This window comes from Cyprinodon tularosa, unplaced genomic scaffold, assembly GCF_016077235.1.
Source record: "Cyprinodon tularosa strain WSP-4 unplaced genomic scaffold, ASM1607723v1 ctg33, whole genome shotgun sequence".
In the NCBI taxonomy this organism is placed as follows: domain Eukaryota; kingdom Metazoa; phylum Chordata; class Actinopteri; order Cyprinodontiformes; family Cyprinodontidae; genus Cyprinodon; species Cyprinodon tularosa.
Genome location: NW_024039041.1, coordinates 3,527,221 through 3,587,951, shown reverse-complemented (window position 1 = coordinate 3,587,951; position 60,731 = coordinate 3,527,221). Strand labels below are relative to the sequence as shown.

Below are 60,731 nucleotides of genomic sequence, written 5' to 3'. Positions count from 1 at the left end.
ACATGTCTGCCAAATTCCAGAAAACTACCTGAGATTTAAACGATTTTTAGAAGTTTACTGGATGAATCTAGGGAGCAGCATGACAGAAATTAAGAAAGTAAACAGTTGACAGCAACATGTAAGGAAGCCAGGGCGTAGTAAGTATGCTTTATTGTTTTGGTCTATATCTTTCCGAGTCCATCTCACCAGTGCTGCGCCATGTTTATGGAATGTAAACAGGGTTGTTTCGGCTTGTTAGATCAGACTTTGTTGGCGCGGTGTGTTCAATGGTGTCACGTAATTTAGCGGGTCAACCCGGTTCTGGTGATCCCTCAGTACACCACTCTGTCAAACCTGTCAGTGAGCTGTCCCCACTGCCAATAAAAGACGATTGTTCCGCAGTTTAAACGCGTTTTTCTGCTAGTAGGAAAGGGGTTTTAGAGGAATCTATTAAGAGACTTGAAAGAGAGGACTAAACTTTCTTCTGCTGCAAAGCTCGGTTTATTGTAGCTTTAAAATCTGATGAGTGCTGGTGTTCAAACAGAACCGTTTGAAATGATTAATGTTATAAATTGGTGAAAACCTCGCCTTTAAAGATACGTGTCCAGATCGTCGCTGCTCAGACTCTCTTTGGACCCCTGGATGGTCAAGGATTGAAGGGCGGGGGAGGGATCACCGGGATTAACGGTCTCAGTAGGGAGGACAGCTGTATGCCCGTTTTCCTTTGTAGTCTTTGTCTTGCCATTTGCTTCTGACACCACATCTGTTTTTGATTCTAAAGGAGACTCTACAATGATGGTCGGTCTCTGTCTCAGCTCCTGTCGGCTTGGTGGCTCTGCAGCCATGATGGCCTTAGCGCCGTGCATCCTGGGAGGGGACTTGCAGTTTAGATCTCCGTGAGTCTCCTTCCAGCGCCGGAGCTGAGCTTGGTGTTCCTTCTCAATGTCCTTCTCAGACACTGGTAGCTCTATGATCTGAAACATGCAGATGAAGGAAGTGTTTCAGCTTCAGAAAGAGTGCAATGAAACAAGTGAAAAAACTACCACAGATTTCCCTTACCTCCTGCACCAGAAAGCTTTCGCGCATGTACTGTGGGCTGATCTTTTTCAGCAGTTCCATTGTTTCATATAACCCTTGGCAGGACTTCAATTTTTCTTGTGTTCCCAACATGCATTTTAGGAGAACCAGGCCGACTCTGAAGAGGATCTTCACTCCTGAGAGCACAGAACCAATCAGAACATGCAGCTGACACCAGTATGGGATAAAAACAAGTAAGAGATCTCTGTATATGTAGGTATGGAAACATATAACTTAACATATAACATAGAATGACAATTTAGATAGATTATGCATTAAAAAAAGGAAAAGGAAAATAATATTGCAGGAGGAAGATTCAACTACAGTTATTTTAGAAAGTTATTTAGAAGTTAAGAAAGGAAACTGAATTTCTTATAACACTTAGGAAAATGTCTGTCGTTCATTAAAACTGCATAAAATTTAGAGAGACCTACAGTTTTAATAGATAACGGGAAGGGTGAGCGTTGTGCAGCAGGGAGGTCTTATCCTCTATGAGCTGGCAGTGTTTTGGAAATTCCAGAGCAAATTCAAGGGTTTGGGGAGCTAGCGTTCTCTAGATCTAATGCTAGCTTTTTGGCTTGACAACCTGTTTTATAATAAGATGCAGAAAACTATTTAAAATATCAAATGGGAAGGATGGATACAGAATCTTCCTGCTGTTTTTATTGCATGCTTATAAAGAAAAAATAAATCAACCATATAGTTGGCTATACACTGATGAGGCCTGTTATTATTTGTATTAAACTGTTTATTTCTCTTTTTTCCCCTAAGGTTATTAAATTATTTTATGTATTCCTTTATTTTACAGCAATCCCTCATTTACATGTAGAATAAAACAAAAATAAATATATTCTTCAAACTGAGAGGAAATATCAGCTTAAAAACATCTAAAAAGGAGAATTCCCAGGGTCTAACAGTAGCTTTTCTTTGGAGCATAGTTCTTTTTAATCAATGTGTTTATAGAGCACATGTACATTTTGGTTCAGATTATTTTATTTTAAGGCGACTGTAACAAGTCACCAGGTTAAAATGCTTAAGTACAGCTGCTGAATCTACAGATGAACAGATATAAAAATATGATCATATAATCAAAATGATCCATCTTCTAAAATATACAAAGACTTCATTCACATTCTAATTTTTTTTCATTTGCAGCAAAAATTTAGTATTTTTTCCTGTATATCTAAAGAAATGGGAAAAATAGGTTTCTCTTTTAATGGGACAATGTTTTTTTCAGGGATGGGGTTGGATGGACAAAAATATTGGAGTCGAGGAAAACAATCTAAAACCAATAACGTTTAGAGAACACTAAAGTCAAATATGTTAAATTTCACAAGCTATGAATGTGACTTTAGTCAGTTTTTGATTTGTTTGATAATTGACATTTGTTGCTTATACAAACCAATGCTCAGAGGGAGTGGCAGCAAATGGGACATAATTACTCCCAGGAAAACAGAGCATTAAAGTTCTTTCATTTTAAACAAAAGGGATCATTTCCAGAAGCTGCTCACCCTCACAGAGGAACATGTCCCACACGCGCAGCACAGAGGACCAGGGCAGAGTCCGAGAAAAGGCACACATGAACCACTCCGTCATATAGAGGATGGGCTCCAGTTTATGTTTCTTTAAGTGGCGGTGAGCCGGAGCCGACACCCGCCGCAGCAGAGCGTTCAGGATCTCCCCATCCAGCTGGATCGCCTCCTGTGGAGAAGACGGGGAACGGCAGTGAGCCAGTGAACAGAAAAGGGTTCTCTGTCTTCACCTAATCTGATTGTCTGCTTATCCCGTCCTTGGCCCAGTCACCACCTTGAGTTATTGGGTTGTTAGCTTATCAGTATCCACACAGAGACACTCGCTTGACAAGTCTTGCACCACGTCTTAAACCTGTACCAGCCAGCAGTAAGACAGTTGCTCTGAATTGGAAGCATTTAGCGGACAAGCTCTGGAAAAACCTTTAATATATCTAAAACCTCTAAAAACGTTTGATTTTAGTACAAGACTAAATATTCCTGCTAATAGGCGGACACCTCTTTGTTGATCATTAGATCTCAGCTAGGCAATGATTGACAAGCTGAGCATGGGACAATCAGGTGACACCCTGCTGCTCCCCCAAGTGGTTTGAAGACATACTAGTCCTGTGCTGTAGTATCCAGGAAGGTATTTTTCACAGATCTGGACAAGAACCCAAAAGGCATCCTAAAAAAGAAAAAAAGAATTTATAGTTATGTTTTAATCAAAGCAAACATTTTAAGCAGATTCATGCTGGTTCATAATGTATAGACATAATGCATTAAAACAAACAAAATGATCTGAAGATGACATAGAAGAGCAGAACATGCTGACCTCAGCTGGCATGTGCATCAGGAGAACAGCAGCAACAGGAGCCTGAGCCTGACAATAACCTTCATCTGGTCGATGGAGAGTGTACGCTTTCAGGACGCGAAACAGATCCTGCTGCCTGCATAAAACAAGACAAGTTCTTTGCAAGCTTTGTTCATCCTTCGATACTTCTAAATAGGATTTTTTTTCTGCTATGAGACATCTAGGATCCACAGAAAACATGTGGCAAAAGAAAAACATGGTGGTGGCAACAACATGATGTGGGAAGGCTTTTCTACAGACAAGATAGTGAAGCTGCTGAGTCAATAGGAACACGGACAAAGCTAAACCCAACTTCCAAAAGTGAGATCCTAAACACCCACCTACGATTCAATCAAAAAAAGAAACTATGGCAAGACTTGAAAATTAAATCAAACAACTTTTAACACAATGAGCTCCTACTTTACAATGGTCAGTCATGTGAAACTTTAAAAAAAAAACCCATAAGATTTGAAAATGTTCCAGGGGTATGAAGACTTGTAGGTTGCACAGAATTTATACAAAGGATAGTTACTTACCCATGGCCTCCTCTGGCTGCAAACATTTCGTGAAAAGGAAACTGTCGATGAAGATCCCTCTCAATGACGTCAACCCATTTAGGATCTCCTGGTTGGTTGTCCAGTTCCTAAAATATATCCACTCGCTCAGCTGTTGCAACATTTACCCTGCTACATTTATAAACAAGCTCAAATGTGCCCCTATAAAAAATAAAGGAGATTATGATGATTGCAGCAAATCCAAACATTAAGCTTAAACGTGAGGAGCTGCTGCAGTTTCTCATGATATTGACTTTTCCAGCTGACATGGCAACCAGTAAGCTGGCCCTGTGTGAAGCAAACTGATGTGGATACTGCCCAGATGATTAATAAATGTTGTAAAAGAGGAGCATAAATCTCCTACTGACCTCAAACCTTCCCTTATTTTGCTCCCTTTTTACTTTGGCCCCTGTGAGGTAGAGCCAGGCTCGGCCTCGCAAGGAAGGAGGGATCCCCTTCTGACAGCGCTCCTTCACCTTTTATCCAATGAAAACACATTAAATCAGTGCAATGAAACTACTAAGCAAGAATTTATTTTAATCTCTGTGCTTTCTGCAGCAGACCTTGCTGTGTTTTTTAGACATCCACTTGTCCCAACTGTTCAGCATCTCCAGCCATTTAGCTTCGCGTTGCCTCAACACCGCAATGGGGACTTCTTCTGCACTGAGGAGACAGAAAACACAGAAACAGTGTTCAGACAAATGGGTAAAAGCTTCACTGTCGTCTCCAGCTGATTCACGAGGAGAATCCCGTCAGCAGAGCGGGAGCGCTTCCTCTAACATGCAGGAAGCCAGCGTCAGGGAAAGCCATTGGGGTGAAGTGGAGGGAAAACAGGAAGCTGATGGGAACCTTTCCTCCAATTCAGCTCATCGGCCTTAGACACAACGGCATCTCCTTTTTGCAGCAGTACAAACACAAAAATGCACGTTCATTAAAAAACACATGGATCTAATTAGAATTTTTTTAAACTCCTGAAGAGCATGGATGGCCTTTTTTTATTTATTAATTTACCCATTGTTTTTCCACAGAAGACACATTTCCCTGACATAAGGTTAAAATTCAAGAACTTGTACTACTGTCTAGCATGGTGGTGGTAGCATAGTGCTGCGGGGGTGTCACTGCTTGTTCATTGCACAAAATTAATGGAAGATGTAGTAAGAGGAGGACTGCCTCCTCAGCTTGTAAAATCGTATTTTTAAAGCCCCGATTTAAACTCTATCTAGATTTTATAGACCAGGTGTAAAAGACTGTTGCATGGAAACCAACCAATACAAATATTTCAGCCATTCTTACAATATACATGATCAAACTCTTTGGTCCTGTCAAAAAAAAGTACTGAATATTGTGATGCCGATTAAATCCCAAAGTGGGTTTATTCTTGATCGTTTTCTAACTTCAGGTCAATATCTAGTTTATAAGCAAATTTCCAAGCCATGTTTTTATGATGGTGGATGCCATAAACCAGTTTTGATAGAAAGCAAGACGAGGAAACTCTTATCTTGTCTGAAATGTTCTTGCAAGAATGTCAGGATAAAAGTTTCATGCAAAAAACATGAAAACTGAAAGCTGAAGAGGGCTCCCACTAGTTTGCATGAACACTAAGGGAGAAATCAACCAAACAAGCAAATCAAAGGGAAATACTCCGCCCTGAGTTATTATCCTCTATTGTTTGAGCATAAAGAGGGAGGATCTTTCACGATGTTCAGTCTAAATATAGATTTAATCATATTTCCTGTGCTTTCTTAAGGCGGTATGAAAAAAATGTGTCCTCCTTCCATTTTCTATTCAATAACAGAAGTTTATTTAAATAAATAAAATAATAGGAGTAATTGCCTACTATTTTAAAAAATGAAAATGCTTTCAAATTTTTTTATTTCTTAACAAATATGTTGATAAATGATTAAATGCTGCATGAGTGTTTAGACAAGTGGAAGATCACAAGTCAATTCAGTATCAATATACATTCAGGCATGCTGTGTGTCTCTAAAAACATTTGTGAAAGAATGGGTCACTTATCTGAGTTAAGTGACAGAGTTTTGATACTAAACTCACTGTCAAGCAATAGTGGTATTTTAATGCAGTGGAGGTGATTGGGATCCAAAGCAAGTCACCAGTAAAGTGGGAAACCCTGTTAAATCCCAGATCTGGGTCAGGGAATGGGGAGTGTTTGTGCAGTGGAGTATACAGAATAGCCTGCAGATCTCCAACATGTGGAACCTGGGTTATGTTAAGAACTAAGCATTGCTGAATGATTTTCCATGGACAAGCAGCTTTAACCAAACCTGACTATAAAAGTGACTGCGAACTATCAGCTGGCTGTAAAGCAGACTGCTCAACAATCCTATGATGTTTGGGTTTACATTTCCAAGGAGTATGGGCCGCACCTGACTGCACTCTGCTAACTAGAAAGACAGTGCAAAGGGACTCAATGTGTTTGTGATATCCCAAACACATCCTGCTTTAAATGGTCTAGACTAGGGGGTGAGTATCGGTATGTGTTTTGCGATACGATGTGTGTCACGATACTTGTGTCCCAATACGACATCACCATAATATTGCAATATCACTATATACTGCGATATTTTACCCAGCTATCAAAATGAAATGTATAGATAAAAAAGCAAGTTCTGTATATGTTCATCAGTAATTGTGTTGTTTGGGGTTTGAGTCAGCCAACATCTTCTACTGTGACTGCCTCAATTATAGAAATGGTGCAACGTCGCTGTGCAGGGTGAGCCAATGTTCCCTCATCCCTCAAAATCGATTTTTCCCCACAGCCCTAGTCTAAAACCAACCTAAAACAAGTCGGCCAATCACGTATTGGTATTATGTTTAAGACGGCACATTTAGGATTTAGAAATTCCAGAATTTCTGAAGATAGAATGGGAGGCAGATCTTTTAGTTATCAGACTCCTCTCCTATGGAACCAAATACCAGTTTTAGTCCTTGAGGCAGACACCCTGTCTACTTTTAAGGTTAGGCTTAAAACTTTCCTTTTAGATAAAGCTTATAGTTAGAGATAGCTCCGGTTATCCTGCGCTATCTCTATAGTTATGCTGCTATAGGCTTAGACTTCTGGAGGACATAGGGACCCCCATTTCATCAGTCTATCTCTATTCTCCCGCTCTGCAGAATCTGTTAGTTTAATCTCTAACATTACGCTCTCTCTGCTTTTTCTCATAGTAGCTTCACCTCGTCTGTTCCTGTTTGGCTGTGACTCCATCCTGGAGAGAAATATAGGCTGTTCTTCCTGCCATCAACACCTTTGTTTATAGATGTTGGAGATCGGCCTGTTTTCCAGTGTATCCCTGTTTCTCTGACTGTGACTGGCTGGATGTGCACTCTTCATCCTCTAACATGGGAGCTGGCTAAGAGCTCGTCTGGCTGGCTGTGTGTTTCCTGGACGGGGCCGCCTTTTACAGCTGCTTTTTGTATCTCTGCTTCTGTCTCCTTGAATCCCAGTTGGCCTCAGCAGATGGCTGCCCACACTGAGCCTGGTTCTGCTGGAGGTTTCTTCCTGTTAAAAGGGAGTTTTTCCTCTCCACTGTCGCTACAAGCATGCTTAGTGTGAGGGATTGCATCAGAGTCAATGAGTCGATGAAATCAACTGTATTTCCTTTCATAGAAAACTTTGAATCAATTTGACTGTATGATCTGATGAACTGTAAAGTGCCTTGAGATGACGTGTGTTTGAATTGGCGTTATAGAAATAAACTAAAATGAATTAAATCAATATGGCTGCCAGGTTGCCCTTTTTTTCTTTAGGAGCTGGTTTTTATGTTCCAGTTAAATGGAGTTTAACTTTTGTAAGGACCAAATGTTTGGTCACCTTTCTGTTTGAACATGAAGCTAACAAAGGAAGGGATATAATAGCACTGATGATTGAAAAGGTCCATATTTAATCCTTACATTAGATTGAATCCTTTTGTCGATATTGGTCTTCTTTATTTAAGATTTAGCTGTAAATCCTAAAGAAACGGTACTTACAGTTCCTGCTGAGTTCCTCCACTGAAGCCATACTTGTCCACCTGCCTGTCTTCGGGGATGGAGCCGTTTACCTCCGGGTCCATTCCATTTGATTCACCCTTCCCTTTGCTATCCGTCAGCTTCTCTGTGTTGTCATGGAGTTCCAGTCCATTTCCCTGCTCCGTTTTTGCCATTTAGGCGGCATTTAACTAGGAAGTGATCTAAAAACTCAGATAAGTTTAAAGCTCTCCATTCAGGTTCCAACTGCTCTGGCTAACTGCTACGGGACGCAGCTAGCTTAAATACTAGCATACCAACGACAACACAAAAACGTTTGAAGATATATATATATATATATTTAAAGCGGCTATTTGGTCCAAAATGGAAGATAATTGCAACAAAAATCAACCCCCGATTGATTCAAATCCAACCACCAAAAAAAATAATTTAGCTCGGTTATAAATGCTAACTCTAAAGTTATGCTAATGTCACAGAACCCTCAGCTGACACTTTCCTACTGAGAAGTACTTCTGTCAGCAAGAATGCAGCTTAGCTCAGGGCTACAAGGAAGAGAAACTGGCAGCCAGGATCAGGGGCAGGTTCGCAAACAAAACATCCATGGCATCCCGTGTTCCCGACTGCCACCTACTGGTGAAGCAAGTGTATGGCAGCTTACTGTCTGGATCTGATTTGCACCAGTAATTTCCTTCATATTACTGAAAAATAGTTTTTTATTTGGCAATCGTTTCCCTGAAAAACACTGTATTTACAGCAATACACTGCAAATAATAAAATATACGTATTTCAAAAATATTAAGGTAATTTATCTTGATCAAGGCCAGTAGGTAAGACATTAATGGAATAAGAATGCTTTGATTTTAAATAACAAAAAAGAAACTATTATTTGAAGTAAATAATATACAATAATTTTTTAAGGACAAAAATACTTAACTTGGCAAATCATTTTATTTAGAATATCAATTTAGGTGTAAATACACTGATTTAAGGAATTGTAACATATTCAGATCAGTTTTCAATACTAGATTTCTTGTGATATGCACTGACAGCAAAGAACTGATTCATCTATTGGTCTAATTTAATGTTTCACCTTTTCAATTCACTTTTAACAATTAGAAATTAGGGTCAGCTTTAAGCTTTAGCTGAAGGGATCACAGTTTATCTGTTTAATCAGGAGTCTGAAACCCCAACATTGTGGCTCACTGAATGTAGATTTGTGTAAGTGTTTGCTATGTTTCTTTTTTCTGTGGATAACTAATAATGAAATAACCTAAATAAAAAAATAAATAACTCAGCCAAATGATCAGGAGCAAAATTCTGGTTGATCAATTTGGAACAACTTCCAGCTGCCTGAGGGTGTCACGCTCATCTGCTCATTGTTATAGAGAATAGACTAATTTATGTTTCAGTAAAGAAATGAGACCTGTATCCCAGATATTGCTGCATTTCTCTACTTTTGCAGAGACAATTTCTGGAGCATCATGACATGTGGGTATTTTGCTACAGAAGAGACTGGTAGACTAGATGGCATCTTTAAGTACCAATATTATGTGGAAATACTAAAGTAATAAGAGAAATCAAGCAAAGTTAAAGACTAAAAACAAATTTGTCTTCTTAGTGAGTTAAAGCATGCTGCTAAATTGTATAAACAGTGGCCTAAAAACACAAAAGCCGGTTTACCATAGGAAACTTGTTGGCAGATACATAAAGGGGGGTGTGAGTTATATTGCATGTCCTGAAATTTAAAAACTAATCCTACCCTGCAGCAAGGTAATGTACCTTGGTAATTGTAGCAGGCAGGACCTTTATTCAGATTTTAAGAGAGAAATTGGAAAAAACAAAAACAAAACAGCACATCCAGGAAAAAAAGAAACACTCAAATAACGCATTATATAATAAATAATCTACTGCTATTCCTACTTTGTCCTGTAAAAAGGTGAATGTGCTGAAAACAAATTCACACACACAAAAAAAAATTATCAATGGAAATCTATTAACCATTGGAGGCCTGGATTTGGAGTCGCACAAAATGAAAGTGGAAAAAGCTCTACAGGCTGAACCAACTTTGATGTAATGTCATTAAAACAGGTCAAAATGGATATTGTGCATGACTTCCATACAACAGCTGGACAAGACATGGATTAAATGATTGTTCATGCATTCCCTTTATTTTCTAAGCTGTATATAAGTTTGTCCCAGTAAAAAAATAAAGAGAACACTCAAGATTTATAATTTACCTGAAATTCATGACATTAATCACATCAGAGGCCCTCCATATATTCACAAAGAGCATAAACACAGCTTTAGAGAAAAACAACACCACATTTTTAGTATAAATACTAGATTCTTTATTTAAATATTGTACATATTTTAAAACATACCAGTATTTACATATATTAGACCTGCATTATTATACTGTAGACCTCTAGGCGCATCGTTCACACTCTTGCTAAAAAACAGACTCATACCGTCAGACTGCAGAAGCACCTTTGAGAACAGCTTAGCATCAGATAAAGACAAGGGGCAGAAGGGAAGGGTGGGGGACACTTTATATTAAAAACACTGGGGGGAAAAAGACACCAGCAGACACAAGACAAGCTTGCAATGACAGGAAAGGCCTCATGATTTACAGATCGAGCTTTTAAGGCTGTAACTGGGCTCACCTTTTATTATGTGAAAATGAGTAAAATTGTCCTGGCAGCATTAGAGAAACAAAAAAAGTGCCAGGCAGGCAACAGGAAGATATATTCAAATAACCGCTTTTGTTTTGTCATGAGATATAGGGGCCGGTTACCTCAAAACGAGATTGTTCTACTGCTCCCTCAAAAACACACAAAAAAAAACTAATTAATCTCCAATGCATAGCACATAAAAATAAATCTGCTGCAACCGCACCAGCAAAGTACCAATATCATTATCCCCAGTTGTTGCAGTGCATCTTAACGGGCAATATGGCTTTCCTTTTTTGGTTGCTTGTCTTACTTACAACTATCCAGTCACATTAAACACACAAACAAAAGTCTCAAACATGTGCAGCAACTTTTCTTCACCCACAATCCTTTAAACCCTTCCTGTTAAAGATGCTGCACACTTCTGAGCACTGCTATCCACTAGTGTTGCTGCATGAACAAAGCAGTGATGTAGAGGTGATCTTTGGTGGACATGCTTTAAAAAATGGCCTGCTGAGTTTTGGGTAGTGCATTATGTGTTGATAATAAATCCAGTGTATGCATTTATTCCCAGATTTTACAATAATACAGAGGCTGCAAAGTGAATCAGTGTTAAGAGTAAAGCACCTTACATGTTTTTACAGTGCTTTCTTTATGAGGGAAAATTCTGTAGTTTCACTTTTCACACAGCGTATGGGGATGCTGGTGTCAATTTACTAAAGAATCTATGGGTAAGTGTGATGAAATACCAGTTTCTGAGCTTGATGATTTTCTGTTAGAATAAGAAAATTAAATACGTAGGGTTCTAAAAGAACTTGATGCTTTTAGGGCTTCACGTCATACCCTCAGCATTAAATCGTCGGAATGATAAAGCCAATGGAACTACGTGTAAAAAAGGAGAAAAAAACAACATGTTTTTAAGACAAATTAAGTTACCAAAAAAAAAAAAAAAAAAAGTACTACGTAGATATGCAAGAAAAAAATAAAAACCTGCACATTTTTCCGAAAAGCTACAAAAATATTTCTGCATTTTATTTACTTCTGACCCATCATTGCAACTACAAACATTCCCAGAATTTTCACACAACTATTAACATTCAAGACTTTTCACACATCATACTCATATTTTAACATCACTCCAACCATACAGTGGACGAAAAGGGGTATGTCAAGTAGTTAGTGTATATATGTGTGTATATATATATATATATATATAAAAAATAAAACATTGACAACCTTGATGTCAGCCATCATTTTTACCAGCTAGTGTGCGGCTACAATGAAGTCGACCCCAGTAAAGCAAAAGTCCCAACTAATAGGATTCTTTCAGTATTAGAGCAAATGCCTTGCCATATTCTTTGACTTGTTGGTGTTGGAAAAACCTGTCTACCTACTGGACCAGAAGACACCCTTCTGTGTGCTCATCAGTATGTTTAAACAGCTGTCAAATGGGACCTCATGTTACAATAGGATTGCTTGTTCAAATAAGGTTATGAATGTTGTGGAACTAGACTAAATTTACCAGGGAGGGTAGGGTTGGGCCAGGGACACAAAAAAAAAAGTGGGGCGATGAAACACTATATTTTTTTAGTTTACTAAGTGAGCCACAAACCCTAGTTTGGAGACGCCTGATCTAATCAATAATAGCTATAATCTTAATATGACTGAAACTAGCCCAAGTGAAGAACCATGATATAAGTAAAAGTTTCTTGAAATTCAGTCCATTTGCCCTTAATTTGAGCAGGTAAATAAGGTATTCTCCTTTTAAGATATTATTTGCATATGATTTACTTGAAATAAAATAATGCAGTTCTTTGATTTAAATAATCTTATTCCATTCCTAAATCGTCTTGCTGACCTGCTCAAATCAAAGGAAAATATGTTTAATCTAAGATAAATTTGTTTAAGATTTTTTTAGCATTACGGTATACGTTTTTTTTAAGCAAAGGGGTCAGGAACTTTTGGCTGCCGCCTAAAAACACCAATGTTTCCTAGTTTGCACTTTCCATAGTAAATGGTAGAGGCCAGAATGTGTTTAGCAAAGTTAAGAATTTTATCAAAGGTGATCAGTAAACTAGTATTACTAGTTCTTTCTACTCATCTATTAATGTGGCAAAATGCCTTTCTAAATGGAACTACTGTGCTGAGCAGCACTTTGGCTAACTAGAAGGACCAAATCCTTAACATTTGTTAAAATGCTGAGGTTTAATTCATTGTTTTAAATCCACTAGATGAATATTTTGGCATTTATTAGTTTGGTTTCTTCACTGACAGGTACAACAAGTCTACAAGATTTGACTTTTGTGCTAAAAGTACAGCTATCTAGTAAGATTTTGTTCAGACAAATTCATGTTAGCCAGTTAAAACATATGGGTCTTCAACAACTAGTTAGATGGTAATACATATACTAGTTAGGCGTAGTCATCTATTAGTTGCAACTTTTGCATTACTAGTCCAATGAATTTGTTGGCAAAAACATGATCAATCTCAAGGACATCAAACAAAATAGACAAACTACTTGCCATAATCCTTGCAAATATATTGTTCATGACAGCAAGAGTGGAAGTGATTCAATTAAGTTGAAGATAATCATCTAGACAAAGAAATGGTTTTATGAATGAGTTTCTCACACACAAACAGCTCTGTTTCATAATTTTTCCCAGAAAAAAAAAACATTTTCTAAAAACAAAACAAAATAATATTTACAAACTATCAGGATGTGCGCATCAACAGCTCCCTCAGCTTTGTGAAAACACCCAATTAACCTTCCTTCAACATTTAAACACTTTCGCTTTACAGGTTCCTTTGACAATCCCAACCCTGAGGCACTAAAACCCAACTCTAACATCTTGCTCATCGACAATTTCCAACAAAAGCACCCTCAGGCTAAAATATGTGCTTAGTTCAAACGACATGGATGAAAAGAATCAAATAGAAGATGGACAGCAATGATAAATGTGTCAACAAATGTATCCGAATTCATGGCTTACTCCATAAAAATTTCACATTTCTTTGAACATAAGGGTTACTCTCAAGTACTCCCCCCCATCTGCTTGCTTCAAATGCCTATAGTTTGCCCGATGACGCTCTGCGAGACACTGGGAGTGATTTCAGCCCCAGCTAAGTCATGATCAACATGAATACATCCTAGCTGCCTCCCGCCTAAATGCCGCTCAAGCATAAAAAACCTGCGGAGGACAAAAAGAAAAACGAGGAATTCAGCCACGCCGTAAGGAGTGCTAGTCATGTCGGTTGGTCTGCCCCGGTCAGCCTGGAGTGCATGATGGGATGCTGCAGGTGGAAGACTCAGGCAGGCAGCAAGGAAGGATCAAAGAGCAGCACACACACACTTCTAGTCCGTATACTCAGCCACTATAGACAACAGCACCGTTATATCATCTGGTTTTCCTCCTGCAGAGACAGAAAAAAAATTAAAATCCTCCCATTTAGAGTTTAATCTTAAACATCCATAGCTTTCTTCGTCAACTTGCCCGTTACTTACCTCTTACATTCAGACCATTGTCACAGGCAAACTGTGCAAAAGGAGACATATAATTTGGATCGTAGGCAAGGTCATGAGCTTGCTTTGCGATACTCTGTGCAGTCTGCAGTACACTATCGTAGTTGGAGGTCTGGAGAAAAAAAAAATTAGAAGTGTTAAAACCCACATAGGATTCGTTGATTCGTAAAAAGTAGGATGCTTTCAAGACCCATACCTTGAGTTTTTTTAGCTCCTGTAGAATCATGTAGTCTGGCATGTTGTCAAAGAGGCCGTCTGTCGCCGTTAAGATGATGTCACCAAGCTGGACATCGAAGGATGAGCTGTCTGCAGCTTCAGGACTAGAACGAAACATCAAAGGATAAAAATAAGTCAAATTTGAAAAGAGAAGCCTGAAGACAACAGTTTTAATTACTTCCAACACTTTCCTGTATGGAGTAAAGTAGAAAAAAAAATGCTGAAGGTGATTAAAGTGCATCTGCTCCTAGAAGGCCAAACTGGACCACATAATACACAGCAAATTGTGCATTACCAAGGTTTGAACATTAAGAGTGTCATGCTGTCCCTGGAAGATGTCTGAGCGGAGTTATTGGAGCATCCAGTAAAGAGCGAGTAACTAAGCCAACTTTCACTAGTCTTCAGACTAGCTGGTAGTTAATGCATAATAAAATATAAAGAGGTATAACAAGTGTCTTGAACAGTTATTTATTTGCACTTTACAAAAAAATAAAATAAAATAATAATTAAGTGCTATGTTACTGAAAATGTTATAGGTATTTTTCTAATATCGTCATTTAGTTTTACATTTTTGGTAATATAACAACCCTAGTCTCCAACAGCTTTGTCCATCTAGAGATTAAGATTTCTGCCCTTCTTCAACATCGATCAGATCAGAAGGATCAGATTCCTAATCAATTCAGTTACACAGGTGAACCCAATGTAACGAAAGGTTACAATTGATTTTATTGGATTCTATTTTGGATCAGAGGAACATGGGTTTAAAACCAAAGCACTTATGTTCAGATCTTTGTAATAAAATGTTGTGAGCTACAAATTGCACCAAATCCATGATAGTTTGTGAGCATATTGCGAGCATTTAACAGCAATCTACTGACCTGTCACTGAGCACAACTCCCTCGGCTCCAGGAGGAGCGATTGATAGCTGGAAAGGTGTGTTGAAATAGTGCTGTTGCTCATCTGAACGATGGACCACCTCTCCGCCCCGCACCACAAGGAAGCCCGAGTCTCCAAGGTTACACGTGTGTAGCTGGTGACTCCTTCGATCCAGAACAACAATGCAGGCAGTGCTGCTTCCTATATAAACACAAGAGTAGAAATATGTAAACAGAGCATTTATAAAACAAGATTAAAGAAATCTGTTACTGTAAATGTGCCAAATGTTACTATTATCTAATGGAAGGGAAAGGAAAAATTGCAGCAGGCTATGCCCTCCTCTCCCAGATCCCACTAACCTTGGGCACAGAGGGTAGAGTACTAACCTTTTGACAGGTTCCTAAAATATAATTAGAGCCTTTTATAAATGTCACAGCAGCCACTGGATGAAATGTGACACAGCAGCCTCAAAAGAAATGTGGCCTTGGTCACACGTTTGACCCGGCCCTGCATTTAAAATCTTTACAACCACTCAGTCTTATCAGTAACAGACGGATAAATGACCCATTTAGGACCTGGCTGGGAGCAACATATGCATGTTTGTATAATAGAAAAATATTATCCCCCCCCCCCCCAAAAAAAAATTGTCAGCATAACAAACAAGCCATTTGCAATTACTTTAATTTAAGCATAAATCAACAACAGACAAAATAAATATTGACAAATACACAAGCTACACTTGAAGTTCTGCAACAAAACATCAGTAAACACTCCTTCAACATTTACTGTAGTTTCCATTTATTGTAAACATTAAGCATCCCACTTGAAAGCACTGCAACAGTCTGACTCATACTGCAGCTATTTAAGTTCAGCTCACGCCACAGATTACTGCACAACTATCCCCGGTGTACAGACTGTTCAGATGTTTCTTCTCATGTGTGTACGCACCTAGCAGAGGAACTTTGTTCTGTAACAGCTCATAATATCCAGAGGTGAGAATCCCCACCGGATTAGTGGGAGTGAAGCGTCCCTCCTTCACCAATCGCTCACAGGTTCTCATCAAGGTGGCAGAGAACTGAGATGGGTCAACGCCGTAATCCCGCCATCCACCTACACCATCTGCTACACCTAGAAATAAGAAAAGGAGATTCATTAATATGCACCCCCCCATTTAGGCTTGTTTTTTCAAACCCCCATAATTAACAATTTTAGTAAAAATGCATTTTAAAGCCCCATTGAAGCATCTCTTAGCAAGATACATTTATTTACTAATCACATTTCCACGGACAATTCCAAGTGCAGCACATAAAAGAAAAAAAGTAGAATGGAGTTGTATAAATGCCACAAATAGTTGAGGAGAATAAAACTTAATTAAAATAGGAGCTTATATATAAGAAAAGAAAAAAACTTATGGATACAAAAAATAAAAGGAAAGTTGGATTTAAAGTTAAATAAAATTTTAAGGCCAATCCTTTTCTTTATTGTCTGCATATCCCCTTATTTGTTTCACACATTGCCTTTTAAAACCCACAAACCTTAATGATTTAGAGAAAATTTGTGATTAAATAAAGTTAAAGAAAATTAGTCTGGTTTGTAATTTTCCTCCCCAAGAACAAGCGTTCAGTACACTAAAGGTTAAAGCTTTTCACCATGCAAAATAGCCAAAGCTTGTAAAAATAGGGAGTGTCTCAATGCAAAGATTTGCCACAGACTTTCTGTTAAGACTATGATCAAAACTTGAATTATCCAATCTAACACAAATAATCATTAATCTCAATCTTTCCATTGCTTTTTTGCTTTAAGGTGAGCTTCCATCCCTGTCACAGGCCCTTTTTAGCCTCTGAATTTATTTTTCTTTGATATAGTGTCAGATATTAATCCAATTATCAAATGATTAGCAAATATATATTAAAACAAGATAACTATAAAAGTTAAAGAAGAATAGCTATACATGGTACCACATTACACTACAAGCAATAATTTAACTTGACAATAACTATTCTCTCTCTCAGCAAGGATTACAAAAGAAAAACAACAAATATGCTTACACTTTAACACACTACAGCTAGAGAATTGCGATTAAACTAATTAGACTGGAGCTTGGAATTTCCCTAAAATTCACTCCTCTGTGGCTAGAACAAAGAACCAGTCTTTAACAAAGAACATATTTAGACCACATTTCCTCCACTCTTCCTTTGTCTCATGATTTAACCAGATAGAGATTAGTACACCGCAACAATAACTTCAAATCGTTAGAATAAAACATGTCAAAGTGTTGAATGAAACCACGTGGTCTGCCTGCGGAGCATTTGGTCAGTGTTACCGGTGTTATGCAGGCATGCACTTTTGGGCATACCGGTGAGGACAAAAAGCACCAAGCTAAGGCTAGCGAGCTAAGGCTAGCAATATGGCTGCCTCCACTCTCAACCATTCTGACCTCTGCAAGACATTGTAGTATTCATTCCCAATTTTCTTGATTGGGCACCTTGCAGTCATATTCAAGCGGAAAACCGTCTGTTTAAAACTTTTGATATGATTTATTCCCTTTTCCGCTTTATCGCCATGTAACCGTGTCAGTGCCTATCTGGGTGAAAGGTCATTCGGTGTTTTGAAGAACAAAATACACACAAACAGAACATAACTGCGTTCTGTTTAAAGTAGGTAGATAATATCGGATATTTGTATGCATATGTTAAACCCTGTTAATCAGATAAAATTACTTTGTCAAGCTTTTATAAAAGCGGAGGGGGGACATAAAAGAGAGGGGGTGTTTTGTTTTCATCCGTTTTGTCCGTACACGTGCGGGTTTGGATCACTGAAGGTCACCAGAGCTGTATTAATAATACAATTTATAACGGAGCTCAACGTCCGATGCACCTTACCTAAAACATCGGCGGCCCTGTGCCGCGCTATGAAGCAGGCATCATCACCGTAGCACATCCCTTTCTTCAGGATCCCTTTGCGAAAGTCTTTACCGAAGCCATAACTGGCGCTGATCAGGCTATAGTCCCGACCGTCTGTCTGAGAAAGTCCGCCAAGGACAGCCCTGGCTACCAGTCTCCCATAGGACAATACAGATAACATCCCCCGGCAAGGAGAGTTTCAGTCCCGATTAGAGCCCGAACACGCTGTTCCCTTCTTCCTCCGATCAAACCGACCACCTGTCCTCGGATCACCGGCTGTCCGTTTTATCCGTCCATTAGCCTCCAACAGGCCCCTCCGCAGTGACAATAAAGACGCCCCGGCTGTGTTCCTGCACTTTATCCCGTAGCCTGGACTATACCGCGGGTTGTTTATGTTCCCCGTGTGCCGTTCTCAGTCACTACAGTTCCTCCGCTGGGCTCTCTCCTCACCGACATGTTGCTACCGGACACAAAGCTACAAGATCACAATACGGGTGTTTACAACTGTGACGTCGCGGCAGAGCGCGTAAGGTAGCTCCTCCCACTGAGCATGCGCACAAGAAGAGAAGAAAGATGAGATCAGGAACGGGAAAGACATGCGATTCCTCGCTCAAAACTAAATGGAATAACACTAGGGGCGGAGCTAGATGGGGAGCCAGGGGTGGCCATGGCCACACTTAGCCAATCATTGGCCACCCCTACCATTTTTTCCCCCTCTAATACAGTCAGTGGCAGCAGTAATACTCTCAAAAGGAATATTCAAAACATTTAATTTTTTTTGTGGTTAATTATACTCTACTGGTAATTATACACTACTCTACTAACATTAAAGATGATAAATACAGAAATCATGCTCTTTTCAGAACTAGATTTTGTGTTTTATGGGGTAAAGAGAAAAATGTCTCTGCAAGTCATCTAGGGCCCTGTCCACACGAAGTCAAAACGAACACGAAAAGCTAATATTTTCCAGAACGTTTGTCGTAAAGACGGAGACGTAAAATAAATGTGATCGTCCACACGAATGCATGAAAACGCTGCAAAATGTATGCAAGGCCTGTAAGTGGCGCTGTCGTGCCAAAGCAAAAATAGGCGACGAAATGTTGGGCATGCGCACTAATATTTATACATGTTTTCCCTGCGGGTCCATTTTCGTGGTTCAGTCAAATTCAGGTGCTGAACTATGTCGTCGATATTGCTCTGTTCTTCCTGGAGATATTCCAGAAGAAGAAGATTCTGTTGTAAGCCCGACAGCAGGGTGAGTAGCATTAGCAGCAACCATTCAACACAGTACGCCGCCATTGTTGTTGTGATACTGTGTCGCGCATGCGTGTTTAGAGGCGACGCTATGACGCATGCGTGTAAAAAAAAAATGCGGTTAGAGCTTAAAGATGGAAACGCGAAAACGGCGTTTCAAAATCTTCCCACTCTGAAGGCTGAATAAAAAAAAGATCGTTTACAGACGCCCGAAACGCCGGCTTCGTATGGATGAGAGGCTGATTTGGTGAAAAATTTGTGCGTTTAGGCCAGGGTTCGGCTTCGTGTGGACGGGGCCTAAGAGTCTTCAGTGAAATCAAAGATACTTAATTTTAATAAAAACTTAGCAAATAATCAATTTATGTAGATATTAGTGCTTGTAAATATCAACTTTATGCAGACCGTTTATTGATACAAGTCGTAAGTAATGACAGTGATGATTGATTTATGCCCCAGAACTCAAAACTGAGTTTTATCCACTATACCTTTTATCTAGAAATTACGGATGTTTAAATATATCCGTCTTTTTGTTAGCAAACGCTGTAGGAAAGTATAGTTAGTCTTTGTTTAGAAAATATGGATGTTTTGCTTGTTAATTTTCCTGTGTAGTTTGACCGTCAGGTTCTGGTGCCGATCCACTATCAGCCACCCCTCAGTGTACATTAGTTATTGTCTGGCCACCCTTATAAAAAAATTTTGGCTACGCCTCTGAATAACACATCCTAGATCTGAATGCATTAAAGAATATAATTGAATACTTTGCTCTGCATGAAGTTGAATTTGCCATCATCTCAATCACACACAAATCATCAATGGAAATCAAATTTATTAACCAACAAAGGCCTGGATTTGGAGTATCACACAAAACTAAAGTGGTAAAACACACTACAGGTTGATCCAACTTTGATGTAATGTCCTTATAACAGGTCAAAATTAGGCTGCATATTGTGTGTGGCCTCCACGTGCCTCTGTGACCTCCCTACTACAGCTGGGCAGACTCTTAATGGGGAGGCGGATGGTCTCGTGAGGGATCTGAGGATCCCATCTCGGTACCTAATAGCTGTCATGCTACCTCTGGCGAGCACATGGAGGGCTGTGCAGCCCTCCAAAGAAATGCCATCCCACACCATTACTAACCCATTGCCAAAACAATCATGCTGAGGGATGTAGCCGGCAGCAGTGTCTCCAGACTCTGTCTCGTTGGTCACTTTTGTGACACCAACATTCAAAACATCAGCCAGAAAGCATTGGTCCCGACCTGCAGAACCACTTCTTTATTGAGTGTGTCTTGCTAATTGATAATAATTTTTATTTTTCCATTTGCACAACAGTATGTGAAATTGATTGCAAATCAATGTTTCTTCCTAATTGGACAGTTTGATTTTACAGAAGTTCGATTTTGTTGGAAGTGATATTGTGTTGTTTAAGTGTTCTTTCTTTCTTTCTTTCTTTCTTTCTTTCTTTCTTTCTTTCTTTCTTTCTTTCTTTCTTTCTTTCTTTCTTTCTTTCTTTCTTTCTTTCTTTCTTTCTTTCTTTCTTTCTTTCTTTCTTTCTTTCTTTCTTTCTTTCTTTCTTTCTTTCTTTCTTGTCCGTCCGTCCGTTTTTTTATTATTATTTATTTTTATCCGCATGACAAAACAAAAAATCCTGATTGGCATTTGGCATTTTAAAACATTCTAAATGACTTTGTTTCGAGTAAATTCTGGATGCTACCCACTCAGGACACTTGGAATACATTGGACGAGCAGTATGGAGGAATATTGACACGTTTTTGTGGACTTTTATGGACCTTTCTGTCTCGGACACCATAGACCTCCATTATTTGAATGTCAGCAGACAGCAAGAAGCCTCCCAGATCTCCAGATGCATTTGAGATATCAAAAAAGTACTCCAGAGTGTTGTTCAGCATGGGGGTGAGTAGAAAATGAAGGCTAATCATGTTTTGGGTGTACTATTCCTTTAACGTAACATGACGGTTGTCAGGACGACCGATTTTTTTATGCAATTTTCTCGGCTTTCCACCAGAATGCCTGTCAGTAATACTTTCTTTTCTGTGTGTGTGTTTGCGTGATTCACCAATGTAAATAAATATGTAAAAAAATGTCCAATGTTAATACAGATAAACGCGCAATTGAAAGGCTTTGGCCAGAGTTCAGGGTGTTCAAATCAGAGTCCCCGCCTCGTTCCAATTTCCCCGAACGGTGCACCTTCTTACGGTAAACAAGCGCACCCCGAGCGTTATAAACCCACCCTGAGACCAGACGCAACGGAGATAGGCGGAGGACAACAAACGCAGTTTTACTGAATTAGCGTCGACGGGCACACACAAGGCATCAATTGATTGTAAGTAACGGCAATAAATATAAGATGTTTTAAGCTAATCGTGTTATGTTTGTTTTCATGACTGGGAAAAAAAGCGACACCCTCATCTTTTTTTATTCATTACATGGATCGATTAATAAATTGTTATGGGTTGGTTACTCAGCGATAACACGTCTGTAGCAGCTTTGGATGATGTCGCTTATTTGCGTGTGTTTTTTTTTTTAATGGAACAAAAGCCTCGAAATTACTGCCGATGATCAGCTCTGAGGTGAAACTGAGATGCTGTCTCTAGCAGGCCTCTAGTTAACAATAGGTATAAGACAAATCTGTTTATAGTTCTTTGTCTGGTAGAAAAATGAAGCAAAAATATGGCAATCAATATTTACTTTGTAATTTCCATTTGTTTTGTTCTTCTTCCATTTAAGGCTACAATGGGGCGGGTGTTAGAAGTTGCACTTTTGTCCCTGTTTGTTATGTCGCTTTTGAACCCTGACTCAACCTGGGCCAAAAGGGGCAGCAGCTTTGGAAAGAAATCGACGCCATCCAACCGTGGGACTCAATCAAAGCCACCGAGCTCTCAACCCGGGAACTACCCGCGACAGCCTCAGGCTCCCAACCGCAACCCCAATCCATATCCCGCTGGAGGGAGTTACCCATACCCTGGAAAGCAGAATCCACCGAGCAATCCGGGTGCAGGGGGCAACCCAAATCCTGCAGGTGGATACCCTGCAGGAGGATATCCAAATCAACCAGGGAGAGGGAATTATCCTGCTGGAGGCAACCCCGCTGCAGGTGGATACCCTGCAGGAGGATATCCAAATCAACCAGGGAGAGGGAATTATCCTGCTGGAGGCTACCCTGCAGGCGGTGGATACCCCAACCAAAATCCAGGCAGGGGAGGGTATCCTAATCAGTATCCTGCAGCTGGGGGATATCCGGTGGCAGGTGGCTATCCTAACCAATACCCAGCCAGAGGAGGTGGTTATCAGTACCCTGGAGCAGGTGGCTACCCGGGTGGCTATGGCGGTGGAGCGGTTGGTGGTTACCCTAACTGGAACCCAAATAACAAAATCCTTAGCCCACGGTTTGGTGGAGGAGCATATGGATATGGTGGCCAAGGCATGGGAGGATCTCCTTTCTCTCGTTCTGTGCAGGGTATGGGAATTCAACCTAAGTCGACAAATTTCGCCAAAAAAGCCATGGTGGCAGCAGGTGTTGGCGCCATAGCTGGTATGGCCGTCGGTTATGGGCTAGGGCGCTTCCCTCGACCCCATTTTTCCTTCCGCAACCCCGAGGAAGAATACTATTACAACAACTACATGTATAAGAAATATGGGACCAAGTCAACGGATGAAAAAGACTATGGGCGTGACTATGTCATCAAGCCTCCTCCACGAGCTCAAAGCTATGAGGCCTTCATGGATGGCTGCATGAATCGCACTGACCTCCTCAAAGACTCTTCCAAAAGTGGAGCAAATGATGAGGATAACGACACCGTCAGCATTGAGGAAATTGGTTACCCAGCTCTGATCGACCAAGTTAAGACCCGGCGTTGTGTGGAGGAGTACATGAAGTACTCTGCAAAGTTTATGGAAAAACGAAAGCCTGAACAACAATCTCAGCCAAATCATTGCAGTCCTATGAGCTATGGAGTGATGCAGCTTTTCTCCTCCAGCCTCATGCTTCTGTCCAGCATCCTGTTGCTGCAGTGAGGAAGAAGAGTATGATTCCTTTCTGCCATGTCCTAACTAGATTTCCCCTGCTTCCATTATGGCTGTAACAGCATGTCATGTCCATCTAATCTCACGGTATTAACCATCGCTGCACATTCTTACATGCTTTGATTAACATTTCAGCAGAACATTGTAATCTGGATTAAGTTCATGTTGCAAATGATGCAGAGTTCTTCAGATTATATGTTGATTTATTGCACCTTTTTTTTGCTGATTTAAAATATATATATTTATTTATAATCCTTAATGCATAGTAAAGAGCAAAGCTACTGATGGAAGTGAATGTCTAAATTATTTACAATAAGATAGTGGCCCTGTAGATTATTTTGCAAGATCATTTTGAGCAAATGGATTTGTAAGAATTTAGTATGATGCCTAAATTGTGTCATTAGTCCATTATTATGTGATCCTCAAGAGGAATCATCCCCTTAGACACACTATATTCACTCTATATAGCTGTTGACTCTTCCCTCATCACTTCCCTTTCAACAGTTAACTCTTACATAAGCTTATGTTTGGGGAAAAAGAAGGTCACAGCTGGTGGAAAAAAATAATAGTAATGCTGGTATTTAGGTTGGAAACACTTGATTTTCCTCTTGGTCTTAACATTTTCCTCTCCAAAACCAAATCAGTGCTCAAAGTTGGGTTTCTTTTCTTTTCTTTTTTTTCTAATATATTTTTTTGGAATAGCAAAATTAAATTAAATTTTTTGCTGAGAGGTTAGAAAGTAAAACAATTGTGATTAAATAAAAAAATTCTGCTATTTTATTAATATAAGAACTTGATAATAATAATGACTGTTTAGGATGGAAAGTGGAAAAAAAAATCTGTTTGATTGTGATTATTTCAATCTAAAGGAATTAAAGTGGCATAAATTTGACAAAAAAAAACCCTAACAAATTTCTCATCAGTGCATCTTTAGTAATTATCTGCAAAATCAAAAATGATTAATTGACATAGAATTATTAATTTATATACTTCCTGTGCTGCTTTGAACTTCACTCCCAACATAATGCACTCTGGAGAAAATTACAAACATTTAATTTAAATAAATCAGAAAGCTTTTTATCTGAGATTTATCTGATAAAAAGCTTTCTGATGTGTGATTTTCTGTTATTTCCTGTATTTTGAGGCTTTGGATGAAGAAGCATCCGTCTGTGATGATGCAATGCTTTCCACAGCTTTTGCAAATGCTCTGTGCGTTTGTTGTTAGTGATGCTGGATGCTTTTAACCTGCACATTGAAAATATTGCTAATGGTATAGTAATCGCCACATGTAGTTCCTAATCTACTTGTGTATCTTTAGGGAGGAGTTGTTGACACTGATGCTGAGAAAGTTGTACAATATACTGAGCATGTGTTTTTAGTTTTACAGTCATTGTTGACTTTCATTTATTGCAGCTTACTTTATTGTAAGAAACTTCAATATAATTCTCTGTTTGGCCTTGTTCTTGTTCAAATATCGCTGTAAATGCATGTTTTTTTTCAGCATATTCACCTGTCAGTCCTTTATAGCTTTGTGAGGGATTTCTTTGTTTTGGTAAATATCTCAGTAAGTCATCCTGTCTTCAGGATGAATTAAAAATGCTGATTTATGGTAAATAAAATGATTTGATTTTTACTTTCTAAAAAAAACAAAAAACCTTTTGGTTTCTGTTTCTATTAGATTGTAAGGATTCCTGAATGTGCATTTTAAATGTTTCTACTCATTGTGTCTTTTTACATTAATTCAATTCATTCACAGAATAAAATAAACATGGTTGATTTTATCTGGTTTCTTGACAGGATTTCTTTGTTAGAGCAAGTAGACTTTCTCTGTAGAATATCTGCAAAGTGCACTTATTTCCCTTCAGAATTGGATATTCTTTATTGAAGTTTAATAAATGTTAATATATGTTAGGATTTATTTTCATATCATTTTACATCAGTTGTGACTCTATCCGATTTCTATTATGGTTTGTTATGGATGTTGATGTGTTTAATAAATGTAATTTGTCTAAGGCCAAAGTCAAATCCTTATTCTGAATTCTTCAATATTCTAACAAATGAAAGTCACCCTTGTTGATAGGAAACCGAGTCTATGTGTCCAATGAACTAAAATGTGACTTAAAATGTAGACACTTTTGGTTGTTTTAAACTCTGGACATTTAAAAATATATATTTACTGTAGAAAAAAATTCAGTCAAGTTTACAAATCATAATAATTATAAATCAGCACAGATCTTCTTTAGCTACTTTTGTCGTTTTGGGATTTGTATAACATAGAGAAAGTAATTGCTTTTAAATAATACATGGATGTCCATTAGCTGGTGGTTTATAAACACTGGAAGACCGCTTTTACTTTCCTGCTGTTATTGTGCAGAATATCATTAATTTTAATGAAGTTAGCTATTTGATTAATCAAAAAATGCTATGTGAGATGAGATAATGAAACTGCAAAAAGCAAGAAACATCAAAATTCTTTGTTTAGAGCTTTACTTATTTTTTACAAGTCACAGCGCACAATAAGCAGCGACTAGATTAAATGTCTCTGATCCAGGCTGCTGTAAGAAAAGGCACCACATGTCCTATTGTGAGAAAGAAGCTTCTCTCCATAGCAGGGGCAGATCCTCTTACAAATGCTCTCCAGATAGAACGGTTGTTGTATCTTTGGTTTTCCTGATAATTAGGCTGTTGATGTTCTGTCTTGTGGTTGTGATGGTTCCCAGTTGCATGCTTTGGCCTGCCGATGAATCCCAGCCCGTAACCTGTACCGGTTCCTCCCAGCATGCCGGCTCCTGCCGCTCCAGCCCACTTCAGGCCCTTTTTGGGGAGGCCTTGGGAGGAAGACGCTTTGCTGGTGTCACCTTTACCGTTACCTTTGAACCCTCCCCCTCGCTTGCTGAGTGAACCTGGGCACAACGCCGCAGCGAGCAGCATCAACACCCAGAATAAACGCAGTCTTTGCAGAGCAGCCATCACTGGAAAGCTGTAAATTTCAAACAAATGTTTACTATATAAAAAAAAGTTGAATCTCAAAATACGTTATTTTTTTTCATGGAATGATACTGAACACTTTGTTATAGTGGATGACAGGGGTGATCCAAATCTATTGGCAGGAGTTCAAACTGGCTTTTGATTTATTGTTACTGGATGAACAAAGTCCTAGACTCCCCTCTGCTAACACAACAGAGATCCAGAACCATCCAGCACATGCTCTGTCAACAACGGGATTAGTTGAGGATCCTGTGATGCAGATTTCACTTTTTTATGTTGGGAGTTTTTTTGTTTTATTCTCCTCCCTGTGATTAACAGTGATGTATTACACTGTTTAATCCTTTATACATTACTGAAATTATTTTTGAAAGAAAGCGTTAAGATCAAACACATTAAAACGTCATTTAATTTTCAGTAGCAGTGCATAAGAAAAGGTAATTTTGATTAAAACAAGAGCTTCCAAAAATTATCCTATTTTTTTTTTTTTTATTCTTATTCAATAAATAAAACCTTTTCAATATTTGTATAATGATTGGATTGAATTGAATTTCGAATGTGTACGTCTTGAAGATGAGAAAGTGACACACATCCAATAATATTGCCTCAGCTGCTGGAGAGAGAAAAGGGTACTTTACCGTTTTTATTAGTCCCACAGATTGGTTCTGATGCTGAAGCTGTGGTCTCTCATCAAACAACATCTACAGTGTAGCTGGGCAGCATGTTGGCCTTCATTATCATTTCCATACCAGCATCCAGTTTAGCTCCTCCCCACAACAAACAGCGGCTGGTTTTCAATGTTCAATAATAGGCCTAGAGGACAGCTTCAATGTTTCTGCTGATGCTGTTTTTCTGACTCCGTAGTCACAAAATGAAAAGGGCCTCTATTATGCATTTAATTATATCACTCTATGTTTTAATGATGAAGTAAAATAAGTAAAGAAATAAGTAACATCTGTTTAAAAAACAAATTTACAGGTAAATAATGAGAGGATGTAAGTTATATGAACTCACTTTATGTCCCTCAAAAGCAAAAATCTGATCAGTAGACTTTAAAGTTAAAGAAACAGTCAATTACTAGACAATGATTTTAAAGTCCTGGTCTTAAGGCAATTTTTTTAGCTACGGAGATATTTCAAAATAAAAGTATTACTGAAACACACTGGAATTTAAAGTATTTTTAGGAAAATAGAATATTAAAAATGTTGGTAATTAAAGATTCAAAAACCATCCATCCATCCATGGATATGATATTCCTAAATTTAGCCAAAAAAATCTATGAGATATGAAATATGCAGATTTCATACCAAGTATATATAATATATATCTAAAAAAAATCCAGGACACTCACCACAGTAGTATTTAATAATAAAGTATTCTCCCACATTTAGCATTTCCAACAACAAAACAAACCAAAACATTTTCTTTGCATATAAATACACATTCACATGCTGTTTTAATTCAGGGAAACACTCATGCACGTCTTGTAATAGAGATATTTTCCACATAAAAAAACACTTTCATGCAAAAAAAAAAGAAATGCTTTAATGTGATTTGGTGGATACTATTTTAGATATTCACATTTTACGGGAAATCTGTGTTGTCTAGACTATATGAACATGTGTCCTATATGTATTGTCCAAAATCATCTTTAGATAAGTGGATATGCTTAGGAGCTGTAGCCTGTGGCTGTAACTGGAAGCGTCACAAGGTGAAAATTTCCCTACAGAAACTAAAGGACGTTCTCAAAGAGCTGCATGGAAGCCATTATATTTTCATCCTATTGAGAAAAAAAAAGAAGATATTAGAAAAACACTTTTGATTTTGGTAATTACTGCCTGGTGAATGTTGTCGCTTTGGGGATAATTTACCTTTTGGCAAGTTTCTATGAATTCCTCTATTGTCACGACTCCGTCTCTGTTTTTATCCATTTTCTAAGAAAACAGATGAATAAATTCACAAGACAAGAGAAGAATAGTAAATAAGTAAAGCTAATGTAACCTCATGATTTAATTAGATTAGAAAATTTCTAAGAAATGAAAGTTATGTACTAATATAAAAATACCAACAGGTTTATTTTTTATGCTTTAGATATTTACTGTGAAAATTATATATATGAATAAAAAAATAGTTTTAGTGCACCTGGAAAAATTTCTCCACATGGTCAAAGGGAGAATCATCTCGTATGCTGGGTAAGGTATACCGGCCCATCATGTCGTATATGGAGGTCATAATCGCCAACATTTCCTGCAGGGCACAAAATGAATGCACAGGTTTTTACAATGAACTGTATTTAGTTTGAAAGCTTTTGCTCCATTAGATCTGTTACCTCCTTAGTTACGTAGCCATCCTTGTTGATATCATAAAGATTAAATGCCCAGCGAAGTTTCTCAGTAACAGAACCTCGCAGTAAAACAGAGAGTCCCAACACAAAGTCCTGTGATTGAGATGGAAATGTTTTTCTTAGTTTGCTGTAAGCAGCTGCAGGGTCTTGCAAAAAAAAAAAGTAATTGCACATGGACTGCCAACCTTTTGCCTAATAACCGCAACATACTTTGAAAAAAAATCTGAAACGTGGTGTAAGTTCAGAATCCTTCACTCTGATAAACCTAAATAAGAGCAGTCAAATGCCTTCAGAAGTGAAATAATTTGTAAATGCATGTGTGTTATCTAATCTGAGAAATAATCCAGCTGTTTTGATAAAGAACTCTGGGGTTTAATAGAGAATATACTACAAAAGTAGCACCATGAATATCAAGGAACACATCAGAATGCTTTGGAAGAAAGCTGTAAAGAATATTAATCAAAGAAACAGCCAATAGGTACATTGTCAACTGCAGGGGTGATAGGTGGGGGAGGGGATTTGGATTGGATGTGGGGAAAACCTGGAAGAAAATCTGTTGTAGGCTGTTAGAAGACTTAGACTTGGGCAGAAAGTCCTCTTCCAGCTGGACAAGGGCCCTAAACACACATCCAAAGCTACAAGTACTAGTCTTCAAAGTGTACAGAGCACTGGTGTTAGGAGATTTATTGTAGATTAGAGCATTATCATGTATAAGAATGGCCTAGTAAAAGTCCAGAACTGGATCCATTTGAGAATCTGTAAAAAGAATCAAAAGCTGGTGTTCACTGATGTTTTGACTGGATAAAGTCAAACTGAGCTTGAGCTATTTAATAAAATGACAATAAAAAAGAAAAGGTTTACAGATATGCAAAAGCACTAGAGACATACGGAAGAGGATTAAGGCCACTGAAAAAATAAAAGAAGGTTAACTGATTTTTTAATTTTATTTCAGTTTAATATGGGAAGAAAAAGTCAGAATTCTGTCTTTAATCTCAGAATTCTGACTTTTTTTTCCTCAGAATTCTGACTTTAATCTCAGAATTCTGACCTTTTCCCCATATTAAACTGAAATAAAATTAAAAAATCAGTTAACTTTTTTTTTTCAGTGGCCCTAATCCTCTTCCGTAGACATAAGACTCTCAGCAGTTCTGCAAAGAATCGGCAATGGGTTTTTGGACAAAGTTCACAATGCTTTGTTGGTCAAGAGGATAAAACCTCAACTAAGCACATAGAGTCAAAGAAGGAAGCTGCTGAAAAAATGGTCAAGCTGTTAGATTTGATCAAAACTGCAGCCACTGATTGACTCACCTCAAATCGGATGGAACCATTTCTGTCCACGTCGAATGCGTTAAACAAAAAATGAGCGTATGTGGTAGCATCTGAAAGAAAACATGGAAATCAATGCAATGGTATAAAAAATTATGTTTTTTTTGCTAAAACAAAATATTCTTATGGTATGTTCAACCATTATGCTACACTGGTGGGCTACCACTAAAAAATATCTAACACATTTAAAATAGACCTTTAGAACAGGAACACTCAGGCAAACAGCAGTTGGCATGAGACTCAGGTTATATATAGTTACTGTACCTCCTTGAGGGAAGAACTGTGAGTAGATAGTTTTAAAAGTTTCTTCATCCACTAATCCGCTTGGACATTCCTGTTGACAGATCAACAAGCTTCCCTTATGCATTTATTCATTAAAAAAGAAAAAACCAAAAAGGAATAAACAATGTAAGCATTTAAAGAGCTGTGTATGTATTTTTAAACCTCTGAATGCAAGGCTAGTTTATTTTTATTTTTGGTGATGGTATTATTGGACCATTAGTGCAGCATTTAAAAATGTTGAGTACTTCATTTTATTAGAGTGCTTGCAAACTGACATTTCTGGCGCAAAACAGGACTGGTTTAAATTTTACATGGAGAACATACATTTTTTTTCTGTCAGTAGGTAACTTTTTTTTTTAGAAATATGTGTATGTATATATATATATATATATATATATACACACACAGCACTTTGAATCATCTTGTTGCTGAAAATAAATCTTCCTCTTTCATATTTGTTTGATTACTAAATTAATGCCACTGAATTGTTAGTTTTGACAGGTAAGTAATGGGCTGCTAGTGCTATAGTGACACAGTTTCTGAAAACATTTAAATGCTCTAACCTTTAATCGGAGCACCATAAATCCATGTCAAGAAAATAAACAGACGCCTTCATACAATAAAGCTCTTTTTTTTGCTAAATTCTTATTAATATTGAGTGTTTAGCGCGTATTTCATTAATCTATTACTTTATCTTTCCTTGGGATATAAAATGAGGCGACAGTGAGGAGCTGCTTTCTTAGCCACTGTTCACAGCAAGATGAATGTTTTTCCAAGTTAAGAACTAATGAGAAAACAAAAACAAGCTTGCTATCAGTAACAGTAGCTTCGTACAAATATTTACCAGTGATACCAATACGTTTGTGGGACAGCAAGTGCAAAGGTACAGCAATTGACGTCTTTTAAAATACACAAAAAACAAAACTCTGTATTTTAATTCCAGAAAGATCTGAAAATCATTTTAAAATCGAAATATGTTTGTGATTATGAGCAACTCCTGCTGTGTTGAGCTCTCCCCTACATTTTTGAAGCCTCTGTAGAGAGACTGGAGCTCCTTCCTGGTGAACTGCGTCTGGGCTTGGAGCTGGTCGAGGCCTTCAGGTTGGTGCCTCACCATGGAGAGCTCAAGGTCACTGTCAATGTTGTCTGCCAGACAGAATCAGACCAAACAGGTGGAAGACAGGAGAAAGAAAAGAGGGAGGAAAAAGCAGTAAGACCAGAAAGAAAGAAAATCTGAACAAATGAAGGGAGGAGGGTAAGATATTCGAAAACTAAAATGACATAAAAGCACCCACCATCTTTAGGAAAACAGATGAAAAATGAAGATAAGACAAGAAGGATGGGGAATGGGTGGTTGGTTAGAGATGAGAACATTTGATTAAAATGTTCTCATAAATTCGATAGAAGGGTATGATTAGGGGAACATGTAGGTATGTTAAAGAGAAAAGATATATTTTAAGTGCATAAACATAGTTTATGTTTTATCTACTTATTGTGGACACCTTCTTGTCACAAAGTGTTATTACTCATATCCTCCTGTATTTATCCTTGTTCTTTTGGATTTAGACTTCGTATCCTTTCTTTCTATTCCTAACCAGCATTGCTTTATGTTCGATTTTTGCGTTTTAGTTTTTTCACGATTTTTTCTCAGGATTCTGGACCAGCTCGATAATTTTTTTTTGGTCCTCATAAACAAACCATTCACTCTTTCACTAATTATTACAATTAGCTATGTTGCTAAAGAAATGTACAAGAACGTAAAATTATTATAAATCAACATTAAGAAATTAGAGGAATATTTCTATACATCAGGATTGCTAAATATTAATAAAAAAATACTTATGGTTAGAGCACAATTTGAGATGTCTGCAACAACAGCTGTCTGGGTTACTTAGCTTCTGAAAGCAGCTAAACCAAACAGTAGATGAGAACATTCTGGGCCAGTTTGTCTCTTAAATGCAGACCCAGGGCTCTTAACAATAATGAGGACACTGAGGTCATGTCCTCTCTATTTTTTTTTTTATTTATATGTTGCCTAAATTGTGAATTATAAACTCTAAACATAAATTACACCGAAACTGAAAGTAGGACGATGATCTAGGTCTCCCATAAAACTGCGAGGTGTATAACATTGGGGTGGGAAGTGGTTGCCTAGTGGATAGGGCATAGGGCTTGGAGTCCTGAGGTTCTGAGTTCGAGCCCCACTCCCACAGACTGCCTCTCTGGGTCCCTGAGCAAAGGACCCTTAACACCATGGTGCTCTCCGGGTGCCGCACAAAAGCAGCTCACTGCTCCCCAAGGGGATGGGTTAAATGCAGAGGGTTAATTTCGTTGCTCTGTACTTGTAACAGTGTAATGACAATTAAAAATGCTGGAGAGAAATAAAGAAATTTGAAGAGCCAAAACTATCTAATAAAAAAGAGGAGCTCGAGGACCTTGGCATACGCATTGTGCACCATCAACACGCACTGTCGCTATAATCATAGTAATAGTAAATTAACTTTATTGATCTCACATTTGAGAAATTTGCCTCTGTATTTAACCCATTTTGTTGGGGAGCAGTGGGCTGCCACTGTGCGGCACCCGGGGAGCAGTGTGGGGTTAAGGGTCTTGCTCAGAGTGCAGGCTGTAGGGATCGAACTGACTACTTGCAACCTTCCCAGAGCAGAATTGCACTGCTCTAACCCACTACGCCGACACTCCCTCCATGTAACTGTCATTGGCTACAGATGCCGTCAGTGAGTCTGTCAGTCACAGCAGTTAGTGGAAGAGGAGCGCATCAAGCTACAAATGTAGGTGGAGAGCAGTTTAATTTCTTGAAGACGGTGAGAAAAACCCCGCAATTTTCTTGAGGAAAAATTTCAACCGGGCGAGCTACTCAGACAGCAATGGAATATTGGACCAAAGCTTATTTAACTCTGCACTGGTCATCAGTCACCTTCCAGCAGTTGAAACAAAATTCATTATACAACTGATATGTTACTGCAAATGGCCCTGTGCAGACCTAAGCATTCGGTATAAAATTCTATATAACAGACTTGTAAAAATAATCCCAAATGTTATTACTAAATTTCACAATGACTATATACAAGGTAGGAAAGGTTTGTTAGGGATATTCTAGATATAATAAGTGAAAAAAGGGAAAAATAGTGCAGTAGTGCTGTCATTAAATTAACGCTTTTGACAGAGTGGAATGGTTATTTCCCTTTGAGGCTCTTAAACATTATGTTTTTGGTCAACATTTTATTAAATGGACAAATTTGCTTTATATAGAACTATTTGCTAAAGTTATGACCAACAGCATTTCTAAAATTATCAAGATAAGAAGATGTTGAAGATAAAGTTTGGTACCAGGTAAACTTCTTTCTAAAAGAAACACCTTTGCTTTTAATTTTTAGCCCAATAATCGGAAATGACGCCTTTAGTCCAGGTAGAATAGATGGTGGATTAAAATCTTGGGTTAAGGGGTTGTTGAAAATAGGACATCTTTATAATACAGAGAAAAAACTAATGAAACATGAATTAAATACTGACAAATTCAACAACTGTTTTAAGGGCAGCTCTCATGTTAAAGGTGCTCTGACTGCTGCACTGCAGCCCTCTTTGTCCCACGACTCATTCAGTGATGGATCTGACTCTCTCAGGTTACATAGCTGAGTTTTTGGAGAAGGGTTCCCTGCATGCTGCATATATACATGCAAAACGCTTTATATTGACCTAAAATCATTTAATATATCCTAAAATTAAGCAAATACATGTCTCAAAATTATACAGTGCTACTTTAAACCTGTGAAAGGTAATCAGCTACAAATTATACTATATGAATTGCAATAGTTACGAGTAAAAATAAATATCAAATAATAAAATTAATACAAAAATTTACAGCTAAATGATTTTTTGAATTTGATTTATTCAGTTGATATATGTTTATATGTCTTTATTTAAAGTATTGTATTAATAAATTATATAACCACTTTTTTATTGTTTGATTACGGCTATTTCGGCCAATAAAGCACTTATTAAATGACAAAACTGGAATAATTGTATTATGTATTAACCCTTAAGGGACTACCGACATGTCCAGGGTGTTCTAAAGCGCTCACCCTATTACTGCTGCAGATGACCCCCAATCCCAGCCCTCCCCCTAGACCTGTAAAGGATAAATGTGTATAGATGATGGATGAATGGTTCTATATTCTTTACTAGGTACATACTTTAAATTCTTTTAAATTTATTTTACATTTGAATATTTCTGCGGTTATCATAATTTTTTTTTTAAAGCGAACTCTATACCAATTTATTTATGCCATGCTTTTTATTACAATGTATCTGTTGTTTCACTTTTGATTATGCTTTTAGATATAATGTTTGCTACTAGCTGCTCTCGTGTGACAAGTAGATGTCCACAATGTAAAAAAAGAAAAAAAAAGTTAAGTCTACTGCTCTTTAATCACAAATCTTTTTAGCTAAACTGAATAGAAGTTTAGGAGGAATACATTCAAGGGACTAATGGGAAGAAATTAATCTGATGATGATAATGATGATGGAGCTACTCACCATCTTTACGATTTCAGACATGATTAGATTTGAATAAGACAAAGGAGAGGTTAGGAAAGTGATGAAGGAATGATAGGGAAAGAAAAGAAATGTGAGTTAAACATTGAAAATATATAAACAAATATTTCCACTGTGCATTATTTTTAATTAGAAATATATAAAACATTGCTGATGGAGAAATATAATAAAAGGAAGAATTTGTGGATTTTAGACTCAAATAGAAATATTTCATTAACAAAAGTTTCACTTTTAAAGAGAAAAGCTCATATTACTAGTTATTAAATATTTGACATTTACCCTGCTCTTACCTTCCAGTGATAAAGGCTCCCAAATCCCAAACTGTTTGAGAACAACAATAAAAAGTCCAAGAACTACAGCAATTGCAATTATTTCCATTCCCTGCAAACCCATTATTCACTTAGATGTAAGCTCTAAAAACGTCACACAAACAAAAAAATAGTTCTCTAAGTGGCTCTTTTGAGCAGCTTTTGCTAGAAATAAACATCCGTTACTTCATCCATTAACCTCCTTCAGTAAATCAGAGCTATTCTACCAGCTTTGGTAGTTGTACGATGTTTTAAACCACCGAGTACCCAAAAAATCCCAACAATGTATGACTGCAGAACATCCTGCTGTCCAGGTCGGACAAACTCAACATGCGCACCTCAGTTGAAATGCAATTCAGAAATGTGAAACTCTGAGAAAATCCAAAGTTTTCCTTATTTGCAAAAACATCCATCCTAGCTCCATCTCCAGGTTTGTCTCAGAGTAAGTCAAAGCTTCAGCTGTTGTGAAGCAGGTGTGTGCTTACATGTGGGTTTAAGGGTGGTGCCAGTGATTGTAGAAGTTGTTGGTGAAGGAATTTCATTACTAATGGTCTGTGATTGGCAGTCAGGTCTCTCCATGAGAGCCCCGTCATTTCAGTGATGCAAAACTGTAAAACCAAGCATTGATCCACATTTGCTGATGGCAGGGATGTGAGTAGCACTTAGTGCAAATGAGCCTATGAGCATGTACTTGTGTCTCCAGACTGATACACTCAATAAGTAAAGTGGTTTTTAATCAAACACAAGCATAAGATGTCGGTTACTGAATATTTTTCAATATAATGAAAAACAATGAGTTGTATTCATGTTGTGAACGTTCACTTCAGAGAGGTGCATATAGTGCTGCATTTATTACTACAGGCTGAGCATCAGTGTAGAACAGTATTTTACACAATGCCTCTGCTTTGATCAAGCACATTTACAACACAGTTGAAAGTAAAGAAGAATATGTGCATAGTTGAAAACTGGTGAGTCTGCAAAACTTAATGGACTCAGTTCAAGTATCAGGGAGTGCTAATCAATCATTTGGACTTAAAATATTGGTCAGGGAACAGGCAGAGAAAGTGTGCAGCGTATGCATTTTAATGCACGGCTTATGCAAGTTAGGAATTTTACTTGTGTTGGTTGTAGCTTTAGTTTAGGCCATCAAAAGACCATAAACCAATATCAGACCCAACCCCAAAGAAATGATAGCATAGATTTGTCAATTCTGTTTTGGTTACATGTAAACTGAATTTTGTGGCCAAAGCTGCAACCAAGCTAATTCTAATGTATTTCACCCCAAATTTTAAAATAGGCAATTCCAAAGCAGTTGTTTGTTGAATTTTCTGACTTTCATCTTCTCCTTACACCAACATTATTTTTCTTTCAACAGTTAGCCAGAACAGCTTGCATAGAAAGCTGCTTTAAAAGCCTAGCAGTACAATTTCAGGCTAACAATCCCCATTTTTATTTATATTTACTTAACACAGCATCATACCAACTTTAGATTTAAAGCCCTTAAAAAAAAAGACACAGCTTAAACAAAGTTGTGCATTGTTGCAGACATCCAAAAAGCAACAACATGAAAATACTACATAGGAATTAAAGATTATTACAACAGATCCAATAAAAACAAGCAAATGTTGAAAACCAAGGCAGTGAAAAGGCCTTTCAAATATGCAGGGGTAGTTTATTCCAGAGAAGCCAAATACAATTTCTTGCAACATGTAACCTTCCTCCTAGAGACGTTGGTACCTGCAGGAGCTACTTGACCTGACGGACTGAGAGAGTAAAAATGGCTAGAAGCTTTGAAAGGAATGACAAGCTACTCGCTCATGCAACTCTTTCTCACTCCAACATAAAGTTCATTACAGTGATCTAAGTGAGATGAAATAAAAGCATGGATCGCTGGAGTTGCCAAGACAGAAGAAGTAGTCATTTTCTAACCAAACCAAATAAAATCAGAACTTCAAAACCTCTTTCCATTTAAAATGATCAGCTACTAATCTACTTAAAGGGTGGACGCTTTTCATTACCAATAAAAAAAAAAATATCATGTTCTCAGACACACTAATATCTGTCCTTGCTCTTGTAAATAGTAACTTATCCTCGGGCATTGTTCCTTAAGCTCTGAAACATGCAGTTCTCCAGCCTCTACTTAAGAAACCAGCTTTGGATCCTACTGTTCTGGCAAATTATCGACCTATCTCTAAATTACCTTTTATTTCAAAAATTCTTGAGAAGGTAGTCTGTAATCAGCTAATGGCTTATCTTAATAAACATAATATATTAGAGGTTTTTCAGTCCGGTTTTAAACCATTTCATAGCACAGAGTCAGCCCTTTTAAAAGTTTTTAATGATATACTTTTAGCAACTGATTCAGGTGACGTTGTTGTTTTGGTGTTGTTGGATTTATCATCTGCTTTTGATTTTAAAATTCTTTTATTTGTTTTAAAACTCTTAATGGCCTTGCTCCTTCTTATCTGTCTGAGCTGTTGCATTCTTATACACCCTCCCGTTCCCTCAGGTCAGCTGATCAGTTGCTTCTGAGGGTCCCAAAGACAAAATGCAAGCTCAGAGGAGACCGTGCTTTTTCTGTGGCAGCTCCTAAGCTGTGGAATGATCTGCCTCTGAGCATAAGACAGGCCTCTTCTCTTGCTGTTTTTAAGTCCCTTCTTAAGACTTATCTTTTTTCCTTGGCTTTTAGCACAATTTGAGAGGTTTTACTTTGTTTTATTCTTTTTGTATACTAATATGTATTTTACACTCGTTTTTTCTCTATTTTATAATTTTATTGTATTTTATGATTGTGTACAGCACTTTGGTCCTGTCCGGTGCATAAAGTGCTTCATAAATAAAGTTGGTATGGTATGGTATGGTACTAATATAAGGACATGGTTTTTTTTAGTAACTAGCTACTTAAATGGTTGGATTTTATAGAAAAAAGTCAAAATGACAGTCAATACTAATGCAGGACTAAATATCAGTTTGCATGTTAGCAGAATGTGGGATGTGAGACTCAGTTTCCCCCTATAATATGTTTATTTATGTCCTATAACAGGGCTACGGCTGTTAACATGGTTGCTTAAGAATGAAAAAGTTGTTTTTTACTGCACTCACTGAAATATGTTTTAGTTTATCTCCTTCAACCACAAAGGAAAGCACGAAAAGGCAGATGTATGATTGAGCCGTTAGATTAGTCATGCCAGAAAAAACCCCCACAGTGCTTTGAAGCTGAATGCATTTCTTTTTTCTTGCAGTTGTATAAGTTTTACTTTACATGAAAGTGATGCAGTGTATATGCAGGATCTGGACTTTGATATAAATTTTAAGCTATATAATGCAACGGTGTGTTGTTTAATGCATCATAAGTGCTGATCCATACCTTATCTTTTATTAAATATGGATGGAGAGCGGTGAATTAAGCACGCAAATATGCAGGTGAAGCAGTTTGCAGCTTCATCATCAGGGTTTAATGAATGCAGAGGAAGAAGCATTACAGCTAAGAGGCTAACCTAACTCATCTAACACAAGGAGCCACTTCTTTTCTCATATATAACTTTGATTTTCTTTTTTTTATTTTATTTTCACAATATTCATTTCTATGAGCAGCCTTGTGCTAAATGTTAAAAGACTCAAGATTTCAGTAAAAAAAAAAAAAATCTAACAACAAAAGAAAGCAAAGAATGGTTGAAACAGAATATGCTTTGAGGTTTTGAAACCACTAGATGGCGCCAAAGTTATTGGAAAGCTAAACAGAATATTTTACAAGTAATAATTTTCTCCATCAATCGTTTTGGAAGAAAATTCCTGGTTCTCTGGGTCACAGATTAATGGATCTACTGCAGATTTATTTGCTATATCAGTTCAAAAGTTTATGACCTTTAGTTCTTTTAATTATAAAGTCTTGGTATTTATCACACTTAAAATTTGTTTTGGTACAACTTCAAACATTAATGCATTTTAATTGGATTTTCGTTGTTAGGTCCCAATATGTAGTGCATGTTTGTCAAATGAGGTCAAATCTTTTACAAAAAAAGCACAAAAAGGATGTAATGCATCTAAATTAAGAAATCCCAAACAACTTTTAGTTAAAACAGCAACTGTAAGTCTTTTTTGGGCAAAATATCTGTTAGTTCTTTTACATCAAAGAAACCTTTAAAAGTATAAATTTGTATTCAAAGCATGCATTTGCATGAAGTGTTATTCTACACTGAATTGTTTATGTATTATTATTATATACCTACATAAATAACTTAAAAATTAAAAATTAACTTTTGTTTTTTTTTGTATTCATTCAGGCCCAGGTGTTCCAAGGCCAAAACATTGCTAAGAGAGAGGGGGATGCTTAAACTATTAGGGATTGTCTGGCCATAATAAGAGGTAGTTCTCAAAACATTTAGACTCTTTCTTGTTCTTTTTGTTTTGTGCTTTGGGTAGGGAAGTGTTTCACTGACACACTTTATTTAACTGGAGTGAATAGCTAAATACTTTTGTCCCACAACAGATCCCATATGATCAGATCAACTGGATTTATACTAAAGTTAGATTATATGGAGTTGGGGAAAATGTCTTCTGAAGCCAATTAGCTGCAGTGGACCACATTTAGGAGTCTTAAAGTGAGCTGAATGAATGTGCAAGCCATGCTTTATTTATAAAAAAAAAAAATACCAATTATCTTTTACTTTAAAGCTGGCAATAGCAATGTGCTACTTTGTCTCGTGAAATCCCAAATGCTTGTAGTTGCAACATGAACAAGTGTAAAAACATATACTAGTGAGAGTAAACAATCATTTAAATAAACCAAATGGGAATATCTATGGAAAAAAAAAACATGTCAATATGTTATATTAATGTATTTAAATAAAATGCAAATAAGCATACATTCCTTTTTTTGTGTATTTGGAAATAATAAAAATGGAAAAGAAGCTGTGAGGTAAGGACCTACAGTGAAGTCTATGCCTTTAAATTACAGATTTTTGATCAATTTCCTGACAGATCAACTCAGATTATATAGCCTTAGATACCAGCAAACATACTGTAATGCCCTTGGCTAAAAAAAACACTGGAAAATGGTGACATTTAAAATATGCAATGGATGAAGCAGATGCTGCTAAATTGATTCATTCTGTAGCCTGTGAGACTGAGAGCATACATCCCAACTGTAATATTCCAGTTCTGCTCTCATGATGTTTTATTATTCAGGGCATCCTACTGCTCTAATCTCATTTCCTGTGTCTCTGCCTGTGGCAATTTCTCATTGAATGCTAAGGAGGCTAAACCTCCCCTGTTAATTTCTAAAAATTATTGGTCAAAAATGTATTTTTCAAACTTCATTAATGTAGCCATTAAACTGCATTTAATATGCACTAAAATGCGGCTGATTTCATGAGTATGTTGCATTTTAATCAGATGTTGAGCCCGCTCTCGAACGTGATCTCGCCTCTGCTCTGGAGCAGCAGGACGCTGCTGTTCAGCATCTATGACAAATCCCTGTTGAGGTTTGAACATCGGTTTATTGAAATAAGCAATGAGAAAGTCTAGCCCTGGTTGGCCAGCATGTCAAAATACGTCACTTCCTTTGAGGCTCAGCCTCCTAAACGGTCTACGGAGCAGGGGCGGAGTGTGAAGCTGGCTGCTCGATGCTGATTGGCCAACCTACTTAAGGATTTTTGGCTGACAGTGGCTAGACAAGAAGGAGGTTTTCCTCATGAGTCGCGAGGGAAAAGTAATAATTCAGTCAGAACAGATATCTCGTGCTGAACTCTTGCTCTGGTTTCTGGAGTTTGTCAGAACACTTCACAACAGCTATTTGCACCCTTTGTAGGGATGTGTTTTATGTGTTTCAACATTTGTTAATGGAATTCGTGATGTTTGGATTGAATTAAAACCATTCAGCCTCCCCTGCAGCAGCTGCCACGGTCTCTACCTGGTCCTTGCTGGGTGGTGCTAGCGATTATCCACTTGACAAGGCAGCATCTCATCAGTGATTTGCGGGAAAACCGGGGTCTCTGCCACTTTGAGTCCTCGGTCTGTCCCCCTGGGCCGGGGTCTTTGCCATTGGCATCAGGGATCAAATCACCATCCACTGCCTTCTTCTCTGCCTGAAGAAGAGAGACTGGGGATGACTTTAATGCTCTAGCCATACTTTACAGAAGCAAAATGAAACCAAACTATTCTATCAAATTTTTTGCGATGCTACATCTCCAAATGATTCAGTTTTTTAATTCAAGATTGCTCTAGAATGTGATTGTTGGGAGGCTGGGAAATGTGCTAAGCAGCAGGCAATTATTTGGGTCCTGGCTCCCAAATGCAGCTGCCTAAAGCCATTTAGACCTCAACATCTGATTTTTTGTTTTTTGCAAAAAAGATAGTTTTTTTTGCTTTTTTTTATGGCTTTGGTTTTATTAGAAAGGAAAAGTTGCACATAAGAAAATCAGATTAGCACACTACAGTGACTAAATCAAATAACAGAAGGAAGAGTTGCTTAGCAGCAAATATTGAAATGAACTGACATATTATGTTAAAACACATTTGCTATATGATAATTTGAATCGATTTTGCAGAGATTAAAACAAGGGAGCTGAACGCAGTATCTTTATTTCCAAAGAAATGCAGTCTGTAAGTGCCTTATGAGGATAATAGAACTAATTCATTTATAGAATATAAAATTTAGTTCAAATTCAGTTTAATCCAAATTCAGTCATACACAGAAATATATATCCTGCATAAGATTCTGCATATCATCATCATTCTTAACTATAGAATAAAGCCATTCTATCAGCGGTTTCATATTTGGGGAAAAAAAGTAATAAATAAATAAATAAATATAAATCTGGATTGGGGAAAACCTCAGAGGTTTTTATGTAACAATTTTTATGTTTGTGTTGATTTTTCAATGACACAAAAGGCTGAATCCATATAAGATTTTACAGACATGATTAAATGGAGACAAACACATCAGTTCGCAAGCTGCCAATTGCATAAAACAAGAGTCTACTAAGGAACTCATGCAAACGTTAGTGTCACGTTAAGCATTAATGAGCCTAATAATATTCAAATACCAAACAACCCAACTGATGGAACAACATTGTTAATATCTTTTTTATACATATATGTTCCTCTTTTAGTATAGATTCCATTTGAGCAAAGATTATTACAAATGTCTTCATGGTTTGAGGTTTTACTTTGACCAATCAAAGTGGACAGTTTATAACACCAATATAACAGCTAGATGTTATAACTTAATTGCTATTTAAATTATGTTATGCTATTTAAAAGGCACATGACTCATTTTTATCCCAATTTGAATGTAGAGACAATACAGCATCCAAAGTGCCGCTCAATAATTTGCATCAATAAAAGATTAAAGTTGCAGCTGCAATGCTGAGGTGCATAACCACTGTGACTTTATTGACAATGACTAAATACTACCTGAACCCTCCACATGAAAGGTAAACGGCGTGCATACGAGCCTTCATTGCAGTCACACGAATACTCTTAAAAATGCATGAAGTGGAAAGTGAAGCCTCATACATTACTTTTCCCTTAAAATATGTATTTTCTGCATGCACTTTCCTGAAAGCTTTGTTTTAAATTAGAAAAGGGTTCTTTTTAAACCAACATGAAGATTTGTTTTGCATGGTGAGATCCTCCATGTGTTCATCTGAAGGGTTATGAACTCAGTGGGAAACTGCTCACCGCTGATCTTCACATATGGTACAGTAGGCTTTTGGCCACTCAGAGCTTCTGTCACAAGCTCTGTCCCCGTATGCAGACTTGTAGCCTCTCATGTAACAGCAGCAAATAAATGTAGGTATTTGTATCCGTCATTTATTAATTTAAATCATACGCTCTCTAAATCAATCTCTCTCTCTGAATAAAATATCACATGCACACTTTTCTTTATGCATCTTAAATTTCAGGCACTTTACTGTAAGTTGATACTTAAATGTAGTTTCCATCATAAAGAATTTAACCCTTTAAGCTGCATATTGGAATTTGTGTCCCTTTCAAATAAATTCAGTGTATTAAATCTCCAAGTGATAAATCAAAAACGTACACAGGGTTCTCAAGAATAATGAATATATTCATCCACATGCTGGTTGCACCTTTGAAAAGTGAGAAATGCCTTCTGTACCTGCATTGTGACTGGATTTCAGATGCTTCTTTGAAGAAAAGTCGCTTACAGCCGTCCTCCTCCTCCTGCTCTCCTCCTTACGACCCTCACTGAACTGCGGCAGCAGCTCCCTTAGACAGACAGTAGATATTTAAAGGAGGAGCGGAGCTGCTCACGTCAAGTTGAGGATCAGCACCATAAAGTGTGACAGTTATACGGTGAAGTGACAGCATGAAGACAGATGTTCCTGCTGGTGTTCAGCACAGAACGAATGGCTCTCAACAAGAACAAAGCAGCGGAGACTACAAAGTGTGGGTCAGGTGTTTATATCGTGACAGATGTTGTTATTTATAGTCGGATCATAACCTATATGTGGATCTAGACTCAGACAGTAGGCCTCTCTGAGGAAATTAAAAAAGATGTCTGTGTATCCTGTCAACATTAGATAACAAATTTCTGTCTGCTCTAAGAGTTTGCTATGATGGACAATTTATCTTTTGTTTTGAGAAGAAGGACAACAATGTGATAGGATTCTTCCTTACTCAAAAGAATGTCCCTCAGTTTCTCAACACATATTTAAGTCTAGATTACTGAAATGTATAGAAAATTAAGGATTTAGGATTTATTATGAAAGACTAAAAAAGCAGCAGTTTTCTGCTTCTTGTCTTGTTTTTACAAATATCGTTTGGTACTGTCTCTAATGAAATAGAAAGAGTGCTGTTTATTGGTTGTTTCTGCCACATTTTCTTTCACAAACCATACATTTCATAGTATCAGTATATCAAATCAGAATTAGATTTTTATCATAATAGCATGCTTCTCAAAATTTTTTGTGACTTTTTTGTGTCAGTTTCCCCCTAAATGGCATTTTTACATGCTTTTCTTTTAACTGTTTTGCAATTTACCTTGCTGTAGTTAAATCTATTTTGAAATGTAAAATTATGTAAAAGAGGATAAAGTAAAGTGAGCTGAAAGGGAACGATACAGCTGACAGTTGCCTAGAATTGATGATTTCACAGTGAATTTGGTTACCAATACATTACACAATGTCCACCTAAAAATGAAGCATTGATAGCAAAGTCTGTTGCTTGACTTTGAGTTTATAAAGTAGAGATTTATATAAATTCCAATGAGGTGGAGGAAGTAGGACAAATGTCTGAGTGCAGCAGCTTGAAGTCAAATTGTCCCTACAGAGAAAATTAAAGGTGCTCTGAAGCAAGCCCGCACTGTTGCCATTAATTCAGCACAGAGATGACTGATTGAAAACAAATACTCTTTCTACATTAAGATAGACAGCACAATTTTTGCGCTATTATGGCCAAAACTTTAGAGCGAAATTATGAGTGGTTGGATTTCGATGTAAAAAAAAGGCAAAAAAAATTATTAAAACACACAACAGTTTTAAGTGTCGAAACTGACAAAAACAAGCATGAAAAAAATACAGAGATGTAAAAATCTAGCTGAGAAACAAACAGAAACCAGGAGCCTAACTTGCAGAAAAACAGGTAAAGGCCATGAGAATAATGAGCAAGCACAGATGGGCTGCATTATCTAATTGCATAGTGCTGAAAAAAGAAATAAAAAGCAAGTAATCTGAGCAGAGATAGAAATACAAAAGAACCTCAAAAAATAACTACAATTTAAAAGATGAACATTAAATATGCAAAGTACATTACAATAAAATAGGAAGCTAAAGAATGAATAACTAAGAAAACTCCAGTTAATATGTTTGGAAGTTAACTTAAGATTGCAAGACCTAATAACAAAGAGCACAATAGACTAAATAAAATCAAGGATATTGTCAAGACATCCTCAAAATAACAGAAAATGCAAAACACCTATAAATCATGGCACATCAACCTGCCTCTGAATTAATGTCTGTTACTGTCTTTTAAGAACACTCTAAATCATGTCACACACTTTGCATCAAACTGACAAGACCAAACCAAAAATACTGCATAACTGCACCATGTATATTTATTGCTCTGAACTTCCATATCAGTGTTTTTTTGTTTGTTTTTGACACCATGCCGTTTTTCTCCCACACTGTTTAAATTTGATCACTGCTGCACTTTAAGAAATGAAAATGTCATGAGAGCTGTACAAATCTAAATTTATTTCCTCTGTCCTGGATTTCCCTTTTGGTACCTCTTCAGATCTCTGATCTTCTGGCCCAGACCCTTGTGCACCTCCTGAACACCGGATTTGGCTTTGTCCTCTGGATTATCCTGCCGTCCTTCGTACGCTCAGATCTGATCTCCTGCCAATTCAGCAGTCTTTAAGACTTCAATGTCTAAAAATCTCTGGGGAGCATTTTGCGCGTCTTGTCGGCAACCAACTGGCTGGAATCTACCTCATTCTCTGGGAACAGACTGAACTAGATTAGTGATTCACATGTTCATAATCTTTAAGTTTAACATGGTCACTAACCTGTGTTCTATTCCTGCAGAGGTTCCTGCCTTAGACGCCCTAGCTGTTCCCTGCAGATCCGTTGTTTTAAATAAACGCTTTTTGAGATATCATACTGTGTTTTTGTCTGAATACTGGGTCCTCTGTTCTGAGCTTTGACATCGCTTGCATGTGTCTGTGCATTTAAAAGCCACTAACAGGGTCGAAATCTGGTAAAATGTTACAAGATCTTTCTGAATTTAAGTTTTATCACAATATGCCTTTTCTTATGGCAAATCACAGATAGATGGGATCCTTTAATCTCTCTCTACAGTACTGGTTTGTTAGGTCTAGTTACTACACTTAGGCGCACTGAAAGACAGTCACCATATAAATCTTAACTTTATTAACTCAAAATTGACTTGACGATTATTGTTAAGCTATCCTGTAAATATATTTTTGCAAAATAAGCATTCACCATTGTCAAAATGAATGTGGTTATATTTCTTAATACACTGTTAATTGTATTAATTACACTGTCCATTTGTACCATAGATGTCAAGCATCATTTAGTTTATTTTCTGTTTATTGGCAAGAAAATAAGTTCTTTAATAACATCTCCGGCAGAATTCCCCACAGTCAGAGACTTGTTTAAACTTAATATCGTCACACTGTGCGTCCTTGTGCGTCCTACAGTTCCCTCTCTCTCCAGAAGCAGCAGGTTATTTTTAGCCTCCAGTTTCCCAGGTGCCTTCCACACCAGCTCTGGGTTTAATTCACGGGACATATTCAGAACAGACGTGCTCTGTGAACATGTGTTTGTTTGGGTTTAAAGATTATTTTCTTTTATTTCCTCTGCACTCATAGATGTCTTATTTTTCTCTGAGCTGACATGCATGGCTGCACTTGCACATATTCAAATTTGTCATGACTGTTTCTCGTTGTTTTTTTTGTCAGAGTTTCCTGGTCGAACTTATTCAGTCCTTTACAATTTAGTTTATGGTCTATATTTCATAGACTATCCTGATTGTATTTTGATTTTAATTGCTGTCATTGTTGTTAAACCTAAAATAGCACCATCTTCTTGCAGTGCATGGTTACTAAATTGTTTTATTTAGGTTAATCTTAATTTCTTAATATCTTTTCTTTTATTTAAACCAAAAAAGTAATACATTTCCATCTTCCCTTGTTGCCCCCTTTTAGATTTTCCACCCATGAGGCTGATAAAAACTATAAAACAGGACCACTTGTAATTGTTTAATTAACTTCACAGCTCTGCTCTATTCCCTTTTCATTATATTTGAAAATGTTGCTCTGGTCATTAATGTTTGGCAGCACTGTGGGTTCATTAGGTTAATCACACTGCTTGCCATTATTTCACTCCACTTCCTGTAAATCCACAGAGCACACTCAGGAGACTAGATAAAACTTTTATATCTTACTGCCTGTCTCTTCTTTCCAGTCACTGCACATCATAACTAATGCAACACAGACTGCATATGCGACCTGATTTTCTGCAGGATTTCTGCAATCTGTCTATCAGGTTGCTCACGTTAGAATAATCACACAGGATCTGAATGTTTTGTTCTTTAAAAAACATTAAAAAAGCTTCAAAATGAACCATAAAAGATATCCATTGGTGCTCCTAAGGAGAAGGCATTTTTTGGAGATGATAATTCCAATATTTTTTTGCCCCTCCCTTCAAACAGAAAGAGAGTCTGATGTTTCATTTCTTAAATATGAATTTCAACAGTATGAGAACAACATTTCCTCTACTTCTCCTCATTTGTAAATAGTTTTTTGGTGTTTAATTTTCTTCATCGCGACCTGCTTTTCAGTTTGGAATATAAATCATTGTTCTATGTTCCATCTGTGTCCAAAGAAGTGAAAATTGAACCATTTAATCTTATGTAAAAATAACTCTAACCATCTAAGAGAAAGATTTACACTTTTAGACCCTGGGACTGACCAAGTTAAAAGCATGTTAATTTACAGGAATTATTCCAAAACTTTGGGCATTTATTCCATCGATCCATCGTCTCCCACTTATTCCATCAGGCTTGTGGCTCTAGCTGTCTATGGGCGAAAGGCAGGATATACCTTGGACATATCATCAATCTGTCACAGTTTAACACAGGGACACACAACCATGCACACACACCCACACACCTAAGGAGAATTTAGAGAAGTAAATTAACCTAACAGTCATGTTAGGTGTATCCAGAGAGAACCCACGCATGCACAGGGAGAACATGTAAACTCCATGCAGAAAGACCCCGGGCCGGGAATCAAACCCGGAACCTTCTTGCTGCAAGGCAACAGAGCTACAAACTTTGCAGGCCTGGGCATTTGTTTAAATTCAAAAATTTAAGCTTGAAAAACAAAAAGGGTTCCAGCAGACAAAAACCTTTAACAAACAAAGCAACTGCAGAGACAAACATGTCTGACCCCCTCACTAATTGACACACATATTGATCAGACCATAAGGTCACAATGGGGATAAACAAAGCTCAACAAACAGTTGCACTGTGTTTGCAGTGAAGTTTAATAAAAGCAATATCCTACAATTTACAATATCCTCTCATTTACTGTAAAAGCTTTGCTTAAGATCCACACTCAAAGTGTACACAGCCAAAAATCCAGAAATGTCCCCCAAAAATTTAGATTTAGAAAATCATGTCATCATGTCAATTCAAAATTATTTTATCAATCCAAACGAGAAATTTGATGTTGGAATAACTCATTGGCTTTTTTTTATTTAGTTTTTGTAGAATATGATAGGAAGGATTTTCACTGGACCCTAAAATGTCCTTTTTATCCTGTTTATGTTTTTCCAACAGACCTGGTCCATAGACACTAATATATAGCAGTGTCTAATATCTTATCTTTCTTGCCGCTAGGTTAAGAAGAGAGGAGACATTACAAGCAACTCAACCAATCAGAAGTGGGCTTTGAAAGATGTTTGGACAAGGTTCAACAGATCCATAAAAGTAAAATTACTTTAAATGTTCCTAACTGTATTACTGCAATTTCTAAACTAAGTAAACCCAGGAGTGGAAAGTAAAGAAATTCAACAATCTATTTAAACTCTAAATTGAACGCCTATATACACTTTGAAGTCTTGCCAATCAGAATTTAAAATGATGTAATAACTGGTTATATTTAACTCAAGAAAGGTAGTATGAACATGCTTTGAGACACTGAAAGGTAATCACATAACAGTTTTAACAAGTGTAAATGTTCTTAATTGATAGTAACACAAAACGTTTAAGATTTGCTTTAAAAAGTTTTTTTGCTTTTCTAAAAATTCTATTTTATATATTTTCTAAGTTAATCTCTTGCTTAACTACATATAGGTATGACAAATATTTATAAGGTTTTACTTTCTTCACTCACAGAAAGTTTGTTGCATCTCTTGCACTAGAGGTCACTATAGTGTGCAGACAAAGGGGTTGTGATTCAGCAAATACTTAAAGGATCCTGCTTTTGGATAGACATGTGAGTTAAATTAATGAATACAAATCATAAACTGAAAAACCTTCTAGGACTTAAAATATATCAAACCTATCTAGAAATGTATCTTTTCCAGAGAGTTCTGGCCCAGGGCCGAGGAACCTAACATATCATTTAATTGGGGTCCCATTTTCCAGTTCCTGTTCACCAGAATAAAGAGTGTTTTGATACAGATAATGGAATCGGAGGCCCTTAAAGATCAGATCTTGATCTGCTGTTTACACAGCAATCAAACAATGATGCATTAACACTGCCAATTCCTTAAAATCTTACATTTTAAACTATTTTAAACATTTTAAGTTTATTAATGCTGAAACCATTAATTCAGATATAAACATATTCTAGTTTCTGATCTATGTTCTCTGTCCAAATTAAAGCATCTATGGAGGGATGGGGTCCATAGGCATAGTTTGCTTAACATAGGGCCAATTCTGCCTCTAAGAACAATTTGATAAATCTAAAGAGCCACATATAAATCTATTCAAAGCAACATTATCGTTTCATCACAAACCACACAACAAAACAGAGTTGAAGTCTTTTCAAAAGCTGTTTATCAGCAGTTCTTTCAGGCTTGAAAATTTCCTGCAAAACAAATCCTTCAGAAAAAGAGTCCAAAAATCCAGGATGGTTGTTAATTTAGTCACAAATCATCACACAAGTATGAAGTAAATAAATATTATCAGAGGTTTGTTTACAGAGCCTGATGTAACATCCTATACCTCTCGTAAGCTGTATGGGTCTCTTACAGCTTGCTTCATTACAAACTCTACTTACTTAATTGATTTTATACTACAGCCTGAACAAATATATTACACTTGACATTTAATGTCTTCTATAATATCACCACTAGCAACTAGAACCTTAAACTATGTCACATTACAGCCACATACTTATCTGGATTCAATTAGGTTTTAATTTGATAGACCAACATGCAGCTAATATAAAGTGAAATGGAGCACATATGATTCATTAATTAGACTTTTTACAGCTAAAGTTTTGAAAAGTGTGATGTGCATTTGCAGTATGTGTTTGACAGAACTGCCTTTTCCTCCAACTACAGCTGTATTTTTTAAAAACAGGATTTCTCTGATAGTTTTGCACATGTAGCTACTGAAAATGGTATCCAATTATCTTTGTAAAGTGCCTGAGGGTCTGTCAAATTAGACGTGGAGTGTTTGTGAACATCGGCTTTAAAGTTGTACCAACATGTTGGGTTTTGATCTCAACTTTAATCCATATTATAACATAAGTATGTCATTGTAAACCAGTCTATATATGTGGTGTTAATATGGTGCCTGTGTCACATTCTCATATGTATTTATGATTACCCTGAGTCCTCTAATGATCTCTGTCCAACAATGGCTTGTTAGAAGGCAACAGGAATAAAAGTTGTCAACAAATTCCCCCACCTGAGGTATGAATCCCTGCAGCTCCTCTGGAGTGACCAAGTTACTCCTGACTGCTGCGGTTCTCATGATGTTTTTTTCCACAAACCTCTGAGACACTCACAGAATAGTTGGATTAATGCTATGTGATAATAATGGCTTATGTAATAATGTTATGTAATAATCTTATGTAATAATACCTTTTTTATTCTATAGAGAGTTGGTTGAACAAATTTCAATTAGGGGTATCAGAGTAAATGAGTGGGGCACAAACACATGACAACCATTCTTTAGATTTCGGTTTGTGAAACATTATTTCTCTTTACAATTTTATTCAGATTTCTTTTAGTTTATGACATAAACATTAAACAAAAACACTTTGGGTTGTAAAATGACATACAGTGGGGCAAAAAAGTATTTAGTCAGCCACCAATAGTGCAAGTTCTCCCACTTAAAAACATGAGAGAGGCCGGTAATTTTCATCATAGATATACCTCAACTATGAGAGACAAAATGAGAAAAAAAATCCAGAAAATCACATTGTCTGATTTTTAAAGAATTTATTTGCAAAATATGGTGGAAAATAAGTATTTGGTCAATAACAAAAGTTCATCTCAATACTTTGTTATATACCCTTTGTTGGCAATGACAGAGATCAAACGTTTTCTGTAAGTCTTCACAAGGTTTTCACACACTGTTGCTGGTATTTTGGCCCATTCCTCCATGCAGATCTCCTCTAGAGCAGTGATGTTCTGGGGCTGTCGCTGGGCAACACGGACTTTCAACTCCCTCCAAAGATTTTCTATGGGGTTGAGATCTGGAGACTGGCTAGGCCACTCCAGGACCTTGAAATGCTTCTTACGAAGCCACTCCTTCGTTACCCGGGCGGTGTGTTTGGGATCATTGTCATGCTGAAAGACCCAGCCACGTTTCATCTTCAATGCCCTTGCTGATGGAAGGAGGTTTTCACTCAAAATTTTACGATACATGGCCCCATTCATACTTTCCTTCACACGGATCAGTCGTCCTGGTCGCTTAGCAGAAAAACAGCCCCAAAGCATGATGTTTCAACCCCCATGCTTCACTGTAGGTATGGTGTTCTTCGGATGCAACTCAGCATTCTCTCTCCTCCAAACACGATGAGTAGAGTTTTTACCAAAAAGTTCTATTTTGGTTTCATCTGACCATATGATATTCTCCCAGTCATCGTCTGGATCATCCAAATGCTCTCTAGCAAACTTGAGACGGGCCTTGACATGTACTGGCTTAAGCAGGGGGACACGTCTGGCACTGCAGGATTTGAGTCCCTGGCGGCGTAGTGTGTTACTGATGGTAGCCTTTGTTACTTTGGTCCCAGCTCTCTGCAGGTCATTCACTAGGTCCCCCCGTGTGGTTCTGGGATTTTTACTCACCGTTCTTGTGATCATTTTGACCCCACGGGGTGAGATCTTGCGTGGAGCCCCAGATCGAGGAAGATTATCAGTGGTCTTGTATGTTTTCCATCTTCTAATAATTGATCCCACAGTTGATTTCTTCACACCAAGCTGTTTACCTATTGCAGATTCAGACTTCCCAGCCTGGTGCAGGTCTATAATTTTGTTTCGGGTGTCCTTTGACAGCTCTCTAGTTTTGGCCATGGTGGAGTTTAGAGTGTGACTGTTTGAGGTTGTGGACAGGTGTCTTTTATACTGATAACGGGTTCAAACAGGTGCCATTAATGAAGGTAACGAGTGGAGGACAGAGGAGCCTCTTACAGAAGAAGTTACAGGTCTGTGAGAGCCAGAAATCTTGCTTGTTTGTAACTGACCTAATACTTATTTTCCACCATATTTTGCAAATAAATTCTTTAAAAATCAGACAATGTGATTTTCTGGATTTTTTTTTCATTTTGTCTCTCATAGTTGAGGTATATCTATGATGAAAATTACCGGCCTCTCTCATCTTTTTAAGTGGGAGAACTTGCACTATTGGTGGCTGACTAAATACTTTTTTGCCCCACTGTAATGTCGGGAGTTTTCAAGGGCAAAATTTCTGCTTTGTTTACAACGTTTGTAAAGTTCTTCGAAATAAAACTGTGCAAATGTAATGTTTTCTCATTTGTGTCCACAATAGAATCCACACAGGAAAGCATGATTTCATGCAGGATGTCTCTTCTCTTCCCCTCTAGAGTGTTCTTCCTGCAGTTTTTCCCATGCCATTGTTAACAGTTTTAATGATTTTGTTTACTTTCAGCCGAAGGAGGAGCGCGGTTTCATAAAAAGATACAGGAAACCTGACCTTCAACACCCAACGTAGATCTGCTTATGCTTTTTCATATTACTCACTAATTCAAATAACACAGACACACACACCTCATAATGTACAGTTTAGCATTTTTGTGGGTTCTAGAGTTCGGTGAAGCAGGAATTTTTGCTCAGCCTTCAGTGATCAAACGAGCCAAGAAAAGAATATCTAAGGCCCGCCTCAATTTCCTGACCATGTGACGTCTGAGTTGGGGGAAAGAGGGGGGCACTGAGATCCCCTCTCTATCTGTTGCTGTGATTGAGGCTACTTCTCCGCCTCCCACTTTATTTTCCCAGTAGTCAACAGGAAGGCTGCAGGCCAGACAGAGTGGTCGCAGTCTACAGGAGAGGAGGGACGACCAGGTTCCAGCTGCACACTCAGAACAAAGGAGCACAGAAAAGGTGAAGGAATGAGTAATAACCAGCAAGAAGTGAAGAAAGTCCAGACAATATATCTACAAAACTTGGAAAGACTTAACAAAGGACAAAGGTCTGATAAAAACGGCTGGAACTCCAAAGAAGATTTTGCTATTCAAGCAACAATGGAAAAGATCCGACCTTCTCCCATAGCAGGACAAGTTGCCAAAAGTTCAGCTAACAGAATCAGTAGAGATCTGACCTGCTCCATATGCTTGGATCTTTTCAAACAACCTGTTTCCCTGCCATGTGATCACACTTTCTGTCAGGGCTGCATTGATGGCTACTGGACAGGGCCACGGGGCTCTGGACAGGGGGGCACAGGCTCCTGTCCTCAATGCAGGAAGATGTACTCAGGGAAGAGCTACCGACCCAACCGCATCGTGGCCAACATTGTGGAGAGCTACTGTCATGGATTGGAGGAGAGCAGGAGTGAAGGATGCCTGACCGATGGAGGATGCGCAGAAAGGGCTCCTGCTCCTGCTCCAGCCCCACGCTGCATAAGACACAGGGAGGAATTGAAGCTTTACTGCGAGGAAGACCAGGAGCTGGTGTGTTTGGTGTGTGGCTTGTCTCAGGAACACAGAAATCACACTATGATATGTGTTCAGGAGGCTGAGCAGAAATACAGGGTGAGTTTGGTTACCTGCCTATCTGCAGGAGACAATTTAGCTTAATATGTGTTTCAAGTTTTCTGATTCAGCATGTTGAATTGCCTTGCCACTGAAATGTGCTGTATAAATAAACTTGGCTTGCTTTGCCTGGTAAGGTAAGGAGTCAGGAATATAAGTAATCAATTGGGTTGCAAATAGTGTAGTTTCTTTTCACTCAGGTTTGCAGGATGGATTTATCAGATGTTGTTTTCCACAAAAGCCATTCAAAGTTGTGAAATTGTGTTTGCAGTGAGTCACAGTTATTTTGTGTTTCTTCTCTAAACAGGGATTTCTTAACAGCTCAATGGATTCCTTAAAAGCTGAGCTGAACACAGCGCTGCAGTGTGACAAGGAGGCTGAGGAAGAAGTCAAAAAGCTCAAGGTGGGATTAAACACATCTATCAAGAAATACTTTAAATACTTACAGCATTATGAATTCTGAAGTGTTTATTTCCTCCATTGTCCCCTGCCCTGGGCCAGCATTGGGTGGCCAGTGTGCGATCAGTTTATTTTAAGCATCTTAAAAAAAAACTATATAAACATGCAATATGAAATCTCAAATTGCCTCTCAAAGCTTCTGTTCTCCGTGTAGATCATTCCAATGTAAGTTTGTCCAAGTAACCCCTCAAAGTGCTTGCCTTTCTGTTTTCACTAAAAACACCCTTTTAGTTTGGCACTAAATTCCCTTTCAGTTTGACACTAATAGGTTGTGTCAAAACGTCCGCCCTAACCCCACAATCACTATACAGAATGGGACAATATGGGGAACTCAGTTAACTGTGCAGACAAATGATCACTACTTTTGGCTCCCCATTGGACTCAAGGCTTCCTGTCTGGGACATCTTTGTCTCTCACCCCCCCAAAACAAATTCCATGATTCTTTGTGAGAAGAACTGTTGCAAAGCATTCTGGTATATATCTTCTCACCTTGTGACCAACAATGTACACTACTTTTCAATGTTTAATGTGGTAAATTTCAAGTCCACTACTTTTTCATCCACTAGACGCTCATACAAAAAGATCCACCCTAACCACTAGATTCCTCAATCACTATATAGGGCGGGGACTATATAGTGGACTTTATATTGAAGTCAGTAACTTGACCATTCAGACAGATGATCATTATCTTTTGCTCCCCGGTCACGTAACTCCGCCTCCACCACGTTGTGCCTGCGCCATCTTTGTTGTGACAGCAAATCCCATAATGCTTTGCACGGACAGCTCTCTGCGGAAAGAATTCCGGGATATACAATATTTTGTCATCTAATGACCATGGATGATCACTACTTTTTAAGGTGCATTGCGGGAAGTTTTGATTCCACTACTTTTTCATCCACTAAACATTCGGACATTCGTTTAAAATGCCGTAACTCCTACATAGTGCCCTAAATAGTAATTATTTGGACATTTGGACACAGCCATAGTCTCCAAAGTTGATGCTAATGCCGGCAATATTCCATCGCTCTTTTGTTTTTGTGTTTAAAGATGATTGATTGTGTTAGTAAATTACTATGGATTTTGGTTAAATGCTTCTTTGATGCTTACATAAGACCAAGTGCTGTCAGTCAACTTTTCAGAAGTCTTTTTTTTAGCTGTTGAGGAAAGTTTCTGAGTTTACACCTTGAATCTTTATCTCTCTGGTTCTTTTCATGAGAAGAAATCACTCAGAACAAACTCTTTAAATAACACTTCATAATGTATATGTATTAAATAACCATGAGACAAGACAACAGATTTTGACAGAAATTGTAATCTTAATCAGATCAGAGTGCTTAGAGTTACAAAAGGCAGCTCTTACCACCTGTGAAGGGGCACTCCAGTATGCCACATCATCACATTTTACATCATATACGTTTGCAGATGAGGAGACATCCATGGCTCAAGTTTTATCGCTCTCATTACATTCCCAGATCTTTGCCACGTACATAATGAAGATGGCCTTTTGACCATTGTCCTAATTAGATTAACTACTTGGGAAAACATTAGTTCTGACACACAACATGCAGGCATTAGGGTGTAACAGACTCATACATCATTATTGGTAATAATTGTAACATAGCCAATGGGCTATATTAGTTGTTTCAAAGATTTTATATCTTTTCCAAATGAAATGTGTTTTTCAGAAACAATCATCTCATTTTTGTGTATTTCTAAAATGTTTCTCATAGAAACTTCATAATTTGTTGATAGTTTGTAAAGTGTTTCCCACCCACATCCATTGCCTCTAACCCCAGGAGCACACTGCCGATCTGAAGCAGCGCATTGAGGCACAGTTCAGTGACCTCCACCAGTTCCTGTACCAGGAGGAAAAGCTGCTACAGGTAAAGCTGAAGACGGAGGAGCGCAGGGAGCTGATCCGCCTGGATGAGCACAAGGCGCTGCTGTGTGTGGAGATTTCTCGTCTGCAGAGGGCCGTCCATGAGATAGAGGACAAACTCAAAGAGCAGGACGCTTACACTCTGCTCCGTGTAAGTTCAGCTCTGTGAAAAATGAGTGTAGATCAACTCATCTGGAAGTTATTACCAGAATGATGAGTTAGCAGTGAGGATGATTATTGAGAAAAAATGTTGAGTAAAGGTTTTTTTAAATCTGTTTTTGCGGAGGAGGTGGAACCAGAAGGAATTCCATTTAGCCAGAACATGTCACATATTTAACAGACTCTAACATTTAAAGATTTTACTTACGCCTTATACAGTAGATATTCTATGATATCAAAACGAAACCATTTGGTAATGTCAGCAATATGGTTGGAACATTTAAAAACAAAAGACTCCATCTCTCAGGGAATTAAGACAGGATGCAGACAAGTAATCTTGCTCCTTCATCTGGAGAAGTTAAGCTCAGGCACTTTGCCACATTATCTCTGGCTTCAGCTGCGGGACTTTCCCGGGGCCACAGAGAGATCCCGCAGGGTGGGACAGCATGAGCCCAGACGTTGATGTAATGTGGAAAAAGGATTTCTCCTTATTCAAATCCAACAAACTAATTATCGTTCTCTGTGTGTGTGTCTCTTCCTGTGTTTATTCCTGCCTATCGTGTTAGAGCATCAAAGCCCTGCTCCAGAGGTGAGTGTGAGAAATCTTAGGGTATGATTTCCTTTGGAAAGATGTGTGCTCATTTCCCTTCATCATTTGATGTTGTTGGCAGACCTTCTGTCAAGTTTGAGAAACCAACCTTGACTCCACCGAGTTTATGTGAGGGTCGCTTTGCGGGGCCTCTGCAGTACAGAGTTTGGAAATCTATGAAGGGCAGCCTTTACCCAGGTAATAATTTAACACTTTGACTCCAAAAATACTGAGGTCCACAGATATCAGTCTTAAAAAGCTAAACCAACACTGTCTTTAAAAGTATTTATATCTCTTATGCTTTCTTTAGATTACAACAATGAGCTTAAATGTTTTTATTGGTATTTTATGTGAAAGATCAGTTCAATTAACTGATTGTAAAATTGAAGAAAAAAAAATTTACAAACAAAAAACATGAATGTGTGCACTCCTATTCAATTTAACCTCTGTACTCTCAAACACAGTTATCTCAAAGGCAACGTTAGTAATTTAATCTCAAGATAGATAACGCTGTCCTTTGAAGGCCTCAGGTGTTTGGTCATGATGAATGTGTTGGCAGCATCATTAAGGCCTTTTACCATCTTCTCTCAGAAGTTGGATTTTCTTTGATTTCCTAATGTTTCTAATAAATATCAATGTCTAAAATTCTAATCAGATAGTCAGATCTTACAAAAGATATAACTTACAGAGTTTAGCATCCGGAATATATGTAAGAGGTATGTAATTGGGTTCAAATGGGCTTATGATTGAAAGGGTTAAAGATAGAGAAATCTTACAATAATAACTGTAAATATTTTCCTTTGGTGAAAATGTGAAATAAGGGGAAATACTGTGTTTCCAAGATAGGAAATTTGAGTTATGGGTGTGACGGCATTCCTAGCTCCAACTTCTGAAACAAATTAGACACAGCATTAGAGTAGATGGAAAGCTGGACAGCTATTGTAGAGGAAAACCTGCCAATGCAGTCCACATGCATGACAATAGCTCTAAACATTCGGTCAGGCAAACGAAAAGTTTAAATCAAAGAAGACCCAAACGAGAAATTACCCAGTCATATTACAGTCCCACATTAAATAGAACATTTATGGCAAGACATGAACAATTCTGTTCACAGTTGGTCCCCATCCAGTCTGACAATTACATGCCACACTTTTCAGATTTCCCTTTTCCTTTGCTTCCAAATTCTGCTCTATTATGTTTTTATATATTATATAAAATTCTAAATACATCACATTAAAGTTTGTTGTAGCCCGACAAGATTTGACAAGGTTCTAAATAAAAACATTCTCCTTCTGCTTAGTTCCAGCAGCTATTACGTTTAACTCCAGTACTGCCAACCCGTGGCTCAGCCTGAGTTCCTCCCTCACCTGTGTCCGATACCAGACTTTCAACTACACTGTGAAGGACAACCCCAACAGGTTCAACGCCGCTCTGTCTCTGCTCGCAAGTCAGGGCTTCACTCACGGGCGCCACTACTGGGAGATTGAGGTCTACAGCAGCACCGTGTGGACGGTGGGGGTAGCCCGGGAGTCGGTTCCCAGAAAAGGAGTCATCAAGGCACTCCCAGCTAACGGATTCTGGACTCTCACTCTCTCATATGGTGTTAGGTACATGGCTGGCACATCCCCTCCGACTGTCCTCTCCCTGGAAGAGCCACTGGCCCGGATTGGCGTCTACCTGGATTACAAGCGGGGCCTGGTGTCCTTTTACAATGCAGAGAGCATGACCCATCTCTACACGTTCAGAGAGACCTTCACTGAGACTCTGTACCCGTACTTTAACCTCGGCTTTCTGGATAAAGTCCATGAAAATGAGCCTCTCAAAGTTTTCTTACCAAAGATCTAAACACAGAAGAGTAAGCAAGCAAGCATGTCTAAAGTTAAACATAAGAAAAATGGTTTCTAAGGGTTTACAACAATGTGCAAAGTCATGAGCCAAAGCTTGTTTATTCATATTTGTTTCCAGGAAGACTGACTTTCTTGAAAACCTTTAAAGTGCTGCTCACATTCTTTGGGCTTTTCTCAATTCTTTCGTTAAACTTAAGAAATGCCATTAAAAACAACAGTTTATAGTAATTCAGCATCAGTTACATGTAAAGTTGTTGATCGACTAAAAGGTGATGCACAGCTGAGTATGAGTCAAGATTTTTTTTTCCAGATTTAAGAAACTTTGTGTTGATTAGTGGTTGCTAATTGAGCAAATATGGATCAATCATCAATTGTCTTATTTGTACATAAAATTAAAAAATAGATAGCCAAAGCCTAAACGAAAAGATCTCCAGAATTCTGGCAAACTAATGATCAAAGACAAGTGTAATAAGCAGGTTTGACTCCTTAGAACATTATTTATTTAATTCAGGTATGGATTTAAACTGTATATATATCATTTGTTTTATATTATAAAAAACAAAAGCTTTGCAATTTCCATTGTGTATCCAAAAAATACAGTTAGTCATATATGGTGTATCCTAAGTAGCATTTTGGGAAACATATGGTTTAGTGTATACTTTATATCGGTGGCATGCACTTGCGACCCAACTGTTGAAAAATGCTAGCTATTGGAAGCCATCTTGGAAAACCAAGAATGGATGCTTAAAGTGCCAGTTTGGAAACCAACGCCTGGGCTGAATTGCCCTCTTGGAAGCCAAAACAGTGCTAAACTGCACCCTCGAGAGCTAAAGCACCCTCTTGGAGTTAGAAACACATACAAAATTGCCCACTTGAGAGCTAATATCTGTGTTTAAGCACTCCCTTGGAAGCCAAAACAAGTGCTAAAGTCTGTTCTCAGAAGCCTAAATGTGATCTAAAGTGACCTCTCGAGCACAAAAATGTCTGCTAAAGTGCCTTCTTGGAAGCAAAAAAACATGGTGAAGTGTTCCCTTGGAAGCCAAAACCCGCGCTGAAGTTCCTTCTTGGGACCAAAAATTTGTGCTAAAGTGATTTCTCTGGAACCAAAACGCTTGCTGCCTACTTGGAAGCCAAAATGTGTGCACTGTCGGAATCCAAAAACGCATGCTAAAATGTCTTCTCAGGAGCAGAAATGCACACTAAATTGCTGTTTGGAAAGCACACATGCTTAAGTGCTAAAGAGTCAAAATGTTTGCTAAAGCAGGGCATACGCTGCAATTTTTTTCAATCGTTGCATGCAGCTACAGCTCACGCTGTACGAAAACCGCAGGGTTTCGTGGTACAGTGTGGGTTCACAGATCACAATGCATGTTTGACCCGACGTTCTGATGCGATCTACCTGCTCACACTGTACATCTAAAAACCACGTCGGACTAAGCACTGCGATGAGATGGTGCTACTCGGACTCGTTTATCCAGAAGCCAAACGAGTAGAAGAGGAATATGAAGCTCACTATAGTGACACGCGCTGCCTTAAGAATTTTGTGCTGAAAGCCCTAAGAAGAAAAGTTGGCGAAGTATTTGGGCAAAGACATGGCTGAGCAAACGTGGCTACTACGGTCTGTCAATTTTACAGAAAGAGCTCCATTTCTCTCACACCCCTGCCATGCTTCTGTGTTTTCTTCTGAGAGGAAGAAGAAGAAGAGTCCTTGTTTGTGCATGCCCACTGAGTGATTAGCCCATGATGGTCGAATGAAAATCAAACATGTTTAATTTTCTCTCGACCTCACAATTCCTGATCAGGAGGTGGTTGTGAAAGGCTGAT

General features: G+C 37.9%; 5 protein-coding genes across 7 annotated transcripts; 2 read left to right on the top strand and 3 right to left on the bottom strand.

The window, feature by feature from the left end:
• Positions 1–329: 329 nt before the first annotated feature.
• LOC119789056 (TBC1 domain family member 10A-like) lies at positions 330–8,131 on the bottom strand. The gene is made up of 9 exons (XM_038293815.1): positions 7,959–8,131; positions 4,535–4,634; positions 4,340–4,447; positions 3,954–4,060; positions 3,400–3,514; positions 3,187–3,252; positions 2,568–2,757; positions 1,039–1,193; positions 330–953 (listed from the first exon to the last, which is right to left on the bottom strand). The coding sequence occupies exons 1-9, from the start codon at positions 8,129–8,131 to the stop codon at positions 570–572; spliced, it is 1,398 nt and encodes a 465-aa protein (XP_038149743.1). The 3' UTR covers positions 330–569.
• Positions 8,132–12,384: 4,253 nt separating this feature from the next.
• Positions 12,385–18,654, bottom strand: LOC119788983 (protein phosphatase PTC7 homolog). Its single transcript, XM_038293708.1, has 6 exons — positions 18,119–18,654; positions 16,185–16,364; positions 15,239–15,437; positions 14,341–14,464; positions 14,127–14,256; positions 12,385–14,035 (listed from the first exon to the last, which is right to left on the bottom strand). The coding sequence occupies exons 1-6, from the start codon at positions 18,318–18,320 to the stop codon at positions 13,977–13,979; spliced, it is 894 nt and encodes a 297-aa protein (XP_038149636.1). The 5' UTR covers positions 18,321–18,654; the 3' UTR covers positions 12,385–13,976.
• A 3,458-nt stretch (positions 18,655–22,112) lies between these two features.
• prnpb (prion protein b) lies at positions 22,113–25,455 on the top strand. Its single transcript, XM_038293777.1, has one exon. It carries the CDS (start codon positions 22,147–22,149, stop codon positions 23,425–23,427), a length of 1,281 nt encoding a protein of 426 aa, XP_038149705.1. The 5' UTR covers positions 22,113–22,146; the 3' UTR covers positions 23,428–25,455.
• Positions 25,456–27,953: 2,498 nt separating this feature from the next.
• Positions 27,954–43,654, bottom strand: LOC119789029 (calsenilin-like). Of its 3 annotated transcripts, XM_038293778.1 has the most exons (10): positions 43,379–43,654; positions 41,168–41,342; positions 34,931–34,933; positions 31,395–31,519; positions 30,356–30,425; positions 30,074–30,144; positions 28,751–28,858; positions 28,564–28,668; positions 28,293–28,355; positions 27,954–28,201 (listed from the first exon to the last, which is right to left on the bottom strand). In XM_038293778.1, exons 1-10 carry the CDS (start codon positions 43,382–43,384, stop codon positions 28,154–28,156), a joined length of 774 nt encoding a protein of 257 aa, XP_038149706.1. In that variant the 5' UTR covers positions 43,385–43,654; the 3' UTR covers positions 27,954–28,153. The 3 variants fall into 3 exon arrangements, with proteins under 3 accessions (XP_038149706.1, XP_038149707.1, XP_038149708.1); XM_038293779.1 differs by lacking the exon at positions 34,931–34,933; XM_038293780.1 differs by lacking the exons at positions 41,168–41,342; positions 43,379–43,654 and adding an exon at positions 35,239–35,914.
• A 9,545-nt stretch (positions 43,655–53,199) lies between these two features.
• trim69 (tripartite motif containing 69) lies at positions 53,200–60,325 on the top strand. The gene is made up of 6 exons (XM_038293775.1): positions 53,200–53,974; positions 54,282–54,377; positions 56,230–56,463; positions 57,038–57,060; positions 57,143–57,258; positions 58,361–60,325. The coding sequence occupies exons 1-6, from the start codon at positions 53,336–53,338 to the stop codon at positions 58,903–58,905; spliced, it is 1,653 nt and encodes a 550-aa protein (XP_038149703.1). The 5' UTR covers positions 53,200–53,335; the 3' UTR covers positions 58,906–60,325.
• The last annotated feature ends 406 nt before the right edge of the window (positions 60,326–60,731 follow it).

Bases quoted from the DNA above. Each gene is read 5' to 3' on its own strand.
- LOC119789056 (XM_038293815.1), bottom strand. From the start codon at position 8,131: ATGGCAAAAACGGAGCAGGGAAATGGACTGGAACTCCATGACAACACA. The intron at 3,253-3,399 runs GTCAGCATGTTC...TTTCTTTTTTAG, and splicing joins TGATGCACATGCCAGCTGAG to GATGCCTTTTGGGTTCTTGT. The intron at 1,194-2,567 runs GTGAGCAGCTTC...CTGTGCTCTCAG, and splicing joins GGACATGTTCCTCTGTGAGG to GAGTGAAGATCCTCTTCAGA.
- LOC119788983 (XM_038293708.1), bottom strand. From the start codon at position 18,320: ATGTTATCTGTATTGTCCTATGGGAGACTGGTAGCCAGGGCTGTCCTT. The intron at 15,438-16,184 runs GTGCGTACACAC...GTGTTTATATAG, and splicing joins GAACAAAGTTCCTCTGCTAG to GAAGCAGCACTGCCTGCATT. The intron at 14,257-14,340 runs GTATGGGTCTTG...TTTTTTCTCCAG, and splicing joins AGGAGCTAAAAAAACTCAAG to ACCTCCAACTACGATAGTGT.
- prnpb (XM_038293777.1), top strand. From the start codon at position 22,147: ATGGGGCGGGTGTTAGAAGTTGCACTTTTGTCCCTGTTTGTTATGTCG.
- LOC119789029 (XM_038293778.1), bottom strand. The intron at 30,145-30,355 runs GTACAGTAACTA...GTTTTCTTTCAG, and splicing joins ACAGTTCTTCCCTCAAGGAG to ATGCTACCACATACGCTCAT. The intron at 28,202-28,292 runs GTAAATTATCCC...TTTTCTCAATAG, and splicing joins TCATAGAAACTTGCCAAAAG to GATGAAAATATAATGGCTTC.
- trim69 (XM_038293775.1), top strand. From the start codon at position 53,336: ATGAGTAATAACCAGCAAGAAGTGAAGAAAGTCCAGACAATATATCTA. The intron at 53,975-54,281 runs GTGAGTTTGGTT...TTCTCTAAACAG, and splicing joins AGGCTGAGCAGAAATACAGG to GGATTTCTTAACAGCTCAAT. The intron at 57,061-57,142 runs GTGAGTGTGAGA...TGTTGTTGGCAG, and splicing joins ATCAAAGCCCTGCTCCAGAG to ACCTTCTGTCAAGTTTGAGA.